Source organism: Schistosoma haematobium, chromosome ZW, assembly GCF_000699445.3.
Source record: "Schistosoma haematobium chromosome ZW, whole genome shotgun sequence".
Classification (NCBI taxonomy): domain Eukaryota; kingdom Metazoa; phylum Platyhelminthes; class Trematoda; order Strigeidida; family Schistosomatidae; genus Schistosoma; species Schistosoma haematobium.
Window position 1 is genome coordinate 4,024,721 of NC_067195.1, and position 72,089 is coordinate 4,096,809.

Consider the following 72,089-nt stretch of genomic DNA (forward strand, 5'->3'; position numbering starts at 1 on the left):
TCTCAAACAGTTGGCCTCACTTCGAACTCATGTATACAAGCTTCAAGGTTAAGCCAGTCAACATATCACTTCAAGGTTTTAATCTAAATTATATAAGTTATCCTCAGCACCAAAAGTGGGTAGGCAGATGATCAAGGTCGTAACAAGTAGGTTATGTGAAAATATAATTTCGAAGGAGTGTTGTTCTCTGAGCTGGATGGTTTGGTCGTGAAGCTTTCATCGTTCTTCTGAACGACATCATCAGCACAAACTTCAGACAGAAGTGAATTATTCGAATTTCTCCACATATGGCTCACAGTTTCTCTCATAGACCTCGATGTTCATTGGTTCTTGTTGACCGTAAACCTGTTATTATTTACTTTGACGTCTACAGGGAAAGCTATGAGCCATATGTGGAGAAACTCGAATACTTCACTACTATCTGGAGTTTGTGCTAATAACATCGTTCAGAAGAACGATGAAATCTCCACGACCAAACCATTCAGCTCAGAGAACAAAACTCCGTCGAAATCATCCACCTGAACTACAAATCCTAACCATCTCGAAATTTGAATTTATTATAATTTGATTGTATACTAATTATTGTTATTACTGTACATTCTATGACAAGCTCAAAACATGGTAGACTTACTACTGTTTGGATAGCTAAGTAGTTATAATTAGACCTTATATCATAAAATTGAATTTTCAATAGAATGAATTGGTCAAATGAAAAATATGTTATTTAACGTGACTAACAGTTGGTTAGCCAATCGAATATCATTCAACATATACAAGAATAGAATAGACTTCGGAGAACGAAACTTCCAAAACAACGATATTTCTTTGGTGTTGAACTATTATGGAGTTATTAAGATGTTAACAGACAGTACTGAGTGCTAGTATATCGACAAATCTCGTTCTGCAATCAGTTTAAAGCAAAAATCATTGACCTTATACCAGTGTATTGAAGCATATTCGGACACTGTTTTTAAAAATATTTTTCGACACACTGATTGTTGGGATATGTGTTGCGTATGCCTAACTACTGCTTATGTCGATGTTGTCTGGTGTAAAAATGGTTTAGAAAAAAGCTAGGAGTGTCGAAATCAAAACGTAAGACCAATCTTCGGAGTCATTACAATTGCGCTTAGACATTTAAGTAGGTGTAGACTACATTTTTGGAGGTCGCGTGATTATTGTAACGCATGGTTAGACTTTCAGTGACATAGATCAGAAGAGTATGGAATACTGGAAACATATTCACTCCTTATTTCTCTTTAAAACCTAAGTTCTGAAATCTTCATAAACCGTATTCCTTGTTCTATATATAATCTTTCTTATTACTACTGATGATACAGTTACCACTTCCACTACTCTAAGATTTATGTTCAAATAATTTTACCTCGTTGTGTTAATGTGGTATAGCAACTTGAAATGATGCATGTGTTAAGTTCCACTCAGTGTATGATGATACAATTTAAAATACAGCATACTTTAGCAAACAATAATAAGTAGTTAAAGCCTTTACATATATAACGTAATTACTTTGAAGCATTTATCTTTCAAATTCTCACGAGTTTACATTCATATATCATCGTGACCCTAAAGATCATTGTTGGACAATCAATTGGATGGAACTCGTCATCATACATTAACTTTCGTGATTATGAAAAGGCATTTGACAAAGTGGATATAATCTACATAATAAAAATTTCTACCTCATAGAACAATATCCCCTTCTTGTCAAATCATCAGTTTGTTTCAGTATTGATATAAGTTTATTGAAATAAGAAAACTTGCATACAATTGAGTAAAAGTAGTAAATTAAGGTCAAAGGATGAAGTCACGCTTCTGACTATGTAGAGGTGTGATAGCAATAAGATGTTTCCCTCAGATAACCAATATCTTAACTAATGCTATGCACAATGAAAGACAGATCAGAAAAGACTGACTCTAAAAATAATATACTTCAAATTCCGTTGCTGGTTGTAAGCCATTTAGACTATGAAGTTAACACATCAATAACTACTCGCCGTGAGTGACTGATCTAAGATTATTGTCGTCTAAGTTCTGTAGTCACGCAACTAGATCACTAAGGTCACCCTTAATCCAGTTTCTTTTTAAGGCACATCAACAAAAAGTGTCCTTCCATAGTGAGGGAAACTAATAGTAAGCGACAGATGCCAATATACACACCACTACCTTATTCAAAACTATCTGTAAATTGATCTCTATCATTCAGTATATTTACTTATTTTAACACATAGATATTGGTACAAGGAGGTACCGAATAAATATGCGCCACACAAATCTCATTCGATGTGTGAGGGCTGTGATACTGCACGGGTGCCCAAACCGAAGCAGGTGGTTTTCTTAGGGAGCCACACCAGGAGCCTTCGACCCACAGGTCTGATCCTCAAGACAGTGGAGCATCGTAAGGAGATGCAGTCCCACAGTAGCCAGTGACCAACGGCTGGTTCATACACCATTTGTTCTTTCAGGATACTGGAGCCCATGTGCACCACTGATTTGGAATGAGGGTTTTCAAACTCCTCTAGGTGGACTCTCCATGTCCGCCAACCCGGTGAAAGCGCCGGACATTCGGTTTTCATCCTCTCAATTTCGTAAACAACACCCCCGTCACGAAAACGCAGTGAGTAGGACTTCCCTGGCAGAGGCTATATACGCGTAGCCATGTGAGAGCATTTCGAGAGGGAGAGAAGATTCTCACTACTCTCGGTCGTACCAGGGCATTTGGGGGCTATATATATATATATATATATATATATATATATATATATATATATATATATATATATATGATCATTATAGTAAACTACATATCATCATCACATAAAACTATCGTAAAATAACACGAACTGTAAGCAAGTAACAACGCTATTACGTAGTGCTTTTCTTTTTCATTCGTAATAAAATCAACATATAAAACTTCATTATTGTTAATTCACCAATGTCATTGTTTAATCATAATAAAATAGAGGATATCATAAAATCGAATAAAAATAATAACAAGTCTGGACAGATAATTCAAACACGTTAGATACTGATTGATAGTACAACCAGAGACAGGAGAACACTACACACAACCCAATGTATATATATATATATATATATATATATATATATATATATTATCAGAATGGGTTTTGTGGAGATTTTTATAAGTCTCACTGGTTGAAATCATGAGTCAATTGAAGCTAGACCACCATGGAAAACCTGGAAGCACTGGACGGACGTTTTGTCCTATTTTGGGACTCTTCAGTAGTGCGCATCCACGGTCCTGCCCCCGCACTGCTGAGAAGTCTCATACTAGGACGAAATGGTCGTCCAGTGCTTCCAGGTTTTCCATGGTGGTCTAGCTTCAATTGACTTATGATTTCAACCACTGAAATATATATATATATATATATATAATATTCAGAAAAAGAAAAAAAACGACGCAGTAAAAAGGAATCTTCAGTACTTTTTTTTTATTTTACAAGTTCACATGTATTTGTGGATGGAATTACCTTTAAATTCTTGTTTCCAAAACTCATTTATGAAATTATTAAAACAAATTATGTACATATATGCAGATACACACAAATACATACACTTGAATTTAATGTAAGTTTCATATCATGGATATAGGATCAATTCTTCAATAAATCTCTTAGTTGTAACAAAGTTCCCATGCATTCCCTGTAATAACAATAATAAAGATTATAATTAATATTATCGTTGTTATAACGAAGTAAATATTACAGAAGTTAGAACTGATTTTTCGCATTAATATTAATTATCGTTGACAGGTACTACCTAATCTCATACTAGAACGAAACGACCGTTCAGTGCTTCCAAGTTTTTAATAGTTGTCTAGCTAAGTTCCACTTGTGATTTCAACTGTGAAAATTATTGTATTGTTGTGTAATTACTAATTAACTAGATAACTATGTATCTATATTCCTTTCATCATGGATGTCAGTCAGTCAGTAACAACGTAGAACTTCGTAAGTACGTACATCAGTTCGAGATGCTACACCACATTAGCACAGAGATGCAGTTGTCGATTCAAATTCCTTAGTGGTAGAGGTAGTAAAATTATAAGCAGTAATCGGAAACATTATGGCTTGAAGATGTTATTCAAGGAGTATAATACAGTCAAATAAATTTAGAAAGAAAATAAGGCACATGAAGAATTCAGAAGATTAGGAATTGGAAGAACACAAAGATTGGATGCACTTGTGCCATTGCAAACGATTTTGAGCCATGTCATTCAGGGTCTCCAACCATCGGTTGCTATCATCTCGCGGTCCCCAACCACGTAGTCTACACCTACCAACATGGCTCAGTCCACTTGTCAGCAACTTCATGGACTTGTGCCATGTTTCACTACTTTATCAATTGATTTGCCATCCTTACCTAGAACCCGTTTCCTAACAATGCGTTACTTACTCGATGGTCCCAGGATACACGAGCGATTTTTCTAAGACACCTATGATCAAATACAAGTAACGGACGAATATCCTCTACTCTTACCGGCCACGTTTGACAGCCATAAAGTACGACAGAACGAACTGATACGCAGTAAACCCGTCCTTTGGTTGATAGACGGATATCTCGCCATAAATGACGCAAGTTGGCGAAAGCTAGTCGAGCCTTCATCATGGATGTACTAATCGCCAGAAACGACACAGAAAAAGTAGAGACTCAATTATATGGGAAGGCGATCCATACAGATCAAATCCTCAATTACAGTAGCAACAACCCAAGAACTTCTAAAATCAACTGAGTGCAAACCCTATTCAAGAAGGCAAGAGCACGATGCAACACACTTGAAATGCGGAACAATAGCTAAAGACTATCTTTCAAAAGAACGGATAATTAACCAACTTCATTAGAAAATATCAACCCAACGCATCAGCAGAAACAAAACCAGGTACAGAAACCAATAAAAGGATCATTCTACTATATATAAAAGATACATCAGAAATTACGAGATTATTAAAGCCTTTTGGAATAGGTGTAGAAAACAAACTTACAAAATCACTCCAATCATTCCTACGTAAACCAAATGACGAAATAAGAAAAGAAGAAAAACCGAATATCATTTACAAAATAAATTGTTCCAATTGCGGAAAATACTACATCAGATAAAGTGGACACCCCCACTTCACCTTCGCTTGCACGAACATTAATTAGTGGTCAAACGCCGTAACGTATCCACGGTTATATCAGTGCATGTGGATAACTGTGAACACACATTCGACTAGGAAAATGTTGAGATCTTTGATAGAGGCAATTCTAAAAACATCAGAGAATTTTTAGAAGTTTGGCACTTAGGTCAATCAGTAATCAATAAGCACATTGAAATCGATTCAATCTATCAACCTGTTATGTTCCGATAAGCGTAATGAATGGTAACTTTTGTGATCCATTTATGGACCAGTACTATGCGTACATTTTTATCGTATAATTGTTAAGTAACTCAACTATTCATATTCATGTCGCTCTTATTATGAGCTTTATTTCGACCTATGAACTATTATTTTACGATATACCATTCTTGAATTATGTCCTGACTATTCATTACTACCTACCACATTCACAGCCACTTTTGGCCAAATCTTGTGCAAATGTTGTTTCATATTTTATGCTACGTTGTGGTCTGTTTGATTGGTATATAAACTCAGTATGTTTGAAATATAATGATTCATACCGCATAGGCTGAGATTAGTGATCAGGACTTAATTAGCTGGGTTAGGCGGAAAGCAGGACCAATCAAGACTCTAGGCTGCTCGTACGTGTTCACGCGTCTTTGGTCCGATCGATAATTCACTGCTCTCTGATTGGTGGTATTATTACAATATCCTTTAACAGGGCACTCATGTCACAAGATATAACACAACCAATCAGAAAAACCATAGACAAATATAGAACCAAGAATCAAATCAATGAGGGATACAATCAAGATAAAGAAGTAAACAATGACAAGTTAAATGTCAACAATAACCAATCAAAATCAAGGTCTACCAGACAAGCTGTGAGTCATATGTGGAGAAATTTGAACACTTCACTTGTGTTGATGTTGTTCAGAAGAGTGATGAAGACTCCCACGATCAAACCAGCCACCTCAGAGAACAAAACTCCACTGAAATTTCCATAATCTCAAAATTATAATGCTAGATTATGTAGTGTGAATAATAACAATAAAAGATTATGTGTATTCAAATAGAAAGTATGTTTAAATTAATAATGGATTATAATGTGAAAGAAGTAAGATAATCAACACATTTTTGTTATGAGAATTAAAGATAATAGAGAGGTTCAGTGAAATGAAGTCATATCAGAAACAGTTATGAATGAAATCATAAAGATATGAAACATAATTAAAGAGAGAGAAGGATATTTTCAAATACAAACTATAATAATGTTTACGGTCATGGTAACCATAGGGATAAGATGTACTTGTGTTGTACACACAGTTTTAGCCTTAACTCGTGAATGTTAAAAGCTTCGGCAGTTTTAAGGACTTGGGTACGAAGAAATCTAAATAGATTTAGACAAATCGTATAAACAGCTTTAAAATCAACTTGTAGGTCAATGAAATATGATTAGGAGTCGATTATATTTTTAAGAATGAAACTTGTAACTGCTTTCTTCGAAACCTTGTAGAACTATACTAGGACATGTTTGTGTATTCGAGTTGTATATCCTAACAACATCAATAACATCTGTATAATATTCATTAAATTTTGTAATTTAGTTGTACAAATCAACCGTTTATCACGGTAAACTTTCAACTCACTACTCATAATAATTAAGTAGATAAGTGTGTATAAAAAAGTAAATGGTGTAAGCATGAGATTAATGGTATATATATGATATGAACAAAACATTATTTGAAATTTTCATTTAGCATTATCATTACTAATTTAATAACTCCGCCTGGAGCCCTCCTCTTAGGCCATTGCCGGTCTCAAACCCGGATAAAGGAGGGGGGTTGGGCATGGGGGTTAGCAACCTCATCTCGTAGAAAACTAACTCTCCAACAAGAAAAAACGGCGGCCTATGCTCCATTGAAAGTAAGTAAGTAAGTAAGTAAAGTAACAATTACTAATTTCATATTAAGAATTTTAAAAAAAAACTCAGTCATTCCTTCACATACCGTTCAATGATTTGAATATCTGCTTGACCAACAGTAATATCTGTATACATTCGAGTCGGTGGTATATTTTCTAATAATTGTGTTAAAAATCTTTTAATTTGATTAAGTGGATCTGAAACTCCAGTGAATGAAACTTTTGTTGAAGATTCACCATCATCATCATCATCATCATGACCACGATCATCGTCATCTCGTTTTATTGAAGGACTTGATAATTTCAACCATTCATGAGGTAATAAATCAACTATCATTTTTAATTTTTGTACAGCATCACGAAAAGCTAATGAACCTGATTGATCAATTGATGATAAACTAGTTGGAAATGATGAATTCATTATGAGATTAGATTTATCATCATTTGATTTAAGTGTAACAACTGATAATAAACAAGCTAATCCAACTAAAAGATAACGATTTATTAAACAAGTAAGAGTAATATGTTTTAATGTATCTATACTCAATAGATTTGACCATAGTAGAATATTTTTTAAGAGCTGGGGGGAAAAAAATGAATAGAATGAAATGTAACACTTTAATTCCAATGAAAATGTTACTTTAAATGAATTATAAAAAGGAGAATATGAATGAAAGTTCAATGGAAAATTCTTGTGGGCGGCCGCCTATGGCTCCTCTACGAGGGGGTAATACGTGTATGTACAAAAAAGTAAGTAAGTAAGTACACCGAATCTCACGTACAAAATGATCATCAATCTAAATGTATGACTCTCTAAATATAATTTGTTTGATGAATTTACTATTAGGGGAAGTCAAACTAAAACATGGTATTCATTCATGTAATCACTGAATATTGAACTAAGCCATATAGATGTAAATGTGAACTATCTAGTTGGGATTTGTGTGATAACTGCCAACAGAAGTCAAAGATATTTAAATGACATAGATCAGAATCATTCTCAGTGATGTATATGCATTCATTGTTTATTTCTCCCCCCTTGATCTTGAATTTCGATACTCTTTAAGACATACCTTTCCATTGACACTTTAAATCAGATTTCTACCGTTCAGTCTCTCTTTTTTTATTACTGCTAATATATTACTTTAATGTTCTTTCGATATTTTTTACCTTGTCGTGCTAATAGGTTGTGTCAGAATGGGCCAGCGCACATCTGTGTCAAGCTGGCTGTTTATCAGAACGTCAGACTGTTGTCAGTGTTAATTAATATTCTACGTAGAAGATAAAGAAACCAAATTTAGAAACAAGTTTAAACTTGATCCAGTCAATAGGATGGTAATACGGTAAGGATAATTAATTTCAATATAATGTGTGCTACAACAATACAAACATCCAATATCATATCGTTTAGACGTACAGTATTGATCAATATGGCCACACAAGTCCGAATATTTTGCTCTAGCTGTCTCGTCAGTAAAGTGTGTTTTTTACTATTTAAGAGAACTGGTGTACCCCTTTGTGAACGATGGAACCTACACCACTGTCAGTACTAACCTCTATTAGTTGAGCACGAATTTAAGCTTCGATGGTAAATGACTAACCTGGTTGTAGCCAACGTTTCCCACGATAAATTTTTGCACAGAGATTAGGTACCGAAACCTAAGATCTGGATTGTTGGAGTGCTCCATAGTAGTAAGAAATGGAAGCTCAGTTCTTTGCTTTCCAATGGCTACATAACTAAAGTTAGGTCTTGATGTAAACATCTAAATGAATCGGAACGTTGATATCATATCATAGTGATGATTAACTGTTTTAAAAGTTCCTGTACAATATTCCAACAGAAAATATTTTAATACAAAGCTATTGATTATGAAATTAGACAATAAAAATGAACGTATCACCTTTAATCCCATGTTAAATTGACGTTCGAAGAATATGAAAGCTGGACCTTGACGATGTTGCATTAGACTGTAATAAAAGGCAACGCAAAGAAAAAACACACAGGTAACTTTGAGCAACATGAGATGTGACAATGAACTATGAAAGGCATTCTAAACAGCTGAGTGCAGTTACTCTACACTGAATTATGGAGAGGTAGTTTAATTATTAGGGTCTAAATTCCGTTCTACCTACGCAATTTCGGTCACCTGAATAGTATCAACAGCTGTTACACTTCAAGTGTAGCTTATACACAAGTACCTGATGAATGAGTTAATTAAAATTACCAAACACAAATCTGTGTAGATGAGAAGTTATTTTCATCGACTGATATGATGTGCATATACTTTATGTGCTCATAAAGACCTATGTCTACAAGTTATTTGTCAAATAACATACCTCGAAGTAGATGGAATGGTGTTTGAATATGTATCTATTGAATGAAAGATGAGTACTTTAAACAATCAAACTATACAACTGTTAAGATTTTAAAAGTGCTATTATTGGAAATAATTATTTCATTACTGATGCAGTTCATTTTCATACTAACAGTAATCATTTGTTGTAAATGAAACTAGATACTTTAATCGAAAATATCATCAGAAAAATATTGTCATTTATTTATGTTCAGAAGGGGTTTGTGGAGACTGTGGAGATCCCGCACCCCACGGGATTCAAACCTAGGACCTATCGGTCTTGCGCCAAGCGTTTAACCAACCAGACCACTGAGCTGGCATCCAACCAGGTCTGTTGTGAGATATCAGCTCACAGAAGACAATGGTGTACGGTGGCGCAACTTCGTGGATTGACTGAATTTAGACATTACCACAAAGGGATGCCAGCTCAGTGGTCTATAAGTTAAGTGTTCACCCACGAAACTGATAGGTCCTGGGTTCGAATCTCGCGAGGTGCGGGATCATGGATGCGCACTGATGAGGAGTCGCATACTAAAACGAAACGGCCGTCCAGTGCTTCCAAGTTTTCCATGGTAGTCTAGCTTCAATTGACTCGTGATTTCAATCTGTGAAATTTCTAAAAATCTCCATAAACCCCTTCTGAACATAATTAAATGATAATCTTTTTCTGATACATTCTTCTATAATATACTTGTTATCATTGTGTTTCGTTTATTTACTTATTTGTTTACTGATATGTAGCAATTTGCATAATAAAAGAAAAAGAAATTCGTTTGTAATAATATCACGTCTTCAAATTATTTAACAAAACAACAACAACAAAAAGACAATAACTATTCGAAGAGGAATAAAAGGAGAGAGAGAGGAGGAGATTTCCAGTATGTTGATTTAATTAATACTTAATACTTGGATGATAGAAGAATTTCAACGATAATAGGCATAATTGTTATACTACTCACATTCCTATGATGCGCATTACATTACAATAATTACTACTACTAACAATACTACTGTGGTGTATGCTACTTATGTCGACAGGCATAAGTAGTATGTAACACCAATCAGAAGTGGAACACCTGGAAGCAAAAGGTTGGGAAGATCGAATCGAAGAGAATGGGAACAGAGAGTAATTGTAATAGCAATGAAGGAACGATGAAGATTAAGACAACTGATGGAGGATTTGCAAATGAAATATTTAATGTATGGTTTGCAAAATTCATGAAGGAACTCTGTAATTTTGTTGTCTCCACCTGAGTTCTTGTTCACTACACTACTACTACTACCATTACCGGATGATATCAACGCAAAAACCCGATAAATACTTTCGCTTATATGTATTGGTTTGTGAACGGTCTTCCCACTAATCTTTAAAATCGCAGTTCTTCAGTCTTTTAGGCATATGGAGATCCTGTGCGGATTTTTCCTATATTGTTATTATGTAACAAGCACTATAAGCAGGGATAGATGGTGGCTAGCCGTAGAATCCAGAACAGGTGTTTTATGCTGTTTGGGATTCGTCATCTAGATGTGCCTGCATTCTAGTGTTGATATTCACACTCTAAGATTTGAACTCAGTACCGTTCGCTCCAAATATCATCACGATATCAAGTTAACTCCCTAAAAAAACGTTGTGGTGTGTGCTACTTATATTGACATAAGTAGTATATGATGTTAGTCGTGAACAGAAGGTCTGGCAACAGAGGGACAAGAGGATCGAATAGTAAAGAATGGAAACAGAATGCAATTTGTATGACAATACAAGAACAATCAAGTCCGAGCCATTTTAGGACAATTGGTGATCATTTTGCAAATTAAGCATTTACTATATGTTTGTTAGATTTTATTAACAAGTTCTGTAATTTTATGTTAATCACATTCGATCTCCATTCGTCTTCTCGTTTGCTACATTTGGTGTCGCTGCCAACCACGAGAGGAAGGGTGCTGTTCTGTGGATGCCGTTGCGGTCCTGGAGCTGAGGTGCTAGTTGGGGCAGTCTGGTGCGGAGAGGTGGCGTCAAGCGGAGTGTTCTGACGGGGTGGCGTTGGCTGCAGCAGGTGCTGTCGACGGAGAGTGAGCGGTGGGACGTACGGCTGCTGGGCGAACATCGGATGTAGATGGCTCAGCAGGCCAGTGGAGCACGGGTGTTAAACGTCCCAGGTGCCGGGTGGATGTCGGATGTTGAACGAACATGAACAAAGAAGTCTGGGCCATTTTGGGACAATTGGTGGTCATTTTGCAAATTGGGCATTTACTATATGGTTGTTAGATTTTATTAAGAAGTCCTGTAATTTTGCGTCGAATACATTCGATTGTCCCCACTGGTGTTCGTGTTCACTACAACGTCATTAATAATAATAATAACAACAGTAATAATAATAATGCTTACGTTTTTGAATAGAGTGGTATGAAAATATCTTCTTGTATTGTATTTTCAATACGTTTAACAATGGAAGTGAATAATTTTTCTGTTGGACGACTACCAATACAAATCGTTGGATAAGTTGAGCATAAATTATGCATTAAATTGACAAGTTGTAAAGATTGTTTCTCTGATAAAGGATCCCATGAAGCGCAGACTAGTTCTATAGAAAGAAAAACGATTGACAAAAAGCATTGTACCAGAATCAATACATTTAATTATGCACTGTTAATGCTTGAGATATATATGTATATTCCTAAGCAAAGATAGTTTAACTTTGGAGGAGTTATTCCAGTGAAACTAATAGGCAGTGAAAATATTTCTAGATCTAGAAATTAGTACTGAATTTTAATGCTAACGAAAGCAACTAATTGTCTTCAACAACATTGTAGTATTATTATTGGGTAAAGTTGTTTTGATAGGCTAAATATAATTTGATGACTGTAATACACACTATCGGATGACTGAAGTAGCAGTAAAATTTCTAAGACAGTATATTATGGATCGTTGTGAGCACTTGTTAATTACTCATATGGATAACATGTAGGTGACGCTTTTAACCAAACCGTCATGTGGAATAAAATTTTGAAAAAAATAAGCTTGATCACACAGTTTTGTGTGGATTAAAATGATTTGAATCGATTACTCACTGACTATTACATCATAATCGTGATCAATACTTGGAGACTTTAGTTGGCATGATCCAGAATATATAGCAGTGACGTATATTCATTCTTCAGCAAAATCTCCTAGATCTAATATAACTCTATAGTTTTTACTTCTCTAATTAATTTCTTCTTTTCGAACCATATTATTAATGTCTAGTCATTTGTTTACCATCAGTGATAAAAATCTGCTATGCATCTTACCAGTCTCCTCGATCGATGTATATCTGTGCAGGATTCTAGATTGGTGATAACTGATGAGCGAAAATTCAAGAAGAGGAAACTTTTAACTTTGAAGGGTGTTTAAAACAAGCAATATGAAGACTAGAAAGATCATAAAAATTTAACAATCAGGGTACTTAGCAAGCGATAAAGATCTTGACAAATAGATTCAATTGTTCAGTAAATGATGAAAATGAAAAACCATCATAAGATCAAGAATCCGATCAGAGACGAAGCAAACCAAAATAAATGCGCAAACAATAACGACAGGTAAACGCCAATAATCAATTAGTCATATTTGAAATCAACGGAAGTAACTGTTAGTCATTTCTCGAAAGGCATTAGTAGCTTGCCATTTCCTAAGCTAGTATTGATAATACTGTCTAAAAAGACAACAAAATCTACATGAAATCAATTTATTAAAGATGATCAAGTTGATGGCGAAACGTTGGTATCTGCAGGACAATTTATTTTGAATAGTTTATTTTCTGAAATTCATTTGCCATTTCATTAATTAATTTATTTATTTATTTGAACGCATAAATATTGGTACAAGAGTGAGCCAAATATATATGCGCCACACATATTTGATTAAGCTGCCTTCTCGTGGCGGGGGTGTTGTTTATGAAATTCAGAGGACGAAAATCGAGTGTCCGGCGCTTTAACCGGGTTGGTGAATACGGACAGTCCACCTAGGGGAGTTGGAAAACCCTGATTCCAAACCAATGGTGCACATGGGCTCCAGTATCCTGAAGGAACAAATGGCATATGAACCAATCGTTGGTCACCGGTTACCATGGGACTGCATCTCCTTACGATGCCCCACTGCCTTGTGGGTTAGACCTTCAGGTCAAAGGCTCGGGGAGTGGCCCCCTAAGAAAACCACCTGCTTCGGTTTGGGCACCCGGGCAGTATCACAGCCCATACACAAATGATGAACTGTCTACATTTGATTAAACCGAAATGAAACAGCATTCGGATCTGTAATCGAATGGCTGGTAATCCGAACACTTTAGCCACTCAGTCCGTTGCTTTACATTCAATTAGAATTATAAAAAACATATATAATAAGTAAAATAACAATTTACCATTTATTCGTTGTAAAACAATCTTTTCAATTGACTTTGGTATTATACGAAGATCATCATCAAGATTACCAGCAGTTTTATCCAAGTTATTATTATTATTACTGGCATTTTTATTTTCATTATTATTATTATTGCTTTTATCAGTTTTATTACTATTTAAAATAGTTGACTTTGTATTTTTATTATTGTCAACTGATGGAAGGTTACAAAAGTCTAACAAATCTTGAAACCATTTCATTTCTTCAATCGGATCAGCATGATTCTGAGATTATGAAGAAAGAAAAAGAACAGTTTACATGCATTAAAGCAATAATGACATTGAAAATTTCAACAAACAGATGGATTGTAGCTAGCATTGGAATTCAGGAGGCGTGTTTCGTCTTATTTGAGATTTGTCAGCTGGATATACCTACATCCCAGTGTTGATGTAAACACTGGGACTCGGATTTAGTGTACTTTTTGTTCAGAATACCCAATGAGTTATTACGCCAAGATGCTAAGTCCCAGTAACTACTAACTTGTTCAACTGGTAAGATGTATATATTATTCAGGAATATTATCAATGGGATAATTAAAACTCTTCTTACTTACTTACGCCTGTTGCCCCTCGTGAAGGCCTATGCTCATAGGCCACCTACCAGCATTCTCCATCCAACTCTGTCCTGAGTAATCCTTTTGAGTTGTTTTCAGTTGCTATTTATCCTTTACATGTCTGCTTTCAATTCCTGACGTATTGTGTTTTTTTTGGCCTTCTTCTTTTTCGTTCCTCTTCAGGATTCCAAGTCAGAGCTTGCATCGTGATGCAGTTTGATGAATTCCGTAATATATATCCTATCCACTTCCAACATCTTTTCCTAATTTCCTCTTCAGTTGGAAACTTGTTTGTTCTCTCCCTCCGTAGGCCGTTGTTGATGTTATCCGACCAACGGATATTAAGTATCTTGAGTAGACAATTGTTTACAAATGCTTGTACTTTTTGATGTAACACTATTAGGCTTATATTAATGATGTAAGCCAATTCGCTTTGGCCAATAGATAGTACGTTTAAAATTGAAGTTGTTTACTTTAATGTGGAGCAACAAAGTAGTAGTGTAGTGAACGAAAACTCAAGTAAGGAAAACCAATTTATTGTTTAATGCAAAATTACACAGTGGCTTAGTAAAACATGAAAATCATACATTAAATACATCATTTGCACAGCTTTGTGTTGTCTTTTACATGCTCCATTATTCATCCAATTCTGTTGTTATTTTTATTACTCCCAAATTTCCTTCCTGTTCTCTTCATTTCAATCTTCTGCTAGTAGACATTCCATTTCTGAGTGCTGCTACGTAATACTTATATCTGTCAGTATAAGTAGCATACATCATAGTAGAAGTATCATTCACTTTTATAAAAATATTGTAAGTGACGACTTACATTATGAACGATACGGAACAACAGTAAGTGTATGATTTTACTCAGCTATTAGGCATATTATTAATGCAATGTACGATCAGGGAATTGTTCAAATCACACTACATATATTTATTATTAGCTTCAAAAGAGAAACTGATATACGATGAACTTCATTTACACATATAAGACAGAATCTATTTTAAGGCTATAGATATTTACATAATCATTTGGAAGCATTCTAAAATTAGTAACGAAATTGATAAATATCAAATCAGGGTAAAACGCAAAATCCGTGGTTCTTCTAGGATTCCGATGGAGTTTTGTACATTGAGCTGGATGGTTTGGTCGTGGAGATTTCATCATTATTCCGAACGACATTATCAGCACAAACTTCTACCTGAAGAACAAAACTCCACCGAAATCATCTACCTGAGCTATAAATTGCAGTCTTAAACCTCAATGGGTAGATACAAACCAAACGATATCAAGTGAATTTAAATTCACACCATTGCACAAGCAGGCGGCTATCAGGACTCAGTAGCTGAGTGGATAACGCGATGGCGTTTGAAGTGAATGGCACTGAGTTCGAGTCCCAGAGTGAACATCAACTCAGCTGCAGGTACACCCGGCTGACGAGTCCCAAATAGGACGAAACGCGCGTCCTAGATTCCACTACTAGCCACTATCCATCTTTGCTTACTGAGCTATAAATGTTCTAAAAATTTATGAAATGTTTCTATTGAACGCCAATCCAATAAAGCATTTTAGATCTTCTCTCCGTTTTTAAAGGCTCCTACCCCCCAGTAACTCTAAACGGCCCCCAACAAATAACCTATATATGTGAGTGATTTGGGAAGAGATTTAAACACTCAAAACATTTTTAGGGTTAAAAGACAAATAAAAGGAAGAAAAGTAACTTACACTTAAAGGATTCCAACCGATTAATTGAATTCGTATTATAGGACTAAATAATTGTGGTAAACACAATGATACATAAGCTTGTTGATATGATTCAGGATATTTATTACGCCATTCTATAAATCTTTCAAGGATTAATGGTAATTCACAAAATTCTTCAACAACATCTTCGAATAAAGCATTTGCATCTACTAGTAAAGCGTCTGACAACGACAGGGTGGAATTATTTTGAACACACACACAAAACAAAATTAGGATTATTTAAATAATAATCTTGTTAGGATAATTAACAAGTACAATATATAGATATAGTGAAGTACTTTCAATTCATTTTCAACATACAGTATACAACCTTTTATAAATGAGTTGAATAGTAACTAGTACCGGAATCCATGACAAGTGTTTCATCTAACAAACTACTGAGTTCAAAAAGCCAAATTGATTTATGCATTAGTATGAATTATTGAGAAGGAACAAAGTTGCGCTACATACTTTATATTAGAAATATTTTGATCAAAATTACGTTTGATATGTCAATGTAGAATGATGAAGTACCATACACATGAAAGAATGGGAAAATGTTTTAAACAGTTTATTTATAGCAAAGATGGATATAGTGGTTAGCAGTGGAATCCAGTTTGACGCGCGTATCGTCCTATCTAGGACTCGTCAGCTGGATATATCTGCATCTCACAGTTGATGTTTACTCTGGGACTCCAACCCAGTGCCGTTCGCTTTCATCCTATAGGACGAAACGCGCATCAAACTGGATTCCACTACAAGTCACTGACTATCTTTGCTTATAATGCTTGTGACTTAAGGCTATATCGAGGCAATTCGCACAGGATGCACATATGCCAATATGAGACTGACCAATTGCAGTCCTAAATAACAATGGGATAATACAAGTAAAGCAACACCAAGTGAATTTAATTTATTTATAGGTTCAATGATGAATTCTATTTACGGAGAAATTATTTTCAAAACTGTACAATTGATCTTGGTAGTTTAATACACTTGTAAATATCTTTGTGACTTAGATGACGCTTATTTTTATTTTCTTATGTACTGAGATTTGTTGCTTTTTGATTACTTCAGTTCTGTTAATAATTAAGATCATGAGTCAATTGAAAATTAGACCACCATGGAAAACTTGAAAGCACTGGACGGACGTTTCGTCCTATTGTGTGATTCCTCAACAGTGTGTATCCACGATACTGCCTCGCGAGATTCGAACCCAGGATCGTTCTGTGTTTTTTTCATCAATATATTTATAGAACATATTATTATCTGACAGTAGGATTGTTATTTTGTCAATGTAGATTTTCTGGTCCATCACAACTACTTCTACATGTTAGTCACGGGGTGTTATTAGTAAGACACAGCTGCTCTTAAGTAGTTTAAGCTGTATTCTATAATTTATTAAGAGATTTTTAGCTATTCATTTTGTCAGAAGGGGTTTGTGGAGATTTTAGAAATTCCACTGATTGAAATCATGAGTCAATTGAAGCTAGACCACCATGGAAAATCTGGAAGCACTGAAAGGTCGTTCCACCATGGCATGGGACTCCTCAGCAGTGCGCATCCACGATCCCGCACCCCGTAAGATTCGAACCCAGGACCTATCAGTCTCGCGCCAGGCGCTTAATCAACTAGACCACTGAGCCGGCCGGCATCCAACAGTGTTAATGTCTAACTTCAACCAATCCACGAAGTTGCGCCACCATACACCATTGTCTTCAGTGAGCTGATATCTCACAACACACCTGGTTGAACTCCACTAGTAACGGCTTCTCAATAGAACTCCAGGAGTATCTCTTGAAGTCAGTTACTAGTGAGCAGATGATTATTATCAGAAGGGGTTTGTGGAGATTTTAGAAATTTCACAGATTGAAATCATGAGTCAATTGAAGCTAGACCACCATGAAAAACCTGGAAGCATTTTGTGTTCATATACCGATGTAAGCTATTAAGAAGAGTAGATTTAAATCTTTGAAACTTTTGACCGAAGGATTGAATTCAAACCATTTATCTGATTGTAAATAATAATGTTTAACAAACAGAAAAAAAAAGCACATCAAATAAAATACAAACCTATATCAGCTGAACGTTTAACAATTGTAGCCTGTGGTTCTTCATCATCCGTACTAGTTCCATCAATGTGAACTTGTATGACATTAGGATTTTGTAATTCTCTAGCACGTTGACGTCGTATTCTATTTGAATAGATAGAAAAAATGTACGTAAATGTAAATTGAATGAAAATATAAAGAATAATTATTTAAGTTGAATTCTTACTTCTCAATCTTCTCTCTCCCCTATTGGTTACTTTAACTGTTCTTCTATTTCTCAAAATTAATTACCAGTTACATTTACAGATCAGCTATACAATATCATTACCTTTTGTCCCTAAAATAAAATCTTTGATAAAGGGAAAGATTTTTCTGGTGTTGACTATATTAGTGCATGAAGAATGGTAAGAATGTTGTCATACATTGTCATTATTATTGTTGTTTAAATACATTAACGTTGGTTTATAGAGGCCCCAAAATATACATGCGACACACAAAGTAGTTATTAGTCAAATTGTATGCGAGAAGAGACATTCCTTGGGTGCCCAAACCGAAACAGGTGGTATACTCGGGGAGCCAGTCCTCGTGCGTTTGATTTAAAGGTCTAATCCACAAGGCAGTGGAGCAACGTCAGGAGATGAGGTCTTATGACAGCCTTTATGATCCTGGGGCCTATGTACACCACTGATTTAGAGTCAGGGTTTCCTAACTCCTCTAGGTGGATTTGACGTACCCACCAACCAGCTTTAAGCATCAAATATTCTATTATTGTCCTTTCGATTTTACAAACAACAAATCCGCTACGAGAAAACAGTGAGTAGAACTTCCCTGGCAGTTGCTATATACATGTGGCCGTATCAAGGCATTTGGATTACAATGGGTTCACATCATTTATGTAACTATAAAACGAACAACTCTACTCTAATAACCATAGATGACATCATATTTATTTATAATAGGGATAAAATACTGGATTTAAAAAAATACAACTTATCACACATACTTTTAACGCTTATTAAATACTCTTACCGTCGGGATTCTCGTTCAGCACATCTTTTACGTCTGGCTTCAAAAATTTTTACTTCTTCAGGTGTTCTAGATGTACATGTAGATGATATAGTTGCTAAACGAGAAATGACACGAAGCATATATTGGGAATAAAATAAAAGATAATTATTTATTCTTGAATTTATTGAACAGGGAAACAAATATTTAAGAAATAAAGACAAGTATTTATGAGTTGAAGATGATTTAAGATAGAAATATTTCATTGATTTAGAAAATCTAAAAAACTGTAAGAATGGATTAGACGAAACGAATACATGTATAGGGGTTGTGGAGCATATCCCGCTCGCAGGATCTTGCAGAGTCCTACAATAGGATGAAACGGCCGTCCAGTGCTTCCAGGTTTCCAAAAGTGGTCTAACATCAATCGGTTCATGATCTCAATCAGAAACGAATACATTTGATATGCTGGTTTGTTAGGATTGATTAAATCATTTAAACTATTATTCATTGTTAACAAATTTTCTGACAACTTTAAACTTACGATTCTACGCGCCCAAATCCCATATGCAAAGATGACTTGCATTTTTACAGACACTTAAGATACTTTACTTAGTCGATTTATAGGTCACTTAAATGTACCTAAGTATAATAATTGTTATTCTAATAATCTATCTTTAGTGTCACACATATAAATTTACTATTGACTATTTGATTTTCAGTCGTCATCTGGGTGGATTGAATCCACAAGTGATAGCTTCTCATTGACACGAACAATTTTTTGCCGAAGTTAGTTACTACTATTGGGAACATAATTATATTCCGCAAAGTTATTGTGAAAATGGAGATCAACTATATCGGAAGTAACATAGGTATTATAAAAGATATTGAATAATGATAATTGTGGAATGTTGGAGATTGAATGGATTTAGAAAAGTGAACTACGAGATACATACGTCACGAGACCTGACAACCATGGGTTTGATCTCCATTGGGATCGTAGTTGCGCACATTGATGAGAAATCATAAACCGGGACAAAACAGTTATTCATAACGGTACCCTCGATTAAAATTCATGATTTAAGATACCTTCAAGTTGTTTCCTATAAACTAAATGATATAATTAATATTCAGTAAGCTTCTCATTTTAAATAATGTTGTATCTATGATTTCAATCCGATCATGGATTCACAGAATAACTTGTTATAATAGTTTAGAATAATAAAGATATATTCTGATTAACAGACGTCTTTAAAGAATCCAAAAAGGTTGTAAAGATTAGCTACACAATGCTCCTGTTTTTAATAAACTCTTTAAATTAATTTTCTCTTTGATATAGACCAGAAAAAGATGAGTTACTTATATTGACAGGCTAACAGTTTAATCTAAGTTGTGAAAGCAAGTCTTGGAAATCCAACCAGTTAATTGATACTAATGAAAACGTATCGAAAAACTGACTTGGATAGCTTGTTTATATTATTACGAATGTAATCTTAGGGGCTTTCAAACTACGCATTATTACCTAGTGTTGAGACTGGTTGAAAAAAGCAGAGAAGCGGTCGGTTTATGACATGGAATAAGGCGAGGTGTGTATTTTTAGAGTCGACCTTTTCTAACCCCACCCCTCCTTGTGGGAAGGCAGCATCGCTGTCATGATGGTTGTCTGAAGGAAACACTTTAATGATGTCACACCTCTATACAGTCAGCAGTACGACTTCACCTTCGGAACTTAGATTTGTTGCTTTGTCTTACCGCTCTTCAACCGACCTGTCTGACATGGTAGGACCTTGAGGAACGGTTGTTCCAGCCAGTATAGCTCAGTTGCTTCATCACGATAGGCAAGCCCGACCACCACGTCAAGATAGCAACAACGGTCGGGTATGACATGGCGCCTTAGTATGAAAAATACCTGTTTAGGACTAGTTCAGAGAAGCCAGTGGCGATCCTGCCACAATTTTCTGTCACACTCTTTATAAATTGAAATGAACTTGCTTAATCTTTTCCAACTGTACTTTCAACTGAACTATAACTCATTTTAAATATCATTCATGTTTGTTTATTTATTCATTGTATGGTCTTTTTCGATTGCATTTCTTCACAATATTATAACTCTGTTAGTGTGACATAATTTTCAATGTTTTATTGCGCTAAGATTTATGTGTCATCAGTGAATAAGTCAAGAAAATAAACAATAAACTATATATATTGAAATCATGAGTCAATTGAATCTAGACCACCATGGAAAACCTGGAAGCACTGGACGGCCGTTTCGTCCTAGTATGGGACTCATGATTTCAATCTGTGAAATTTCTAAAATCTCCACAAACCCCTTCTGATAATAATCATCTGCTCACTAGTAACTGACTTCAAGAGATACTCCTGGAGTTCTATTGAGAAGCCGTTACTAGTGGAGTTCAACCAGGTGTGTTGTGAGATATCAGCTCACTGAAGACAATGGTGTATGGTGGCGCAACTTCGTGGATTGGTTGAAGTTAGACATTAACACTGTTGGATGCCGGCCGGCTCAGTGGTCTAGTTGATTAAGCGCCTGGCGCGAGACTGATAGGTCCTGGGTCCGAATCTTACGGGGTGCGGGATCGTGGATGCGCACTGCTGAGGAGTCTCATACCAGGGTGGAACGACCTTTCAGTGCTTCCAGGTTTTCCATGGTGGTCTAGCTTCAATTGACTCATAATTTCAATCTGTGAAATTTCTAAAACCTCCACAAACCCATTCTGATAATAAACTATATAGTCATCTTTAAATTTTTAATTAAGATATATAGATTATAAGGTACATAATTATACAATAATGTAGTCATATTACAAAGGTCAATGTAACTTACGCTGAGATACTGTATCCCCCATATCTTTCATATCCATACGTCGACGTTCAACTAATTTGTCATAACGTTCACGAAATATTATAATAGAACGTTTCTCTAGATATTCTATTTTTGACATCTGTTGAAATAATGTTATAAGATGTTTACAAAAAAATTTGTATAGATGAGGATATTTTTAAGTGTAAATATATACACATTAATGATTCACTTGGAATGGTAGCTCTCGTAGTTCTAATAAGAAGCTATGACCTGTGAGGTTCAACCAAATCATAAGAAGTAGTTACTCACAAATACCATTGGAAGATAGTTGTGCAATATCGCGAATTGATTTCCCAACTCACTGGTCTAAAGACTAGGCGCTACTCTACAGATCTGAACTTGGACTGAAGCCTCGATAAAGTAGTGGATGCGTAACTACTTGTAACGACCAAACTGCCAGTATTCAGTTTGAACGCAGAACTGACGAACCAAAATTTATTCGAATAGGCCAGATTACGTTCTTCTGTATAGCGTACGAAGCGTACAGGTATTAGACCAAGAAATACATCCTCCATTAGTGACTCTGTATATCCACAATGACTTTCTTCTAAATGCTCACTCGAAGTGTTCTGAACTTTAATGGGTTTATGCAACAACGGGTGATGCCGATCCCGGTAACCTTCGATAGTACACAAAACACGATCTTTACAATCCACTGATCTGTGACCCCTTCTAAGACAGCAAAAACACAGGCCCTTTTCTCTAGCTTTCATCCACCTATCATTGACTGATAATGTGGAGAATTGGGAACGTTTATCAATCATATGATTTTCTCCGCATATAACACAAAGTGACCTGCTAACAATTTTACCGGACGACAACCCTTGTATGGGACAGGCTACCCTGCTTACAACTCGTTTACTAGTTGTTGCGATCTGCCCAAACCTACTGAGTAATATTTCTGCTCTAGATGATACAAATCCAGTTAACTCGGCAAATATAGGCTCTCTCCCATTTGCTGTTACCTTTCCGTCTGTTTCAGCCCATTTCATCTGCAATGCCGTGGGCAACTTCCTTACTATGCTTTCCATAGTTCCTAGGGAAGTGAGATCCGATGAGTAATCCATTTGCTCTAAAGCTATAGAACAGTTTTCCATTTTTATTGCTAACGTAGACAGACTTTCTCCATCATTCTGCACAATATCGGGACCTTCAGTCAAATCTTTCAGCAAAGCCCGACTTCGTGTGTTCTACCAAACAACCGTTTCAGTATATCGCATGCTCTACGATAACTCGATGATGGTAGGAGCATTATGCATTTTTCTATGGCCTCTCAAGCCTTTCCTTTACAACAATGTAGCAAGAACAAGAGCCGTTGACCATCATCTTCGACCTTGGATACTACATATAACTCAGTTTTACTTTTGGGAGCCCAAGACCCACACTTAGAGATGTCAAGGTCACTCCCCTCTTCTTCGTTTGTGGATAGTCTGACAGATTTGGCTTTTCTGGGGACTTGATTCTAAGGTCATGGGAACGGCTTACGAAACTACGGACATAATGTTGTCCTCTGTCATCACAATTGGAGGCAGAAGATACTTTACTACACATGTCCTCTTTTAGCTTTAACGACCCTAACTCTCTCTCTCTCTCTCTGAAGGCACAACAGCTACTTCCTCTGCCTGTCTTTCAAGGGATTAGAGATTTGAAAAAGCTGCGGAGGGATTTTCATCGTTCTCTCTCCGTTACACTACTACTACTACTACTACTACTACTACTACTACTACTACTACTACTACTACCACGCTACGACGAAAAAACTGTTCAATGCTTCCCGATATTCAACGGTTCTCTAAATAAGGTCAATTCATGATGCAAATTATAAAAAAAATATTCTACAGAATCGTTATAAATAAGCTTTTTGACGTACAACTGCTAACTAAATGATTATACTGTGATAGTCTCGTGAGTTTAAAACAACATAGAACTTGATACAAACGTAAGACAAGTGAATTTTTTTACACTATACATTCGCATAATGAAAAACATGAAGAAACGAAAATCCATTGAACTGGAAATCTTAACATGTGAGAATAAAAGTCAGAAGTGGAGAGTATGAAAGATTAAGAATGAATATAACTGAGCCACTTCAAACAATTCCAGACTACGTCAACCAACTACATACCAGTTATCATACGCAACAAACCAGAAAGGTGCAAAGTTCAGTTCAATAGTTAATGCCTTTATGGAATGGTAAATTTAATGCCATAATTTAAACGCCCTTAATTTTTCCAACCTAACGTTTAGCTAGCCAGGATGAGCATGAAACATAAAATGATTAGCTCACATTAGATGAAGGTTCATAGTCTTATCAAGTGATTTAGGATTGCTAAAATGTTCCAAGTTTAAAAACTCAGAACTACCTACTCGATTGTTTGATTGTACAAGTTAGCTTAATTAAATGGATCAATGTAAAGATCTGATAACGTTCAGATTTTACATGACTGTAATATAGTTTTTAAAAAACGTTATTCAATTGAAGTAGTCAGCTTATTTGCTTCAGTAAGATTTTAATCTGCATTTCAGAAAGCGTATTTAATAACTGAATACTAAGATGTTCATTTGGATGCACCTGGATTACGCAGTTGATGCTTACTCCGGGACTCGAACCCAGTACCGTTCAATGCAAAAACCAGAGTTATCCACTTAGCTACTGAGTTCGGATGCCAACGAAGATTGGTCAAATTTCAATCAAAATATAAACAACGGGATAATCCAATTCATTTCCAACTGGATTAGCAAATAGACAGTAAGTATATCATATAATTCTGAGGGTTGGCATCAAATGGAACGCCAATATTTGAAAGGAAAGAGACATGTACACTCAAACTCAACTCCTAATCACTATCGCTAATAAACATTAATAATGCTTTACAATACAAAATAACTTGATCTATACATCATTCCAATACTATTTGACATAATTCAGTATGGATGAGAAAATAACAATACTAACCTACCTTTTCATTAAAACAAGATATTAAATCATCAATATAATCTTTCATTTCTTGATAAAACATAAATTGTTTTGCTAAGTTAGGAAGTTTTTCACGAGCATCTGCAATTATTATCTTGCCACGTTCTAAATCACGTTTCGCCTCTTCTAATGATGTTTTATGCTTCGTTAGTGATTCATTCAACTTATTGTATCTAATAATAATAATAATAATAAACAGTTAAATAGTAGGATACATTACTACTAAAAAATACCAACCCCTTTAATGATTCTATGATAACAATAAGTGAATAAATAAGACGATGAACGACAATAAACCTCTTTAGTTAATCAATTGGTATTAATTTTACTAGGCCACCAAATGCCCTGGTATGGCCGAGAGTGGGATGGACCCGCCCTCCCTCTCGAAATGCTCTCACATGGTCACGCATATACAGCCTCTGCCAGGGAAGTCCTACTCACTGACTTTCGTGGCATTACTGTTGTTTATGAAATTCAGAGGACGAAAACCGAATGTCCGGCACTTTAACCGGGTTGGTGGATATGGAGGATCCACCTAGGGAAGTTAGAAAACCCTGATTTCAAACCAATGGTGCACATAAGGATTCTAAGCAAACAAAAGACGTATGAACCCATTATTGGTCACCGCCTACCATGGGACTGTATTTACTAACGTTGCTCCACTGCCTTATGGACCAAACCTTTAGGTCAAAGGCTCGGGGAGTGGCCCTTTAGGGAAACCACCTGCCTCAGTTTGAACACCGAGGCAGGATCATAGCCCTTACATAAACCAATCATAACCGTTACTGGCCTCATCGTTGTTGTGTGGCGTATATGTATTTGGTACCAATATGTACTAATGTTTACAAGTACAAATTAATAAATAATGTTTAATTTACACGATATACAACGGATAAATGATTTTATTAAAATTAAGTTTGCATATAAATAGAGTTCTTATAAAACTTACTGTTTTAGTGTGATATAAAAATGTATCAACACAATTTTTTAAAACAAGAATGTCTACTTCAGTATTAAGGACTTTCAATATAACTGTACACCTAATCAATGGAAATATAAATTAACGTAACCTATTTATCGTTAAGTAAAGTTTTATGAACTTGGCCTTGAGCAATCCACTTTGTATGAGAGATTATTCAGTCAGTCAGTCAGTACCAACGTAGAACTTCGTACGTACGTACATCAGTTCGAGTTGCCATACCACATAAGCACAGAGATACAGTTGTCGATTCAAATCCCGTAGTGGTAGAGGCAGTTAGAGTCTAAACAGTAATCTGAAAGATTAGGGTTTGAAGATGTTATTTAAGGAGTATAATACAGTGAAATAAATTTGGGAAGAGAAAAAAAAGTGACAAGGAGGAATCAGGAGATTAGAATTTGGGAAAACACAAAGAGTGGATGCACCTGCGCCATTGCAAACGATTTTGAGCCACGTCATTCAGGGTCTCTGTTAGCGAAACAATCTCAGAGAAAGATGGACATATTATACATTCTCAATCCAGGAGGTTGGATCGATGGGCAGAACACTTCGGGATCAGTTTAACCGGCCTTCAGCCACACTTCGGTTTCCCACGATATCCAGTCAACCTGAATGGCAAGTTAATGTAGGTCCTCCGTCTCTTTACGAAGTTGAAAAAGCCATAGGAAATCTGAAGCCAGGGAGAGCAGCAGGCCCTGACAGGTTTACTCCTGAGATTTCTAAGGATGGTGGTCCAGTATTAGCAGTGAGATTAACTGAGGTCTTAGGTAGAATTTGGAAACTGAATGTAATCTCATCTGACTGGTCTCAATCACTGATTGTTCCAGCCTATAAGAAAGAACAAAAGTCCTCTTGTGACAATCAGAGAGGAATCAGTTTGGCTAATATAGTGTCTAAAATATTAGTTTCAATAATACTTCAACGCCTAACCAAAGCTCGTGAAGAACAGGCTAGAAAAAATCAGGCTGAGAGATGATTAAAATGAAGGTAGATTTAAGAAGATTTTAATGTGTAGTTCGATGATTAACAGTTGCATGAGTTAATCCCTATGCTATCATTCCATGAGATTTCAGTAACTTATTTACCAAGAACAAGTTTATTTATCCAACTACAAGTCATTACTTATGTTATGTTTAAAGGATTGTAAAACTATTCAACTTCCTGAACCGAAGCAGTTGAAAGGAAATATGAATATAAAAATCTTAAATATTGAAGTTTTCTATGGCGAAGGTGAGATGTCCGTTTATCAATAAAAGGACAAGAATACTGTGCGCCAGTTTGTTCTGTTTTACTTTACGGCTGCGAGACGTGGCCATTAAGAGTTGAAGATATTCGTAAGCTATTAGTATTTGACCACAGATGCCTTAGAAATATTGCTCGCATCTGCTGGGACCACCGGGTAAGTGATAGTGAGGTTAGACATATGGTATTAGGGAATGATGGTAAATCAGTGGATGAGGTTGTGAATGTTCATCGACTGAGATGGTTGGGCCACGTGTTGTGTGTGCCTGAACACCGATTACCATGACGCGCAATGTCGACTATTGTTGGGGATGGTTGGAAGAAAGTTAGGGGCGGCCAAATAGAAATTTGTAGAAATTTTCATTGAAAGAATTACATCATCAACTGTTTATTGTCATTTATTAAGCTTACTTCTCTTGTAAATTATCTTTTAATTTTGGCAATGTTATATCTGTAACATTTAATCCACCAAGTATAGTACTATCTGCAGATGTTGTAGTATTATTAGAATCTTCAGTACCAAGAATTGGTTGAATAGCTTCTAAAACAGCAGGATTCTAAAGAAGAAAAAAAGAAAAGAGAATGACACAACTAAGAACTCATTCTATTAATTTGATCAACAAGTAATAGGCAGAAACATATTATACTAAGGAATCAATAATATTTAAGATAGTATCTATTTACTAAGCGGTCAGAGATAATTTGTACATAGTTAAGAGTGAAGTAAAACATGATAATAGTTAGTTACGAAAACGATTTAAATTGGTACATGTAGTGAGGCTAATGAATAAGAACAAACTTGAACGATCAGAAAAGTGACCATAAAAAAAGTGATTATCTTCTCATAAAACAATAGTAGAAAACAAATAGAATGCACGGGATCGATGGTGAGTAATAGTAGCAGGTACGTTGCCTCTTGTTTTGGACTCATCAGCTGAGTGTACCTGGATTCACATGGGATGCACACATGCTAAAGGAGACTGAACAGTCCAAAACATCAATGGGAAGATTCAAACAACTAATACACATATATTTATTTATTTGAACATATAAATACTGGTACAAAGGGGCACCTAATACATATGCGCCACACAAGTCAATTTGATTTGTGTGTGGGCTGTGATACTGCCCGGGTGCCCAGACCGAAGCAGGTGGTTTTCTTAAGGGGGCTACACCCCACTTTCTGAACCTCTTCGAAGTAAATTAAACATTCTTGAGATTTGTAATGAGAGAATTGACTAAGTATTCATCCACGTGGCTACATTGTTTTCTTTATCCTAACCTTGATTCATAATCGAAACCCTAATTCCCTACTCTTGGTATTGTATGAGTAAATTTGATTATTTGTAATTACGTTTATTGGCCAAACATAGACACTTAAGGTGAACAATATGTATAGAATTGTACGAATGGAAATCACAAATAACTTATGATTACCATCATTACCATTAGCAGTTTTACATAATTAATGGTTTACAAGTAGGAAATTCTATGAAGTATAGAACACATGAAGACACAGTTGAAATGATGAAGACTTGCTCGTTATCGGCGTAGAAAACACAAAAGAAATTAACAAGAGAGAGAACAGAAGAATATAGATGATGATACCAACAATAGCAGTATCAAAGAACCAAGCCACTCTCATTATAAATTAAATGCTGGCTAACTAAGAAAATAGCGGAACATAGTCGCCATACACCATTACTCGAATATATCTAAAGCTCACATAACCAGGGTATTTGGAATGCAAACTTTCTTTAGTATAAAAAAATTATATTGAATAGTACTTAACTGTCTACAAAAATCATATTAACACGAACACAAAAACCCAAGTCAGGTTGATTCGGGTACTTTGAATTGAATTGTCACTAAGACTGTACAGTGAGAAAGCATTATATCTACAGTAGAATTACATTGAAATTCCGAAATTGTAAAAAGATTACTGTTTTGTTCTTCACTTTATCCAGCTATTTTCATAATAAATAGTCATCAATCAGAATTTGTTTTCGTCTATCAAATTTGCCTACTCATGAGTAACAAAAAAGGGTTTTAAAAAAGTAACAAAACGTGATACTTTCAGTACACAATTTCGGACAGGGAGTTAAAAATTTGTGTAAAAGCAACGATAGAACAAAGGGGAATAAGGGAAAGTTTTCCACTTATTTATTTGTTTCAGATATGCAAAATAACTATGATGAAAAATAGACGGAAACGAACTTGATTAATAATAGCCTTTTGAAGTTGTTGTCTTTCCCATTCAATCTCTTGATCACTGTCTCGATCACTACCATGTTCAGCTGCCATGAAATCTTCTCGAATGCATTTCAATTCTTCTTCACGACGATTCAAACGAGCACCTATAACTGCGCGTTTACTACAAGTTTCACGGTCTTTACTGACAACAAAAACTGGTCTCATTTCACTGGCAGAGTTTGAAAATGAGACAGTTGTCATATCACTGGCATCTTCATCATCATTCAACTCATCATCGTCATCATCTTCTCTAAATAAGAAAGAAAGTAATAAATGCGCTGAGAAAAACTAAAACTGTGACTGAAATTATTTTCTTAAATAACCCTCCAATAGTTAAAAGACATTTGTAAAAGAACAAAAGGACTTGAAATACTAACCAATTTTATCACCAACTATAAATTATTATGTCCTCCTAATATTGTAGTGAACAGAACGCCAGTGGGGACAATCGAATGTATTTGACACGAAATTACAGAGCATTTTAATAAAATCTGAGAACCATATAGTAAATTGTTAATTTGCAAAATATCAATACATCGTCTCAAAATTGACTGTTCTTTTACAAATATCAGTCCATTGTCTCAGATTTCATTGTTCCTGCATTTTCATAATAATTGCGCTCCGTTTCCGTTCTTTCCTTATCGATCTTCTGCTGAAATACATTCTATGCCTGACCACTGTTATATACTACTTATGTGGGTATAAGTGATCAATCAATTGTGATTACATCTCAGTCCTACAGGAGGTCAGTTGCGGCTCGGATAGCTCAGTGGTAACGTCTCTGACTGTGAAGCTGGTTGACACGAGATCGAATCCGCCCGGGAGCACCAGTTCCCTCAAGATTACAGGTACACCTTGCTGATGAGTGCTAAGTAACACGAAACCCGGGTCCAGGGTTTCCTGTCGACTACCGCCAACCACCATCTAATCTCAATATAAGTAAACCACACCACAATATTATCCAAAATCAGATATTATGAGATGAATTGTAGTAAACCAAGTGTAAGAGAGATGTTTGGTTTGTTCATAAACGAGCATACATACAGTACAAATATTTTTAAGATAAACTAAAATAAACTGACTACACAAGACATGCAATAAAAGTTACAAATTATTATTTCTTAATTATTCAACTCCAGTAATAACGAGAATTTCAAATAGAATATATGGACAGTTTGTAAGATCTTTTAAAATTACATCTATCCATTCGATGTCATAATTAAAGGAATAAGAAGATAACCCTTCAGTTATCCAATAATTTAATTGCTAAAGTGTCTGAATGTTTTTCAGCCAAAAGAATTTCCTTAAAAACGGGGATATTTCATAAAATATAACTTAGTAGTTTAGGTATTTAACTTTTTATTATTGAGCCAATTGTTTACAACCCCTTGACCAAGTCCCTTTTTGATAGTCAGCTGACAATGATAACCTTTATTTTTTGCACTCCAATGCCCTGGTAAGGCCGAGAGTAGGGAGAATCCGCTCTCCCTCTCGAAATACTCTCACATGGCCACGTGTATATAGCCTCTGCCAGGGAAGTTCTACTCACTGACTTCTCGTGGCATTACTGTTGTTTACGAAATTCAGAGGACGAAAACCGAATATCTGGCGCTTCAACCGGGTTGGCGGACATGGAGAGTCCACCTAGAGGAGTTGGAAAACCCTGATTTCAAACCAATGGTGCACATGGGCTCCAGTATCCTGAAGGAACAAATAGTGTATGAACTAATCGTTGGTCACCGGTTACTATGGGACTGCATCTCCTTACGATGCTCCACTGCCTTGTGGATCAGACTTGTAGGTCGAAAGCTCCGGGTGTGGCCCCCTAAGAAAACTGCTTGCTTCGGTTTGGGCACCCGGGCAGTATCACAGCCCTCACACATATCAAATGAGGTTTGTGTGGCACATATTTAACTGGCGCCCTCTTGTGCCAGTATTTATGTGTTCAAATAAATAAATAAACCTTCAAATAAAAACTGTGGCGTGTAGTTTGTACAAATTACTCTCAATTTTCTAGTAATCCAAACACAAATAATTTACCTCACTAAACGTTTACCATCATTTTTACTAGATGAATAATAGGTAGGTGAATGATCAGATGATTCAATGAGACTTTTAGCTTTCTCACGTTGTTTACGAGCCAAATGTATTGTTGCCGCATCAGGGATTACACCCTCTGTGTGGAAATTAAATAATGCATGAGACGTACGCTTTATCATTGAAGTCACATTGCTGGGTTCGGATTTCACAGATGGAACTACTTCAGAGGTTGTTTCATCTTCGGCTAAATTCAATAATTCTTTTCTTAAATTCTGAGATAAATTAATTGGATTTGACCCAGGCCTTTATACAAAATCCTACCTCAAGATTTTCTTCGGGATCAGGAGAGCTTTCCTCATATGAAACTAAATTCTTATGAAAGTCACCGACTATCTTTAAGCCGTCATTTCCATGGTTTTTCTTCTTTTTACTTTCTTTCGTTTGTTTAGTAATCTTACGACTCATTGAAGATTTCTTAACTTTAAATGTGTCACCATCATCTACAATATGATGACCATAAAATCAAGAAATCGTTTTTTTTACCTGGGTCAAGATCATCCTCGAAACTTAAAACGCTCTTGTTCTTCTTGATTGACGATACATCAGGTTTAATTTGAGACGTTATTTCTTTAACGGCTTCATCATATAAGCTTTCAGACTCCTGACTTTGCTCATCGTCTGAATCACCAGCTTTACTCCTGTAATTTCTTCGAATTTTTTTCATAAACAGGCTGCACATAGTGAAGCTGAAAACCGAAAACAAATAATACGTTTACTATTTCTGGGTTACTAAAAGTGGTATATACGAAACATGTAGATTCTGGTGTTTAGAATCGATTAATATAAAGTACCGCCTAGTCAATGTGCAAAAAATAGAAACACATAAATAAAAATAATACTACCCTCATTATTTATAACTGAAGCGAGGATATTTAACAAAGGAGAAAAGTATCTATGTAGTATTTCCAAAGTATTTTGTAAATCCGTGATATCATTTAAGATAACATTGTTCATTTTTTAGTGAACACTAAGAAAATCAAGAAACCAATTTAAATTTATTAGTTGTATAAACTGCCCCCAAATGCCCTGGTGAGGCCGAGAGTAGGGAGAATCCGCTCTCCCTCTCGAAATACTCTCACATGGCCACGTGTATATAGCCTCTGCCAGGGAAGTTCTACTCACTGACTTCTCGTGGCATTACTGTTGTTTACGAAATTCAGAGGACGAAAACCGAATATCTGGCGCTTCAACCGGGTTGGCGGACATGGAGAGTCCACCTAGAGGAGTTGGAAAACCCTGATTTCAAACCAATGGTGCACATGGGCTCCAGTATCCTGAAGGAACAAATAGTGTATGAACTAATCGTTGGTCACCGGTTACTATGGGACTGCATCTCCTTACGATGCTCCACTGCCTTGTGGATCAGACTTGTAGGTCGAAAGCTCCGGGTGTGGCCCCCTAAGAAAACTGCTTGCTTCGGTTTGGGCACCCGGGCAGTATCACAGCCCTCACACATATCAAATAAGATCTGTGTGGCGCATATGTATTTGGTGCCTCTTTGTACCAATATCTATGTGTTAAAATAATAAAATAATATAATAATAAGTTGTATAAACTACATAGGTTCGACATCAAGTTAAAAGAGTAAAATTCGATTCGAGACACTTCGAGAGCTAGAGAAGCACGGTGGATAAAAGTGTTCAATATGGAACCTCAGCGAATATCTCACAATAAGTAAACAGCAGTACAGAAAACTAGTATACTGCAATAGACAAATTGTTAGATGCATTGCAAGGGTCTATATTGCATTTTCACTTGTAAAACTGACTAAACATTACGCAAACAAAAAATACAGTGAGGTCATCGACATTTTTTATTTTAGGCTATATCCGATAGTTTCAAGACACTCCTGAGTGATCTTCTAGTATCTATTTGCAAATATTTTTTTATCCCAAATGGCATTTATGGAACGAAAGCCCGACGAGACCTTAGTGAAAAATCTACGAAGAATTTATTAGCCTCTAATCAACTTTTTAAAACTACAGATTCTTAATTCGTTGTTCTGAAATTTCCGATACTGTGTCGAAAAATTACTCATAAGTGAGTGATTCAATAATACGGTCTTGTTTCCATTTTATCCTTTTCAGATAAGAAAACTGGTGATACACAAGCAGTAAAACACTTTCTTCAACCAGCCCGTAATGAAATAATTAGTTTGTATAAGGCAATCAAAACGATATACATATGTTTAGGTTAGTAACGTTGATTTTTTGATAACCTCAATCTAACGCACATTAATGTCAGTCAAAATGAAACAACACTGAACAGTGAAATCACTGGTATGTCGTTTTTATATGACCCAACCCTACGGAAATAGTGACCCGATAAAATTTAAATGGACTTAAAATGGGACGATAGAGTGTGAATATTAAAAATTAAACAAAAGTTAACAAAATACAGCTACTAAAACGATTAAAATTGATAACTATGGAAACGATAAAACATTGTGACAATGACTCAAGAAATTTCAAAGGTAACACTCAAGTTTTTGATACTTAAAGTCGTAGAATGATCTACACAAGCATCAATCCGTGTTTACAAAGCATTCTACCTTATTCCCAATTTTTACTCTTAATATTTAATCTTAACCATGACACATAATATCTTGGATCTTTGTGTAATAAATAATTTTTTTATATTATCTGCATTTTGAACAGGTAAAATTTAGATTTACCACCTCAGAACCATTTTAAAAGATGCTGAAAGTTATCAGTAAGGTATGAATTCATGTGATACTCTTGTGACAACGGATTAGGAAATACTCTGACCATAGTTTTGGAAGTCAGTAGTAATAATGAACATGTCATATATGATACGTCAGTATGATTCCTCAAACCAGTCTTAACTATCTAAAATCTAAAGAGTAGTTGGGGAAATTACTTCAGCCTCATAAAATAATCCAGTGTTTTGGCTACAAACACCAGTTACATCAAAAATTCTCGAGTTGTTGGCATACTCACAAAACATGCAGGAAGGCTGCACATACTTAGTTCTGCTCTTTATCAACAGACCCATATCTTCAATTATCTGCGTACACAATACCTCTTAGACATATGTTAATACTATTATTGTTAGGGAAAACAAGAGGGAATAGATGAGTTCATAATGAACGTAGAAGTTGGCAGAGAAACATCTAGTCTTTAACAAATCCATTAAAACAGAGGTGTTGCAACTCCACTTGACAAAATGATCAAGTGACAATCAAGTTTCTCGAAGGAACAAAATTAAGTTTCGACAAATAACAACGAAAAAAGCCGCATAGTGACCCGCCCTGATGCCTTAAAGTGATTAACTATGAATGGTAGAAATTAACGAATGGATTAAGATCAAGATACATACTATGAAATATTTGAATTAGAGCCGATATCAGTTGGCAAAGAAAAACCTAAACATAAATCAAATTCAAGCCCCAAACTTTAATTCTGACGTTTCCATCGTGACTGTGAGATTGAATTTGTGAAATGGACTACTTACGGAGCTGACTTTCGGTCCGTTCGTTTACATCTAATAGTGAACATGGATTAGCACGACTTGTTTAAAAGTGATGTTTCGTAATGTAACCCACAGTTGTCCCGCAAAATTAGGAAGGACCGTGAACGAATTAATGCAAAATGATTACACTACTCTTTTCCTCCCACATTCCAAAAGTTATAACTAGTATTTTATGGAAATTAAACTTTTTACGTATTAGAAGTTTTCACTCTCAATTTCAATTACCCTGAACATATAATTAGCCGAATGCATTTTTTAAAGTCTATAATTTAAGCAAAATGGGAGTAAATTCGAAACTTGTGTTATGTAACATAAACATACGACAGTGAACACCTACGTACGTGTAACGCTGACTATCAAATTCAGATGCGGTTCAGACTGCCAATATCCAAAAAAAAATATTTTCGCACGAGCATGGTTAAAAAGACTGTCTTCTTCGACTTCATTTCTCTTGTCATTTTTTACGGTTCCAGTAATTTAGTAGTGTTCATTGCCTTGTAATTAATTCACTCAACTTCACTAGTGACAATGATTCAAGAAGTTATTTGTACATTTGTGTATCTTATAGTGTGAGTGAGTGTACTTCTCTTTCAGGAAAGCAAATGTTTTGAAGCCAGTAGACATAACATATCCATTTTTAGCAATCGGTCATCAGAAAAAGCTATTTCAAGCCACTATCTAGCGGTAAATAAATTCCCACAATAAATGGTTCTGTAGGTCTTCGGCATTTGATTCTGACCCCGTTAGTTTTACTGGACACACCTGGCTGAAGACCCTTGATAACGCTACTGTACCCTATCACAAGTAAACATATTGTGCTATGCATCCCTTGTGACTGATACACAGCTCACACCAAACACTTCTCAACACATCGATAGCTTTCCATATGTATATTCGAACCCATTCACTTCTGACAACTGATTTGAATGGTTTGGTATACCTCGATTGTAAAAGTGACACGTGTAAAGGCGTTTTCAAACTCCGAATACATGTTGCATCTTTAGTTGTGAGCACGATGTGATCCGGTACACCGAACAATAAACTGTGAGTCTGTTACTTATTGGGACATTGTATATCACATTTAATTCTTACACTTAGTGGTATTGTTTCTGTATTTTTGTATATTTTTTCGCCCATTCGTACTGTTTGCCTTCATTGTGATGCGTCAGACACCTACGTTATTGGTAGACGTGTAGATGTTGTAAAGTTAATATTGGTTATTTGGCATCTGTTTGTGAGAAAAGACTTGATCCGTAGCAATAGGAGGTTTATAATTCCAAATGACTGAAGGATGTTACGAGGTGCTTTATTAAAGGCTTTCTTATTATCAAAATATGGTATAAACACTAGTTTTTTTTGGTTACGTAAGCGAGTAACCTCGTTAAAGCAGTCTATTAGACATGTACTGTAGGACATTGTTTTAATGAAGCTGTGTTGTGACGGGTCTATTACATTTTCCCTAAGTAGGTAATCAGATATTTAATTTGACGTCACTTTTTTCATTATGCATGATATTTATAGGTCTGTATTTTTCGACCACGTATTCCAGTCCTGATTTGTGTTTGGGAAGAACATACGTTACCTTCCAGGTTTCGGGATATGTACCTGTCCCTAAAGATAATGCGTCTGTATGTCTTGTCCTGACATTTTATAAAGGATTCATGGGATGTCATCGACTTAAGAGCATTGATGGCGGTATGTATACTCCTAATATCAAAGTTTATGACGATAAGTTTTGCTGATACACCTTATGTTAACATCGGGGTATGGTTTTTCATTTTATTGTTTTTGTTGTTATTAGTTTTGCCCAACATTATATTTTCGGTGCAATATAGAATTCTCGACAAAAAGTATTTCAATAAGTTTCCGTTTCCTATTTCTTGATCGATCCTGCCGATAAATATTGAATGATCGCCAGGTAGAGATTAGAAATTTAGGAATCGAGAGCAGAATAGCGTGAATTCATTTTGGATTATATTGTCAGCAACTACAATGTCTCTCATTGGACTCTTTTGTAATTTGTGCAGTGAAAGCTGGTGAACTTGTAGAATTATGATCTAGTTTGTCATTGGTACTGATGAAATAATAGACCTAATCCTGAAATTACGGATTTGTCATGATATGACTACCTAATTTATAAGATCGACAGCATGCAGTAGTGCTAGTGGTGATATGCTGAAACTCAGCACCATCATAACCTCGATGGTTATAGACTCCCTCAGGAAACTTGTGCCTCCTAGCACAAGATCCCTGAATGCAACGATGGTTCCCATAAACTCTGTAGGTGATTAGACCCACGTAAACAGGGTTAAAAAGGACCAGGCGTCACCGTCTAAGCTGAACATCCCAAGTGTTGTAAGGAAATCAGCTGGTGACTTGGCCGCACAGTCTACCCCCAAGAATGTCCGTCTGGTCATCACAGAGCCTAGGAATCGGAAACAAGGTGCTCAACTTGAACGCACCAGAAAACCTGGGAAAACAATAACGGTTCATGATGATTCTCTCATAGCCATGAACCTTAAAGACAATCCTAACCTTCCCCTTTGATTGCAGGACAAAATGACGGGATGCTGTGATAAGAGCTAAACAAGAGGCTTAGACTTCCGAGAACAGAGTCTTTGACGGTCACATGTCTCACTTGGAGAAAGGACTCTAATCATCAAAAACACCCGAGGTTACTTCATGTAACACTCAAGAATGCTACTGACGTAGAGGATATCCTACTAGCTAGACACTTGCTGAAATCAGATGGGTATGTAAGAAAACTGCCTGACACACGGCATTCTGAGCACAATCTCATCCGGAACATCCCTAAGGAGTCTCGCGAGTTTTTCCGCGGGAGAAATATCATTGTGCATGGTGTACCGGAAAACACGAACCCTGGTCAAACAAACCCTGATATTAGGGAACGGAAATTCATCAAGGAATCATTGAAGCTCAAAAACATACTGACTCAACCAGTGACGAGACTGGCCAAGAAGGACGGAGATTCTAGACTACAGCTGATGAAGATAACTTTCCCATCGTCCTATATGGGGGCTGCAACTCTGGAAGCATTTCGTGCCCACAGACGTCGGTTGCCAACTGGAATCCATAGGCATCCGGATAGGTCACATGACGCGAGGATCAAGCAAAAAAGCAAGTTGAAGCTGATCATTCCAATTGCGCATTCCATTGATCATATGAAAAACGTGTAAAGGACAGGGGATATCAACTCGAAAACCTTGTATAGATAGGCTACCTGTACATTCACGTAAGACTCATATAGACAAACAGGAAGGAGAAGCTCACGAGTTTCAAATTGTAAGCATAAACTGCTCATACATGAACGTCGCGAGTTTACCAAATAAAATGGATGAGCTACGTGAACTTATTAATGCTAATAATGCTCATCTGATAGGAATATCTGAAACTTGGATATGTCAGTTTACAGACCAGGACCTAGCAATACCTGTGATGTCTTTGTTTCACAACGACAGAAAAAAAGGATTGGGGGTGGAGTAGCCCTATACATACGATCATGCGTGAAGATAAACCAAGTTCACAAACACGAGTTTATCAATCCTAATGAATCCGTATGGTGCTCAGTAAGATTGTCTACCACCTCGAGGTGCCTAGTTGGAGTCATCTACGGAAAGCCCACTGCTGACATGGAGTACGAAAATCTTAAGCTGGAAAAATTATCCCGCTCTAAGCGTCTCGGATTTACTCATATCCTGATTGCGGGGGACTTCAGTCTTCCTAAAGTCAATTCCGCGGAACATATATATATTTGTGGTGAAAACTCAACTGAAGCTCCGTTCTTCAACCTCAACTATGATCTGGGATTATTTGAAAATATGTGGTCGGTAACCTGTTGGAGAAGCAGTCAGACACCGTTGCGCTTAGACTGGGTATTCACAAACGAAGGATTCCTAGTTGACAACCCCTCAAGCCTAGCTCTCCTGAGGAAAAGCGTTCACGCCGTCATAGCCTTCATTTTTTTCAACAAAACTGAGCTAAGATATCCCAACAAAAGCAGGCACTCGAATTTCAAACTGGTGAATGTCAGCCTTACAGGACTGTCTACAACAGGTGGGTTGGGATGTTCACCCTCAACTTGATGTGGATGCTCATTCGAATTTCTTACTGCACACGCTCTTATGTGTTACAAAGTAGCCTGTTCCTGAAAAGGTCCAAAAAAGCTACAAGGAACCTGAAGTAATCAAGGATCGCACTCTTCCTTTGCTAAGCCGCAAAAGGCACTTTTGGGCAGAATACAAACGAACTGATAACAACGGTGCGCACAGGCAATACAAACATATAAGGAACATATGCACAAAGGCAATAAGAGAAGACAGGCTTCAGTAACAGATAAAGCCTATCGTTAGATTTGTCTCCGATCCAAAAAGTTTGTTCCGTTATGCAGCCTCTCTTCGTCAAGACAAAACTAGAGATTCCTAAATGCTCGGTCCTAATGGCCCGACCAATAAGGACGGCGATGCCGCTAACCTTTTGGCTGGACAATACTCCCGGACATTTCAACCGACCCACATCAACTATACTGATGACAGCTTCTTCTGAAACTGCACAGGAATTTCCGTAGTGAACCTGAGAGCTAACTTGGTGTTCCGGAAACTGCAGCACCCAAGAAAAGACACTCATCCTGGCCCAGATATGGTTCATTCTGCTATATTGAGGGAAGCAGCTTATATCGTAGCAACACTGCTTAGCGTGATGTTTTCACACTCGTTAAGACGAGGCACATTACCAAAAATTTGGAAGCTGGCTCACATCACACAAATTTTCAATAGAGGTCGGCGTAGTAACCATCAGCAGTTCTCCCAATATCCTCAAAAATTATGGAATTCCTGATATGAGACGGTCTACACGATTACTTACTATCCGTAAACTTCTTTTCACCCCAACAACACAGCTTCAGAAAATGTCACTCTTGTATGATCAACATGCTGACCGCGGTGGACAGATGGACAACCATCCTTGATCGCAAGGGGAAAGTTGACATCATGACTTCCCATAAGATTTGGTAGGACCAACCATATATGTCTTACCACTGAGCTCAAACAGTGGGATATCAAATGACATTTAATTGATAGACTCCCTCCATATCTAAAAAATCGACACTTTAAGTCAGGGTTAACTTTACCTTCTCTCGTGCTATGGAATACTCTAGTGTGGTCCTCCAAGGTTCAGTACTAGGGCCTCTTTTTTTCTTGATTTATATAAACTATCTTTCACAACAGGTATTGTTTGACTTATTAATTTTTGCTGATGATGTGAAACTCTGAAGAGAGATACGCAACCAAGAGGATATGCTGGCTTTTCAGGAGGCTCTGACTCCACTTCAAAGTTGGGCAGACGACAACGGACTTACCTTTAACACTTCAAAGTGTAAAGTAGTCCATCTAAGACATGTTGCAGACTACAGTTACAACTTCTCTCTAAAAGTATCCCAAGTTGAATAAGATTAAGAAGTGCTGGTCCCTACGATTTGAAGTCTTACGCTAACTGTGACAAAAATGTCTCCCGAGAAAACCTTACACTAGTAAAATTTTTGGCCAGTTGGACGGAAGGACTTTCCACATAATCTTCAGCAGTTTTATTTGTCCTTATTAAGAGTACGAGAATATAGTATTTCTTCCCTCACTCCGAAAGGATAAAGATACTCTGGAGCGTATTCAACGGGGAGCCACGAAATCAGTTCGGGAACTCAAATTCAAAACTCATGAAGAGCGCCTCCAATCACTAAACCTTTACCCATTACAGTATAGGTGTCTTAGAGGTGACCTAATGGCTCCCAGTATCCTTAACACTTCTAGGCATCCCCTTAATAAGCTACTTAAGTTTAGCTCCAACACAAAACCAAGAGGTAACGCCCGGAAACTGGAGACACAACATAGAAGAACGGACTGTTGACACAACCTCTACTTCATAAGAGTTGTCAAGTGATGGAATTCGTTGCCGGCTGAGCTAGTCCAAGCAACTTCCCAGGAGTCCTTTGAGAGGAAACTTGACCTATTCTTAAAAACTAAGGATAATATCTTACCATGATTTACCAATTTCTCTTTTCCCCCTACTATCGTTAACATACCTTGATTCCTGCCTGGAGGTATTGGTGATCCAATGCTACTAGACACGGAAGCCAGTTAAGCGAAAGCTTCTTCTATTTCGTCCACAAACATTTTAACCATTTTGATTCACTATAGACCAGTTCCCTTAGATAGTAAAATTTGTTATGGACTGTTAAATAATACGAAAGACTGCATTTGACAAGGTTTATTATATATTGAGTAATATAATTTATTTAGGGTTCGTTACGCTTGCATCAACGAAGCGGGCCAAAAGAACTAATAAGTTACTTTAATTCGTGGTCTCGATAATCAGGTTGGTCAGAATTTTCCCATAGCTACTATAAACTTCTAATTGTTTTCAAACATGAGCTCACCGTTTTCACTTGCTTTTTCGTCTGTTAATGTTCTTGTTTCTGTCTAATTTTCCTGATTCTTGCACTTGTTAAATGAATATTTATCTTACCTAATCTTCCTATTTTGGGGTTTCCCCCAAACTTCGGGGAAAAACCCCAAAGTTTCCTATTGCAGCTTCCCCAAAATAGGAAGATTGGGTACTGTCGAATAGTTTTCGGTAATATTTACAAGTGTCAGTCAGTTGTTTAAGTATCAGTAATTTGTGAATTAATGTATGGCAGCGTGTTTTTTCACTCTGTATTTGAATGTCCTAACAAAAATGGGGAACTAAAGGCGAAATTTTAAGAAAATCCTCAGAAAAAGTCGGTATGAATATAGGCAGCGATGCACTTTTTTCTCTATCCTGAGGCAAATAGTGTGTGCCGAAATTACCACTTTTTCCTTCCCCAAAATGTCTACTTTTTCTAAGAACTAACACCGATTCGTCTACTTTTTCCCAAAATAAGTTCCGGATTTTTTTCAAATTCCCCTAATCACTTCAACTGTTGTTCAAGTAGTTGTGAACATAATAGAAACTTCGCTTTACGGGCTTCCGTATATGTGTATATAATAGACCACAAGTATTAACTGTTACTTGGAAGTATCAGATTGTCCAAGTTGTTCAAAGTTTGCTACATTTCAGTACTAACGTTAACATCTCACAATCGTGCAGCAGTACGACGATAGTCCAATCTCAGTTTGTGAATCTTTTTGTCGAAAATTGTAGACCAGCAAAAATCCCGAATTTTCGCGTCTCGAGTCTCCTATAGTGTTCGAAAAACTGATCAAACTTTGTCTACAATAGGGAGATCGGGGAGTTACTTTGTAAATGTCAGTTTTGGATTCGTTGGTTGTCTTGCCACGGAGATTCATACTACTATGCTGTACCTCATATCTTTATCGTACTCTATTTATATAGAAAAGCCATGTTTCCTTTTACATCTGCTAGGAAGTTTTCATAACATAAACACTAATTCCTGCGAAATTCATGAGTCCTTGTATCAATCTGAATGCATTAAGATACAGAAAGTCGGTCATCGACCCTGGAAACAAACTAAGAGACTATGTTTGAGTTTCATTGGTGTCATAGTCATATGATTTTGATTTATTCGTTAACTGATTACGCGTAACCATTCTTATAGTACCCTGGCGTTTTTGTTGTTTATTTATTTATTTTAACACATAGATATTGGTAAAAGGAGGCACCAAATACATATGCGCCACACAGATCTTACTTGATGTGTGTGAGGGCTGTGATACTGCCCGGGTGCCCAAACCGAAGCAGGTGGTTTTCTTAGGAGGCCACATCCAGAGCCTTCGACCTACAGGGCCTGATCCACAAGGCAGTGGAGCATCGTAAGGAGATGCAATCCAATGGGAGCCGGTGACCAACGATTGGCTCATATGCCATTTGTTCCTTCAGGATACTGGAGCCCATGAGCACCATTGGTTTGGAATCAGGGTTTTCCAACTCCTCTAGGTGGACTCTCCATGTCCGCCAACCCGGTTAAAGCGCCAGACATTCGGTTTTTGTCCGCTGAATTTCGTAAACAACAGTAATGCCACGAGAAGTCAGTGAGTAGAACTTCACTGGCAGAGGCTGTATACGCGTGGCCATGTGAGTATTTCGAGAGGGAGAGCGGATTCTCCCTACTCTCGACCGTACCAGGGCATTTGGGGGCGGTTTTTGTTGTAGTATAGTTTCACTACAGCCTTTTAGCTCCAAGAATTATTTCAAATCATACTCTTCGGTCCTTTTCTCAGTTTACATGCATTATATTGAATGACCAGTGCTCCTTGAATAAACCAATTCTCTTGGCACTACTTTTGTTCCAAATATTTATAGTGTGTAAGATTCTGACGAAGGATGAAAGTTGCAAACATATACACCGATTACCACGACGTGCAATGCTAACCGGTGCTGCAGATGGTTGGAAGAAAGTTAGGGGCGGCCAAACCAAAACGTGGCATCAGTGCTTGAAGTCACTAACTTCCAGTCTGAGCCATGTTGGTAGATGCAGACTAATTGTTTGGGGTCCGCGTGACAATCGTAACCAATAGTTGGAGACTCTTGGTGACATGGCTCAGAATCGACCACAATGGCGTCGGTGTATACACTCTCTGTTTTCCCTTAAACTATGAGATTAAAATCGCTTCATATATTTCTTTCTACGAACTAATTCTTCCTTCCTGCACTATATCCTTATTGCAATCTTTCTTTTATGTATTACCACCTCTGAATTAACTATTTTTATGAATCCAGTGTCCATGTTGTTGTGTTAATGAGGTATGGTAACTTGGACCGATGCATATATGTGCCTGGTCCTACGTTGTAGTTGACTGACATCAGCTTCTCATTGTGGTAAGCTTTCTTTTGGTTATTGTGCTTCTGGATCTCTATTATCATACAAACTGCGTGGGCTGCATTTATTCGGTCAAGTAGAGTTGTCAGTAGTCAGCTTCAAAGCACACGTCATTCTGTAAAGAAGTTGTGAAACATAACATAATCCCTGCAGTGAAACGGAAAAATTTAAAGAAACAGCTACATATGACTTGTAAATGTTTTGCATTTGGTTGGTAAGCACTTATTATGTCTAATCTCAGAAAATACGGGGTTACTGTCGCACGCTTTGTATCACTAAGACCAGAATTTGAGGGCAGATAAGCTTTCTAAAACTTGAAGTAAAGTTAATACTTAGTTCCTAAAGTACCTGACTCCACTGGTTCACATGTTCAAACATTTTTATGTTCTTTGGTTTAGGTAATCAGGTAGCATAAAAGTTCCAGGTCATCAATTCGCACTTGAATAATATATCCTATTAGTTATAAACACAAGATTAAATAATCCATAAGGAGATATTTCGGAATGTCTAACTTCATGTGTTGTCCGTGCATTTGTTTGGAAGCGATGATTGTTCCAATTTGATCACTGCATTAGTTCCGTTCATATTTAGTTTTAGGGTACACAGTAAGGTCAAACTTTGTGTAGTATTCCAAGTTCAGTGTCAAAATTTACAGTACTAAGTCAGTTTTAAATTTACATTACTGTAAATCTAATTATCTCTGCCAAACCAACTTTACCAACACAACATGTGGCATGACAACTATTTTTATTATTATTTAATTCACTAGAATGGTAGGCGTAGGCGAGATATCCGTCTATTAACCAAAGGACGTGTTTACTGTGAAACAGTTCGTTCCGTCCTACTTTATGGCAGTGAAACATGGCCGGTAAGAGTAGAGGATATTCGTAGGTTACTAGCATTTGATCATAGGTGTCTTCGAAACATTGCTCGTATATCCTGGGACCACCGAGTAAGTAATGCAGTTTTTAGGAAACGGGTACTAGGTAAGAATGGCAAGTCAATTGTAGATGGCTGGGACACGTGTTACGTATCCCCACCCACCGACATGCGATATTTTATGGTATAGGAGTAGGTTGGAAGAAAGGTAGAGGCGGCCAAACCAAAACATGGCACAAATGCATGAAGTCACTGACAAGTGGACTGAGCCATGTTGGTAGGTGTAAACTACCTAGCTGGGATCCGCGAGACAATAGCAACCGATGGTTAGAGACCCTGAATGACATGGCTCAAAATCGTTTGCAATGGCGCAAGTGCATCCACTCTTTGTTTTCCCAAATCTTAATCTTCTGAATTCTTCATGCCCCTATTTATTCTCTTTCCAAATTTATTTCATTGGATTATATTCCTTGAATAACATCTTCAAACCCTAATCTTAACGATTATTGCTTATAATTTTACTGCCTTTACCACTACGGGATTTGAATGGACAATTGTACCTCTGTACTACCTGCTTCGGTTTGGGCACCCGGGCAGTATCACAGCCCTCACACATATCAAATGAGATTTGTGTGGCGCATATGTATTTGGTGCCTCATTGTACCAATGTTTATGTGTTAAATAAAAAAATAAAATCTCTTTACTAATATGGTATGACAACTCGAACTGATATACACACGTACGAAGTTCTACGTTTTTGATGACTGACACTGATTGTAAAATAACCCTCTCTTTGTCTACCTATTTTTTTACAATATTATTCTAGATAGAACGGTTCCACAATGAATCCAATTACGAATGCCAAAAATCAGAATTTAATGAATGAGAAGGAGTTATCGCTCGGTCACACAGGGACAGTTAGCAGTTGGCATAGACAGTACAAAGATTCGGCTTGGATCTATGTGGGTGGTTTACATTACGATCTCACTGAAGGTGATGTTATTTGTGTTTTTTCTCAGTATGGTGAGATTGTTAATATCAATTTAGTTCGGGATAAAAAGACAGGTGTGTCAAAGGGATTTGCATTTGTGTGTTATGAAGATCAAAGAAGTACTGTTCTAGCTACTGATAATTTAAATGGAATAAAATTAGGAGGTCGTATAATCCGAGTAGACCATGTCGAAAAATATCGAGTACCAAAGGACGGAGTTCTTGATGTTGGACATATGGATAAAAAGCCAGAGCACAAACGACCTACTGACTCTGTTTCGGAATTTGTTAAAGAGCATGGATGTGGTCCAGAAGTGATGAAACAACTGAAAAAAATTCAACAGGAACAAGACGAGGCAGAGAAGCGACGCCTCGAAGCTATTCAGAAGCGGAATGGTCGGGAGAAACGTCATAATCCAGAGTCAAGATCTAGAGAAAATGGAGAGTCAAGACATAGAGAGAATCGAGAGCCAAGGCTTAGGGAAAACAGAGAACCTCATTCAGAAACAAAAAGGGAAGACACTAGTCAAAGGAACTCTCCGAGACGCCTACGCAATCCAAGTCCTTCCCCACCGCGCAAAGTCTCTATTAAGGCGGAGCCCCCTAGTCCACCAAGACCATTCCGCTAAGTTCATCGAAAATTGTCACTGTACATAAACTTTTTTATAATTACATTATCGACTTGTGACACTAAAAATTGGTCACCCTTTAATACCGATGTATTAAACAAGATAGTATGGCTCTTGTACATGCAGTTATTGTAAATATCTACTTTTAGTGTATTTGATTCGTGCTTTTTAAAATAAATTTGTTATTGAATACTTTTAATTTAGTTCTCGAAGCGTAACCACAAGTTTTATTCAGGTTCTTACAAGTCACCAAAATAATTCTACTCAGCTGCAAGTGTCCTCTGCCATCCCACCAGAGGTTGTTACGTGCTTAAGTGATTTTAGTTATTTCTAACTACAGGAATACCTATACGGGTAAATTAGTGTTTTTGTGTATGTTTTACTTCAACGATCGATCAGCATCTTGTCACATATTTCAAGTCTAAAACATGTGTGTAGCCTAAATTTCATTTTAGTACATGGAGCTATTAAAAACAACTTATGTTTGACTACAGGACAGAATTCCTTTATACTCATCATTGGTTATTAAATTGACGGATGAGTAACTTTGTCCTACTACTTCGCTTGCATACACAGCTGGGTGTTTCTGCAGATTACATAGATTAGTTAAAACGCCATGTACTATTACGACTCTAACACCCGTTGTCAGATAGTTGCTAGTCATTTGAATCTCTCAGTATCTACTACAGGACAACTGTTTAGCCATTGTAGTTGTAAACCTGATTCTGTGTAACAAATTCTTACCCGTTAGCAGTGAGAAAAACACAATTACAGTACTTCAATAAGATCAAATTTTAACCATTTAATGTTGAATGGGAAAAAAGAAAGTTTGATGGGTACTAAATCCAAACATTAAAATAGCTGGTAGTCTGTTCGTCTTTAAATGGAATAACCAAGAGTTGAGATTTGAATACAAATACGAAAACTGTTGACTCATTGTTAACGATGGTATTTGATGACACTTGAGTTCATGGTAGCTTTTTAGGGGATTAGTACTTAGATGATATCATTGGGATGAAGATTAAAAGAGTTAAGTTGCCAACCAAGATTGGAATATGAACAGCGCATAGCTTAGCTTTTCACCATCCTAAATACAATATTGTCTAAAGCAAGACTGAAATGAAAAAAGTCAAACCATAATCTGACAATTTTACGACAAACTAAACAATTCAGAACTCGGTATAACTGAATTCTCCATATCTTGATACAACTGAAAATATATATGGAAAAATAAGCAACAGCTGCGGAGCACAGTAATTAAAAAACTGAAATCGGATGCACGTTGCGATTGATTTGAGCTACGACTATTTGTCATGGATGACAAAATAAAAAGGTATTAATGGAGGAATACTAAAACTAGATACTTGAAAGGAGATAAAGAGTGAATGCATCAGCACCAATAAAACTGGTTATAGATCGTGTCACTCGTTTTCGACAATTGATCAGGCGGACCTTAGCTATGTAGTCTGCACCCACACACACTGTCCGATTCAATAGCCAGTAACTTCATGGATTGATGCCACATTTGAGTTTGATCGTCCTTAGTTTCTTCTCAACTCACTCCCATACCAAACAAAGTGGTACGTTGACTTAGACATGCATAATATATGTCTCAGCCATTCCAGTTGTATATTTACCTATATATCGTTGTCTAGGTATGTGTTTAACAACATCCAACCCATGTTTGAAGTGTCTGTACAAAATAAAGCCATTTACCTCGTCAGCTGATTTGTATGCCCTACTGAAAACTTTATGATTATAACGAAACAGCTGTAATATCGTACTATATCTTCGATAATCACATCCAAGTCAAAAGGTACATAAAAGGAAATGGTACAATGTCGTCATGTTTCTGCATAGAAATTTAAAGTTGGTAAATCCCAACTGTGTATTTTTTAATCATGCTTCATAATATCCCAAAGCAAGTATGGCTTGTACGATAGAAAAAGTAATTTCTAGGCTAAAAACAACTTTAGGGTGAAGATAATGTCATTATAGAGTTTATTAACATGTTGCTAATAAAGATAATATTAGATGTAGTTACTATTGTATTTAGTGTTTATCATGGGCTTATTACACCTCAATGGAAATCTTGTAAGCCGTTGTAAAAAGCAGATGTTTGTAAGCAGGCGGTTCGTGAATTTACAGTATCATTAAGATTGTAGCATCGGATTAGAATCATCTGTCGATCAACCAAATACAACATGATATCGCGCCAATTAGTGGTTCATATCCCAGACAATTTTGTAATAAACCTTCAATTTAGTAAATATCTGAACAAAATATTGGTTGAGTATTGTAGTTAGACTTTATCATATATATATATATATATATATATATATATATATATATATATATATATATATATATATATATATATCAGTAAACAAAGAATAATAACATTAACACAACTAAATTATCATATTTTCTTTACACTTATGAAATCTGGACAAGTTATTGATTGCACAAAGTTATAAAACAGAGACAAGTTTGCGTCAAGCATTGACTTGCTTTTTCATTTCCTTCTTGATTGAATATGACGGTTTAATGCATCTTGAAGTGTTACAATAAGATTACGTAGATGCTGTGCTTCCGGTGATGATAGCTGTATATTGTTACGATCAATCTTTGATAATAATTTATCCTATTAAACGGGATAAAAAAGCAATTTACAAATATTGACAGAAGAGTTATTCACTTCTACTATAAAAAAATAGTTGTGTCTAGCATTACATATACATACTATGCTTTTAACAGAAAATAACTATTTGGCGTTATTCACAAACAGTACTCCAGGACCAGGCACGTATATGCATCGGTCCAAGTTACCATACCGTATTAACACAGCAAGATGAACACCAAATTCATAGAAATAGTTAATTCAATGGTGGTAATATATAAGAGAAAGATTCCATATAAGGATATAGTACAGGAAGAAAGAATTAGTTCGTAGAAAGAAATATATGAAGCGATTTTAATCTCATAGTTTAAGGGAAGACAAGGAGTGTATACACCTACGCCGTTGTGATCGTTTCTGGGCCGTGGGCTTGGCTATCGTGATGAATCAATCGAGCTATATTGGCTGTATTATGCTTATTCAAAATGTGTAAATTTAATTAAGCTCTTTCTTATTTCACTGGAATCATATAAAGACTGAAGTTTAGAAACTAAACGTAAGTTTACACACTTGATTACATGAGAAGAAACTAATCTAACGTTAACTAGGTCATTTTTTGGATGATCTTAAGGGGACATCGATTGTCACAACTGATTCAGTCAAAATCTGCAGATATTAATAGGAGCATCAAGTATTTTGTCGGGCGTATCACTTTATTATGATGATAAACTGTTACGAACCCCGTACTAATACCTACTACTATTAATAATTTTACATATGAAAAGCATGACTAAATATCTTCGCATCTGTCTATCGAAAACGTTTATTAACTATGTTTTTATTTCTATTATACGTAAGGAAGCCATCTGTGTTATTACAGTAAATAAGGTATTCACATTATAGTTATATAAAGTGGAAGTCTATAACTGACAGAGAAACGTAATTTTATAGTTTTAGTTTATATCTAAGAAAAAAAGTAGTTCACTAATATTAGTTTTGTTTCTTTGAATAATAAGTTTGATACATTTAAATCCCTGATGTTTCACTCTCACAACTGAAATTACTAGAATTCATACATTCCGTTTTTAATCTTTAAATGAATGGAATTGTCTGACTTTTATTTATTTATTTTAACACATAGATATTGGTACAAGGAGGCACCAAATACATATGCGCCACACAGATCTTACTTGATGTGTGTGAGGGCTGTGATACTGCCCGGGTGCCCAAACCGAATCAGGTGGTTTTCTTAGGGGGCCACACCCGGAGCCTTCGACCTGAAGGTCTGATCTATAAGACAGTGGAGCATCGTAAGGAGATGCGGTCCCATGGTAGCCGGTGACCAACGATTAGTTCATACGCCATTTGTTCCTTCAGGATACTGGAGCCCATGAGCACCATTGGTTTGGAATCAGGGTTTTCCAACTCCTCTAGGTGGACTCTCCATGTCCGCCAACCCGGTTAAAGCGCCAGACATTCGGTTTTTGTCCTCTGAATTTCGTAAACGACAGTAATGCCACAAGAAGTCAGTGAGTAGGATTTCCCTGGCAGAGGCTATATACGCGTGGCCATGTGAGAGCATTTCAAAAGGTAGAGCGGATTCTCCCCACTCTCGGCCGTACCAGGGCATTTGAGGACTATCCTATTATCATTTATCTGTCCATATCCAATAGGTCTACAGTTAGGAAAATAAATATGTTTATTGTTTCTGAGTGGATATTTAAAATTATAATATAAATATTGACTATAAACTGTTAAGAAAAAATAATAAATCTTACTCTCATTTCTTTAGATAATTTTTGTGTAGAATTAGGTCGTAAAGTTTTATCCATATTGGTTAAAGTATCATTAGTTGTTGTATAATGATTTATATTAGTGTTAGTTACACGAGTTGTATTCATTTTACATGTACTTGAAGTTTGGTTATTGATCGCACGTGATCGAGTTACTCGATAAGTAGTAGATGGAGGGATGAATCCTTCAAGTTCAGTAACTTTTGGTGTCGAAGCAATTGGTAACCGTTTTCCACTACCAGATTTCATCTAGTCAGAAGTAAATACAAGAATAAATAACACTGGACTGATAACAAATAAAATATTATTTATAATGAAAAGATGCAAAATTTCTCAACTCAACTTCCCCTCTAGAACGTGAAACTATAGCATCGTTAGGTTAGTAGTAATAATAACATGGTGTGAATTTGCACTGACTACGATATCCCATGTAGGCATTTAGTGTAATATTAGATTCTATTAGCTGACGTAAGACATACCATAAGTGGGTGAATTTGCAGGTTGCTGTTTCCGAAGGTATGCGTATTGGGCACTTACATTACTATTACTTTATCATCCAGGACGACTGAAAAAGATGAAAAAACGAAGACGAATTCAGAGAACCAAGTCACTTATTTTTGTACATTTTCATCATTGACCCAATGACTTCCTGTAGTGGGGAAAAACGACCAAACGCTTCTGGACATGGCAAGCTATCGAGTGTTTACTAACAACAAGCTCATTAAATATAAACTTCTGACTTGTAACGTATCACGGCCCTCACTAGAGAAGGGGGGGTAGCGGTAAAAAGGTCTACAAAATCATTAGTTTGATAAGTCTTCGATGTCTATGCTGACCCGATTAGTTTTACTGGGCACACTGTTGGCTGGAAGCGCTCGGTCAAGCATACACTTTAGATAACGTTCGGGTATGCTGTGCTGCGCATCTCTTGGAACTAGTCATATTGGAATACACACACCTCGGAGCATCAACCATTATTCAAATATATCTTCGCATCCATTCATTCTCGTCTCCTGGTCTGATTGGATTTACGGTCCTTGTATGAGAAGTTTCGGAAGGTAGCGTTAATAAACACTGAGTTCCCGTGACGTATTCAGGTTCCTTCACAACCCCTGACGCTAACTTTCTAGTGGTCCATCACTTTAGCGTCCCGCAGTCTAAGTTTTCGACGAACGGATAGATATAAACCTTCCGTTTGACTCCATATACTACACATAAGCTAAACCTGTTTGAGCGACGGCAGTAATTAGAAGCCACATACGGATTAAGCAGGATGAATTGACTTCAGTCACTCGTTTACTCAGACATACTAAAATGAGAAGCGAGAAATTAAAGCGAGGCAGAGAAAGCAAGCTTCCCAACTTCATTTGAAAAAGTGTAACTAACTATTTATATCCAGGCTGTTAAGCTAACGACATGCGATGAATAGGGTAAGGGATACACACATATAAACTCATAAACTTCGTATGTAGCTCTTTTAGAGTTACTGTCCGGACAAAGAAAGAGGGTTGGGCATTAGGTCACCAACCCATCCCGTAGAAAACAACCTCGCTAGAGGAACGCTAATTAGAAAAAAATCACTTAAATTTCGCCCTTGAAGTTGAAGGATTTTCATTCAGAAGAATTATTACGCCTCACGACAAAAGTCGAGACTTTTCGAAAATCACGAGACCAATCTCCCTTCTGAAAATCAGAACAACAATTAATATAGGTACATGGAATGGTCCGGACAGTATGGGAAACCAGAGGGACCGACCAAATAGCTGTGGAAATAAAGAGATAAATCTTGGCGGTGCTTGGGATGAGTGAAACCTGTTACGTCTAAACTAGACAAAAAGGATTAGATTGGGGACAGATGCTGTTTTACATTGCTCATGAAGAATAAAATGTCTCATACACGAAAGGAGTTACTCTGATGCTGTCCAAAAAAACACGAAAAGCGCTTATACGATAGGAATCTTATGTTATACAGTGCTATACACCCACCAATGATAACAATGAAGACGATAAAGATCAGTTTTATGAGACTGAAGTCCACCGTAGAGACGTGTCCAGAAAAGGACATAACCATCATGATGGGAGCGGACAACATCGGGTATGACGACATCATAGAACGACATGGACTGGGAAAAAGGTATGAAGATGGTGAGAGATTTGCAAATTTATGTGCATTCAATAAAATGGTTATAGGTGGCACTTCAACGTGTCAGGATGTTCTGGGCTGCAACAAACATCATCATCAGGATGATGCTTGGACAAGATTCAAGAAAGGAAGAGCAAGAAGACACCAATTAACAACAGTCGAACAAGAAGAGAGAAAGTTAAGGAACACGCCGAAGATACAGAAACAAACAAGAGAGTGAAGAGGAGAATCAGGACCGACAAGCAGAAATATGTGGAAGACCTGGCCATGACAGTGGAAAAAGATGCAACAGAAAGAAATATGAAATAACTATATGACACGACAAAGAAACTGATAGGGAAATATGGTAAACCAGAGAAACTGGTTAAAGACAAAGAAGGCAAGCCAATCACTGAGATTCAGAACAGAGCAACAGATGGGTTGGATACTTCGAGGAACTCTTGAATAGGCCAGCCATAGTGAACCTACTGGACATTGGAACAGCACCTACAGACCTTTATATAGCTGTCACCCCATCAACGACTGAAGAAATCAGCATGGATATCAAACAAATCAAGAGTGGAAAAGCAGCAGGAGCAGACAACATACCAGCTAAAACACCAAATTCAGACATACAGGTAACTTCAAGGATGTTCTACATTATATTCAGAAATATTTGGGAGGAAGAACAAGTGCCGACAGACTGGAAAGAAAGATATCTCATCTAGATGCCAAAGGAAGGAGATCCGGGTAGGTGTGAGAATTACAGAGGAATCACACTACTATCAGTGCCAGGAAAAGTGTCCAACGGAGTGTTTTTGGACCGAATGAAGGATTCAGTAAACGCCCAACTCCGACATCAACAGGCTGGATTCTATAAGGATCGGTCGTGCCTAGACCGAACCGCAACACTATGGATCATTGTTAAACAATCAATTGAATGGACTATGAGAAGACATTTGACAGTGTGGATAGGAGGGCCTTATGGAATCTTCCTCGACACTATGTTGCACCTGAGAAGATCGTCAACACCATTCGAAATAGAGTGTCGTTCTTTTAAGGACTGCATGATAATTATAATTTACTATCAGATTTAGGAATGATAATTCACAAAAAATACTTTGATTTGGCGTGCATTAGGTACGAGGTTCAAACTGTCATTTACTCGTTTGGTAAATTACTGAGTAAGATGATTATACAGTAATCATAAGCTGGACTAAATATCTATCTTGAATTCCACAAATAGTCTCAAGTCTAATTATCGTTAAGATGTTGCCAAGGACATCATTGCGGAAATGCGTAGGTATAGGAAAGAAGCTAGGTAGTTGTATTTTTAGAACTGTGTTTACACAATATGAACTAGATAACATAAAAATAATCAAACAATCGACAACAAATAACTGCAGTAACGAGAAGTACCTGAGAAGTATTTAGAGTTGGAACTTGACCGACATCATTAATATTTGTTAACTCTCCATCTTCCGAAATAAATGGCATAGACGGCCATTGTGACAACTGTGGATTAGTGGATGCTTGAGATGTCTTTGCACTTCGACAATTACTTGTAGTATGTCCTCTACATGGTCTTTTTCCGGTACGAGTCTTTACAGAATCTTCCCATTCTAGTCGACTACGCTTTTTTACCTCAGACACCAACTGGTCAAGTAACTAATGCAATAACATAAATGTAAACGAAAGTATGTTATGTCGATATGGATATTTAAAAGATATCAATTCTAATAAAGTTGTTTTGCATGACATTTACAAAAGCTGTTTGTGTTAATCTCAGATAAAAGATTACAACAAATCAAAATACTGTAACCCTAGTTTATGTATTCGAATATTATAGGGATAATTACTTCCAGAAATTCCAATCTATGAAGTTAGATACTACTTAAACACAACTTAGACAATGATGTAGATCTTGTAGACATTACACAGATATTGGTTTATTCGCAAGTCTTTTATCTAAAATTGTTGACTAAGAAAAACAGGGAGTAGTCATATAACTATTACTTTCTGGGTCTTAAAAATCCCATAAGTCAAGTTAGCCTTCGAATGTGTTGTTACACAAAAAGTTGCAATATAGATAACTCGTCTAGTGTTTAAAAAACACGGATTATTTATGACATTAATGAGATACTTTGTTTAAAAAAATCAGTTGTTTTCGTAGTTTAATGGCCGAGACACAAGGGTTTAAAATGAACACTAAAGATGTTAAGTATTTGAACATGGGTGCCTTCAAAGCCAAAATTATTCGAATGTCACTGTCAGTTGCAGAAACAGAAAGTTGAAAAATGGGTAAAGGTATCCAGAGAAGTATATGCATTCGATCTTTAACGGTCTTTCCTGAAAAAGAAACTTCGCTCATTAATTCCACTTTGTAACAAAATACAAGTTTGAGTGCTTTGTTTGAAAATACCCTCTCAGTGCAACAACTAGTAACACCACAAAAAATAAGAAAGTATGTTCAGCGGGACTTGGATATATTACGGAATCATTAAAAGCTTAATGCCTAGAGGTTACGTGGTAAAGTGAATTAGTGATTAGTTACAAATAGGTTCAACCTCTACATATCCACGATGATCAACAGTATCATATATTATTGCAGAGAAAACTTATTTTAGAGATTACAGAAGTAGTGGGTTTATTAAGCAGATTTTTTTTAATTTTGGGACAAATCCTACAGCAGAAAGTACATTAGTGCAACAGCGAGAGCTGATTTTTAATAGCTCAATCATAAACCGATCTTAAAACCCTAGCTAACCGTGAAGCAGACTATAAAAAACATACTACTGGATACTGTACCATTATTGAAATCAAAACTTGCACATAGTACTACTTTGAGTACAACTTACATTTGCTCCTGTATCCCCATTATACTGGTTGATACAATCAAAGTAAGGTTTACTTCGTATCTCAGTCGGTAGTCTGGCTATGAAATTCAAAGCAGAACTTCTAAATTGAACGATTGCCTTCTCCATATCATCTCTACGGGCTCTTGTGTATAAAACTTCGCGCTTTTCTGCTTCTTTCAGGAATTCAGTTATTCCCTTTTTGGTCCATCCAGGCTTCAGTTGCATATGCAAGTAATCCAAAATTTTAAAATCACTATCCTCTGACATTATAATAGAGTGAAACTTCTCGTAATATATCTACCATGAAAACAAATACGTAGATTACTGTAATATACTACTGGCAAAACAACCTACTTATGTGAGTAACTAAGATAGTGAAGGTTAGCAATCAAGAAGAGGTTTATTCACCAAGAGATAAACTAATGATACTAAGTGGAATCCTGAACCTTAAAAAATATAGTGGGACTAAGGTCTGAGATGCAATGTTCCAAAACCAAATGCTTTAGTCGCCATGTGTAGTCAGGCCACAAGTCTGACTAGAGGGATTATTTCTAAGCCCCTTGTTAATACACAGGTACTGAAATTTATAACACACTCACCGCCACTCGAGTCTATATATCTTTAGATTCATCAGCATATTTAGCTTACTTAACAAACAGTTTGGCTACTTCTCTAAACACATACTTCCATGCTTATATAAAAAACGTATGACTGATTACATGAAACAACCCATGCATATACTCCTCTAATTCGTCTAAATCTCGAGTGCTGTTAGAGGTATGAGGGCGGTTATCACTTCCCGGTTGCCCACACCGAGGAAGGGTTCTTCTGGAGGTACCTGAAAAGGAAATTGGATTAGAGGTGGTCTCAGTGACCTGAGAGCGTGACCGCAGTGCCCAAGGGACAACTGCTTGAGGCCGGTCGCGCACGGCCTTTTCGTGGGAGGTTTTTGACGAGTTAGCTCCGTTCTTCAAAGGGCCTTACCGCCGGAGACGGAAATCCGTGAGGTAAGGTGAGGTGTGCATTTTTAGGGTCGACCTTTTCTAACCCCACCCCTCCTCGTGGGAAGGCAGCATCGCTGTCATGCTGGTTGTCTGAAAGAAACACCTTACTGCTGTCACACCTCTGTACAGTCAGCAGTACGACTTCGCCTTCGGACCTTGGGTTTGTTGCTTTTAGTCTTACCGCTCTTCAACCGACCTGTCTGACATGGTAGGACCTTGAGGAACGGTTGTTCCAGCCAGTATAGCTCGGTTGCTTCATCACGATAGGCAAGCCCGACCACCACGTCAAGGTAGCAACAACGGTCGGGACTCGTCTAAATATTGGTTTTTTAAAACGCTTGATGATTTATTAGCATGCTTTTATATATTTGTTTATGGGGTTAATTAATTAATTTGTCAACTTATACTTCTCATCGTCTGTTGATTGTTTGATTTATTCTATGCTGAAAAAACTACTACTACGACTTCGTATTGCCTTCTGAAAGTTATACACTTCGGGATCTTTGCAATAATTATTATCAGGTCGACTGATATACGAAGTTTGAGAACAGCTTTGAAAATATTCTGCAGCAATTTACTATGTGATCATGTTATTTTACATCATAAGCTACGGAAGCTGAAGAATAGGAAGAAAGTTGAAATATTACGAAATTTCCTGAACAGAATACATATATAATGCAAAAGTAAAAGCATGTTTTTTCATATCTGAAGATCATGCTTTACAGCTAAGCGGACTGTTGAGCAGTACCTTCAACCCCTATTTGGCCGGTGACAGGTATGCGAACTTCCTGAACCCGTGCTAGTAATTTGTCAACCAACAGCCAAACGTGGTATACGAAACCTTAAAATAAGCGACGTGGTCGACGTACTAGGTTACTTTACTATTACTGATCAACCTAGCTGAAAATATAGACAAGATTTAAAGCCATATTGTGGACTGAAAGCGATAAATGAATCCCAAAGGATTTACCCGATTAATTGCATAAATTTCAATAGATTTGCGAGAATACTATGCTCCAGGAAAATCTATTATTGTCCAGGTTGATGTTTTAGTGGCAGACCATATCCGTTCTTATGTACATTTCTATATCTTGATTTACTCACCCAGTTATACGTCGGGTATAATCTGGTTTATAAATAAATTGGTTCACAATGCCATACCCCATTTAGCACAGAGATGAAATCGTCAAGAAATATCCCATAGTAAAAACAATAACAGTCAGTGGCAGTAAGAAGGATTAGACACAGGCAATATGATTTAAAAAAGACTTGAAATAAAAAATAATTTTAAGTCTGGATTTCAAGGAAAGAGTGAGTTGGTCTGCACCAAAGTGACTAATTCTAAGCTATGTCATCTGATTTCACCAACCATCAATTACGATAATCGACATTGCAAACCTACCTTTGTAGCTTGGACCAGCAGCAAATGACTTTGTGGACTGATGCTACCTATTAGTTTGGCTGACCTAGTTTTCTTCTAACCCGCCCCTGAACCAAGAGACCACGCATTGAGGTATGTGTTAGTCATGGATATGTAATGGGTGTTTTAATCTTCATAGTTGGTGAAGATGTAGTCTTGTCAACCCACTTGCTATTTCTATTACCTTGCGTCTAGACTTAAAGTTGTTAACTCGATGCTCTCAATACACAGGAGTAATACTTCAACAGCATAAGCCTACGAATACCGTTTGTCTTTGAGAGTCACGTTTCACAACTATGAACCAAAACAGGAACGACTGTTATGCGATACACTCATCGTTCAATTGGAAGGTATCACAAGTGACAAATGTTGGCAACAGCCGGTCAAGTAGTTGTTAAACATATACCCATAATTGTTGGTAAGGCTGATAAGATAAGTGAAGGGGTCATGTTCAACTACTTTACTCTCAATTGATGGTTTGGATAGTGATATATATATATATATATGTAGTAGCACGTGTTATTCCGCTTAACCAAATAAGCTTTTTCTATAGTTCTCCGTCTTTCCTCTCTTACAGCCAGGTTCGTGCCTGAAAAAAAGCGGATATCAAAATCAACTTTCAGATACCGCACATTGAAAAATACCCAGCCTAAACATGTTTATACTGTTGCTAAGAGCAGTCAAAAGAGGATTAATTAGGTTGGTCTATCTAACAGAGGTGTCGTCATTATTTGTATACTGAGTATCTTAATAGATCAATCGGTAAAAAACGTCGGAGGGAAACATTGTACCTAATTAAGCTAATGGCATGTATTTAACCCTGAACATTTGTTGAAACTGTTATGTGATATTCTTTCACTAACTGGATTGCAAAGAGCACTTATGATGAAATTTTTATTCAGGAAGAGAGCAAACCCGAGGAGTTAAACAGGAGATCCAAGTCGTCAGAAAAGGAGAAAGCAATGTACATGAAATGGAAAAGAAACAGAAAGAAATACGAAATTACAAGTAACATTTCTAATTTCATTTACTTCCACCTTATTTTCTATCCCAATCTCCCTATTGTGGGGAAGCCGCTATAGAAAATTTTGGGGAAATCACTCAAATCTTGCGAAGAAAACTATACATAAAAATATAAAAAGATTAATGGTCAAAGAGATGTACAAATTTGATGTCACAGATAAATAATACATCCATAGCGACTTTATAGTATGTAGTAAATATATACAACATGAGAAGGACCTACTAATTACTAATTAAACGGGACTGATACGCACCTGCCGCTTAGTCAACTTGCATTTTATTTTGATGCTGTTAAACAAACGACCGCAATGGACTTTCGCGACAGCTAGAAAATCGCTTGCAATTCTGAGGCTCGTTATCCATTCAATTGTATTATTCTTCGAGATATGGATCAATTTAACCATAATCAGGGGGATATATGTCAAAGATTACAATTTAGCTCAAACTTCTGTTCACTTTCACCAATCTGTTTCATATTTTTCTACTTCAAAGCTGGACAAAAAATATGCACCAATTATTTTTCAACTTTGCTAATGATGCCACTGATTTCTGATTTAGTTCATAGTGTTGATATTCACGAACCTATAATAACTGACTTCTACTAGGTCACTTCTAAAACGTCTGTACTCTAATGGTAACGGTTCAGTGATTGAAGGCACTATTCATAAGGTTTAAATTTGCGTCCCCAAAATGAGTTCATGGCTCGCCATTGGATAATTTTAGAGCGTCTTTGTCCTTTCGGAGTGAGGGAGGAAATTCTGTTTCCATACTCTAAATGAGGATGAATAAGACTGTTGAAGATTATGTGGAAAGTTCTCCCGTCGAACTGATAGCAAATGCGCTTCAATGTTATCAGTGAGAGGTTTTCTCGAAAGGCATTTTTGTCGTAGTTAGCTTAAGACTTCAGATCATGGGGTACCAACACTCCTAGACAGTTTTGAACTTGGGATACTTCTAGAAGTGAGTTACCCAAGTTGTATACGTAGTCTGTTAAATGTCTCAAATGAACTACTTTACACTTCTGAGTGGTAAAGACAATTTTTTGTCATCTGCTTAAATATGAATTGAAGTGAGATCCTCCCGAAGTGTTAGTTTATCTTTTTCGTTGAATACTCTCCACAGTTCAAGGCATCAGCGAAAAACATTAAATCATACGATACCTTCTGTGGAAGATCATTTATATAAATCAAGGAAAGGGGAGTTGACAAATTTTGGTTTTGGCCTGTCGAGGAAAGGCCGTATAACGGAATAGACTTTTCAGATTGGAGATAAGTTTATCGATAAGTTTTATTTGATACTGAAATCTGAGTCCTCTTATTACCTTCGTTCACTGTTTCTTCGCTTTTTTGACTTGCCCATATACGCAGTTGTCACCAGTTCGTTTGTGTTCCGCCCTGTCGTGACCTTTGTTGTTTAGCAACTGAAGAATACGATTTCTAATGACTGTATGTTGCTTGTAGATTTTAGGGACCTCGTGAGAAATAGACTGCTTTGCAGCACATAAGCTCGTGTGAGGTAAGAAACCCCAATGAGTATCCACATCACGTTGATGGTGAACTCAGTGCACCTGCTGTAGATTGTCGAGTAAAGCTGGCACATTTAACCGTTTAAAAATCCGCTGTCAGTTGTACGTAAAATGTCATACCTCTGTTTTGTTGGCAAAACTGAAGGCTTTGACGGTGCGGTCACTTATCCGCAGGGAGGTTGGATCGACAGGTTGTCAATTAGGAGTTCTTCGTTTGTAAACACGAGACTAGCGCGACGGCATTTGGCAGCTTCTCCAACGAGTTGCCGATTTGACATTTCTGAATAATACCGATCTTCAATGGGGTTGAAGAACCGAGCTTCAGTAAATTTTTCACCTCCAGTGTGCGTGTGTTCGGCGAAAGTTGGCTTTAGAAAGATTGAAGTCTCCTAGAATAAGGATATGAGTGTATCCAAGACGTGTACAGCGGTATAATCCTGCAAGCATGCGATTGTCAAAATTGATGTCAGCAGTAAGCTTCCTGTAGACACCTCATGGTGTAACACAATCTTACCGAACATCATATGGACTAATCAAAATTGATAAATTCTTAGCTGTAAACGTAATTTACTAGCAAGATCGCAGATACAGGTCTTCTCTCCCCCCATTCCTGTTTTTCTTTCGTTGCGAAACAAAGACATCCCGAGTACTGCTAGCTACTGGTCCGAACATCTGGAACGGATTACGCGTCTTTGAGGCGTGAATGTGATTTATTCGGGAACCGCTGTTACGCAGATCACTGAGTGTAGTTTTCACACCAAGAAGAATAAGCAAAGGATGTTTTGAGGTTTTTACTCACCCTGAATAGGTATGGTCTATGTGCATACTAAGTGGCATGCGAACATTCATCCGCGTACCCCTTTGTATACATACTGATGTACCTAATCTGTGAGCAAATCTACGTTGCATGCATACCAGTAACACACAGGATGCATATGTGCATATTCAACCATTTAGTGCGAAATTTGTCCACCTCACTCGTTGAAACGTATTGTGTACAGCAGACTGCCTCTTATACATTATGTGCATGTTATTTAGCCTAAGGCTGTCACTCCGTTACTTCATGACACACATAAGCATAAGCATTCTCTCAAGGAAGGTTGTTATTCGCTCCCCCCTGAATTCGCTGACGTATCTTTTTCTTATGTCTTCGACCTGAAAGATTAGGCCGTCGCTTTCGTTAGACATAGGGGAGACAACTTTTTCGCTAACATTTCTATTGTATGACACCAAACGCGCACCTTTTGCAAATACCTATAAAAATGGACTATGTAGGTTTGGGAACTTCTACAACTTATGTACATGAGTATACATATGAGGTAGCGTGATGCGGTTAGGTAATCCTCGAGTCGGTGCTCGAGTTATCCAGTGTGTAACAGAGTGATGGATTAGTCGAACCCCGTCGACCGCCCAAGTTGACTAACGAGGTTGCCCTTACTATCCGGGAGCTCGGAAAGGAGGCCTCAGATCGTATTTTGCTGTCAATCATGATATACAACATTACAAAATTGTCCTTTCATAAACACCAGGTACAACTAATGTGAGTACCTTTTAAAATGAGTTCATGTGTCACAAACTAATGAAAAACAAACCAATGTTATGTTTTTTGTCCCCGTATAATACCGTTAGTATGGCGAAATACTTGGCGTTATGCATTTTCAACGAAACAGAACGTTTTAGCTTTTTTGAGTACTGTTGGACATTGCTGAGGGAAACATTACTCAAAATAGTGTTCATTCTAGGTCCAAGTATGTAGTAGTTCGAATGGATACTGCAACCTCCCTTGTCCGTTCGCCCAATAATGTACCGGAGAAAAATTTCTTCGGTCTAGATTAAGGCCCTGACATAATAGATCAAACAGTTCAATCTAGAGGCTAGAAACGTGTGAGTCGAAATCGAGACAGACGGACCAACACCAGAGAGATGAAAACCATTCTATAATCTGATTGGTTGACAAGAGATAATGAGAAGACGAGTCAACTGGAACACTACTCATTATTTTACTGGATCGGATTAGTGCGAGAAGATATATTAGTCAATAGATGTTTATTGTGATCATAATGCACAAACAATTAGAAATCTATACCTATGTCCGAATTGAACCGTAGGATAGTGATGTTAATTACAGAGGGTAACCTTTAGATCACAGTGACTTTGGAGTAGAACAGGGTAAGGCATTGAGCGAAAGCTTGTGCTTCATAGAATAAATCACGGATGATACCAAACATTAGCATATTTCAGCTTTTTGATAAAGTGAAATAATATCCTAAAAATAGCTTCTTTCATTCATCATGACCTCTATTTCTCTGTTCTTATCATATGCTATGAGTCTCACTAATATTTCACGTGTCAATAAACATTATTGCTTCCATCCACCATAAAATAATATTCACTTATGAAGAGTGCATTCCAAATGATATTGCTAATGTTAACTATTACGAACACCAGACTGATATGACTTCATAAACGAAATCCAGGATGACGGCATCGCTAACATCTACCAACGTCCTGGTCGGTGAGCAGAGCTTTCCGAGGAACAGTTAAGCTAGTCTGCTCCCTCGACGACATCGGTCAGACTGTCTTCCAGTACGCAGATGATATTGTTTTACTGTGCGATGATACCCAAGCTATACAATCCGCACTTAAACAGTCGGCAATTAGTATCCGCAAGTATAATATGTGTTTTGCACCTTCGAAGTGCAAAGTGCTTTTACAAGACTGTCAGGACCCTGATCCTGCACTCACTCTAGGTAGTGAGCAGGTAGAAGTTATCAAGAAGTTTGTTTATCTGAGTAGCTTCATAAGTGCTTCTGGTGGCTTGAGTGATGAGATCGATTCACGCATAGTGAAAGCCAGAGTGGTTTTTGCCAATCTGGGCCATCTTCTGAGTTTTCGTGGTGTTGGTCTGGCTGCAGAATGTCGGATCTATAACGCATCGGCGAGAACAGTTTTGCTCCACACTTGTGAAACCTGGCCTCTTCGAGTTGATGATGTAAGACGACTAACCATGTTCGATCATCGTTGTTTCCGAAGGATTGCTGACACCATGTTGGTAATGCAGAGGTTCGGTATTGTGTGTGCGGGAACAACGACGATAACTCAATCATCGTATTTGATGACTCCCTGGTTGAGGTCCAAGAGATGGTACAACACAGTGACTTGACTAAATTGATATCTTTTTACGGTAGATGTTAAATATAGGTAGTGTATTATCGAATGTTTGTAAGACAATACAATGCTATTCCTTATGTTTCAAATTCGAATTCTTGGTTAAGTTTGTCGAAAGTCTAGCTCATTTGGGAAATATAGTGACTCGCTGAACTATTTCAAGTTCACATATGGTGCCGCTTTGTGAGTGTCACAGTGGGAAAGGAATTTTTGACGATGATCGAACATGGTTAGTCGTCTTACATCATCAACTCGAAGAGGCCAGGTTTCACAAGTGTGGAGCAAAACTGTTCTCGCCGATGCGTTATAGATCCGACATTCTGCAGCCAGACCAACACCACGAAAACTCAGAAGATGGCCCAGATTGGCAAAAACCACTCTGGCTTTCACTATGCGTGAATCGATCTCATCACTCAAGCCACCAGAAGCACTTATGAAGCTACTCAGATAAACAAACTTCTTGATAACTTCTACCTGCTCACTACCTAGAGTGAGTGCAGGATCAGGGTCCTGACAGTCTTGTAAAAGCACTTTGCACTTCGAAGGTGCAAAACACATATTATACTTGCGGATACTAATTGCCGACTGTTTAAGTGCGGATTGTATAGCTTGGGTATCATCGCACAGTAAAACAATATCATCTGCGTACTGGAAGACAGTCTGACCGATGTCGTCGAGGGAGCAGACTAGCTTAACTGTTCCTCGGAAAGCTCTGCTCACCGACCAGGACGTTGGTAGATGTTAGCGATGCCGTCATCTCTACGGGTTGTTCCGCTCACACCAAGCTTCCTGCTGCCAGTGACTCGGATAAGTTAGAAGGGCTTCCGGCAGTCACCAGGTTCAGCTGCTGCCCATAACTCGCTGGCACGCTTCCATCATGATGATCCTTGGTCCTTACGCAAGCCTATCCCGATTTCAGTAAGCAACAGTCTTCGTGGTCACTCGCGGTCACCTAGAGTAAACCGACGCGCTTCACTCAGTTGCATGAAGCTTAAAAAAACCAATTGCTTACAAGTCGCTATTTATCTGACTTTAAGTAGATCGCTTGCTACTTCTTATCGAAATATGCATATCGTTATTTTCGACATACAATTATCACCTTAACTCGCATTAGCGAATAACGGAACTAAATAAGTCAAATACGAGAATGAAGTTTGAACGCAGTGGAGAAAGCGTGTGAGCCAACTTGTTTTGAGCAAGCGTCGGTCAATATTTATAGTCACACAAAAATAAGTTACAGACATGTGACGAGTAAGATAAGGAATGCATACATATACATTCATATAAAAACAGTCAAGGACGATGAATGAATAACTAACACGGTCAAAATGTAACTCAAGAAGAATGAGTAAATTGTCCTGTCTGGGAACGAGAATAAGCTGTGGGACTGACATGGCAACCAACACTACAGCGTCACGCAGTTGCAGCCAATGGTTATCTATTCTTTTCAGTGGGATGGTAGCTATTCCTGAATGCGAATCGGTTCGATATTTAGTTTTAAGAGAGGCTGTGACTAATTTGTTGACATTGACCTGTCTAGGACGATGAATTTGTTGACTACTGTGGTGTAAGGGGAGATTATCGCAAACAAGAACATGGTCGAAAACCAGATAGGTACTATAAAAGGAGCGGTGATTTTGTACATAGGCACTCCGGCAGTGGCTCACTGCGAGGTAACACATCGATGATGAATGTGACGGTAGTTGGTGCTAGAAAGAGACAGGTTGTAGTCTGCGCACAGTTGCAGTAGACGTTCACCGTCATTTGACCTGTGACCAACATGTCCCTATCGACTCTATTCCGTGCATAGTAAACCGGCCTGAGCATTTAATCCCCGGCTAGTATGACAACATCTGTCGAAAGTACTTTCCGTAGAACCGTCTACTGGTAGTAAAACTCATCCTTGATCGCATCTGTACTGCAATCTGTTGAGGCGTAGGTGGAAATGACGAGAAGACATCGTTTCTCGTTCTGATGGAGCTTTCTAATCTAACAGTACATAACAAAATGTTGATGGGGACCCAATCAATAAATCTTGCCTCACGTCCAGAGCAAGGCGCAACACCGACGCCAGCGAAACTGGACGGAGCTACAGGGTCTCTGGATAGGCACACATAAATACAGCTCTTTGAAGCGACAGATGGAAAGGGAAATCGTTGTATTTAGGTCTCGGATGCACAACAGACGTCGATATTAGGACTTTCTTATGACCTAGTCAACCCTATCTGTTGTTCAATCTGGATTAGGAAGCCAGTTTGAGTGGCATATGTGGTTTCGGAAAGACTGTTTCAGTATTCATAGTCGGTGGTAGCATTCACCTTTCGACCAGTCACTGACTTGAGATCGTCTAGATAGGATAGGCCTCGCACCATAGGTGAGCTGCTGTATAAACTGAGAAACACTTAATACGCAAAATGAGAATGAAGGGAAATACATAAGGGACGTAGCATGAGAGAAATGAAAACGAATGTTATCAAATGACTGTGAGTAGAATTCTTCTGAATGCAAATTTAAGCAAGAATAATTTTTCCGGCAATAATCATCATTTGGTTTGTGTGAGGGCTGTGATTCCGCCCGGGCGCTCAAACCAAAGCAGGTGATTTTCTTAAAGGGCCACTTCCAGAGCATTTGGCCTGAAGGTCTAATCCATAAAGCAGTACAGCGACGTTAGGAGATGCAGTTGCATGGTAGTCGGTGACCAACATCAGAATCATACCCAATTGTTCCGTCAGGGTCATGGAGTTCATGTGTAACATTATTTTGGAATCAAGGTTTTCCAACTCCTCAAGGTGGGCCCTCCATTTTCACTATCCAGGTTAAAGCGCCGAACATCCACTCCCACCACGAGAAGGCAGTGAGTTGGACTTCTCTGGCAGTGGCTGTATACAGAGAGCTCTCCCCACCCCTGGTCGTACCAGGGCATTCGGGGAAGATTCGTACTATTTACCTCGGGTTGTGGAAGAAAGTCTCTATATTGACATCGAAGTTTCTCGAGGATTTTTCCCAATATTTCTTCAAATTTAGCGTCTATTTCTCCTGTTTTGTTAGCCTAGGAACTAACGAATGGCGAGACCGTAAAGGATAAGGAATGAAAGAAATGATTTATCAAACAAGAGCACTAGTGCAGAGCAAAAGAAGCATACGGACTATGTTTAAATCACATTAATTTCAGAATAAGAAAACATGATACTAATTTATCAATCAACCAAAAGTCTGTGACTTATGGTTCAATTTGAAGATCACTCATCCAGCTTGATTTGTAAAATCTGTAAGAATGTCCTTAATCAACAATCGCTTTGTCCATTATATCCCGAGACCAAAAGGTGATATTTATTTAAAAGTACAGTAATAACACAGAATTACTATCATTTACAACCGTGAATAGTTAGGCGTTCAGACACCAATTAAATTGTCAGAAGTAAGGAGAGAATGAGCCTACTTCAGACAAGCAAAAAAGAACAAGAATACAGGAAGTCGGAAGACATAGATGTTTTAAGGGGATTATTGACAATCAAAAGAAAATTGAGTTTGAATATATAGTCGAAAAGTAGACAAGTCATCCATGACAATGTGTTAAAGTGGATCCCACCAGAATGAATAAAAAACTGAAAAGAACAATAATCAGAGTTATGGTTACAGATATAAATTAGTAAAACGAGAATATAAAAAAAGGGGAAATTCTTCCGCGAAACCAAAGAAATGTAATTTATGGTAACAGTACACAGGTCATCTAATTGACTGTACCTTGAACTACTGATTATAATTAAGTAGTACAGTCCCGACCGTTGTTGCTACCTTGATGTGGTGGTCGGCCTTGCTTATCGCGATGAAGCAACCGAGCTATACTGTCTAGAACAACCGTTTCTCAAGGTCCTACCGTGTCAGACAGGTCGGTTGAAGAGCGGTAAGACTAAAAGCAACAAACCCAAGGTCCGAAGGCGAAGTCGTACTGCTGACTGTACAGAGGTGTGACAGCAGTAAGGTGTTTCCTTCAGACAACCAGCATGACAGAAATGCTGCCATCCCACAAGGAGGGGTGGGGTTAGAAAAGGTCGACCCTAAAAATGCACACCTCGCCTTATCCCACGGATATCCGTTTCCGGCGGTAAGGTCTCATCAAGTACGGAGCTAACGCAAAAACTACTCAAAAAAGGTCGCGTGTGACCGACCTCAAGCAGTTGTCCCTTGGGCACTGCGGTCACGCTCTCAGGTCACTAAGACCACCTCTAATCCAATTTCCCTTTCAGATACCTCCAGAAGAACCCTTCCACGGTGTGGGCAACCGGGAAGTGAAAACCGCCCTCATACCTATAACAGTACTCAAGTTATTTATTTATTATTTCGACACATAGATATTGGTACAAAGAGGCACCAAATACATACGCGCCACACAAATCTCATTTGATGTGTGCAAGGGCTGTGATACTGCCCGGGTGCCCAAACCGAATCAGGTGGTTTTCTTAGGAGGCCACATCCAGAGCCTTCGACCTGAAGGTCTAACCCACAAGGCAGTGGAGCATCGTCAGGAGATGAAGTCTCTTGGAAGCCGGTGACCAACAACTGGTTCATACGCCATTTGTTCCTTCAGGATACTGTAGCCCATGTACACCAGTCGTTTAGAATCCGGTTAAAGCGCCGGACATTCGCTTTTCGTCCTCTGAAATTCGTAAACAACAGTAATGCCACGAGAAGTCAGTGAGTAGGACTTCCCTGGCAGAGGCTATATACGCGTGGCCATGTGAGAGCATTTCGAGAGGGAGAGAAGATTTTCCTCACTCTCGGCCGTCCCTCTTCAGTTCCTATTATTCCTCCCACATCACCTTTCAACACTAAACTTCCTCTTTCAGCTTCCTCCTTGTGTCACCATAGCTAACGATTCTAGTGCACAAAACACTGTCCCAGGTCTACTGAAACCTCACTCCAAACTACACATTGGAGCCTTCAACGTACGCACACTATGTCAAATCGGTCAGCAGGCCTCCTTGGCTAAAACCCTAGAGTCTCTTTCCATTGATGTATGCTGTGTCTCCGAAACACGCATACAGGATCCCAGTGTGGTCATTCAGTTAACCTCACCTCGGCGAAACGGAGAGTCGATGAGATAGACCCTCCATGTATCTGGTGACCCGATGGCCAGTTCTCGTGGACTGGCGAATGTGGGCATAGCACTAAGCATTAGGGAGGAACAAGCACTGTTAGAGTGCTGTTCGACTAAACGGCTCCGTAAGAATTCGGAAGGGTGGGGACACACGCCGTTGCCTTTTTGTCGTTCCTGCCTACGCTCCCACTGACTGCAGCTCGGACGAAATGAAAGATGAGTTTTACAGAAAGCTGAACGTCCAGACATAGTACTCGTAGCAGGTGACTTTAATGCACAGATAGTTAGTTTAAACCAAACAGAAAAACATTTAAGTGGGTATTTTAGTATTCCGGCTCACCGAACAGATAAATGTGATCGTCTGTTGCAACTGTGCTTAGACAATCGTTTATTTATAACAAGCACTAGTTTTAAGCATAAGGAGAGACATCGTCTAACATGGTGACCCTCTGCACCAAACCAACGATGGACTCAAATAGTTTTATTTATTATTTATTTATTTGGACACATGAATATTGGTACAAGAGAGCGCCAATATACATGCGCCACACAAAACAATGAAAATTCGAGAGGAATACAAAGAAAAAAAAGCTAAGGAGCGCAACAAAAAAAGAGAGAGCAATAACGAAGAGATTGGTGTAAGGTAATGTGCTAGTAATCAGGGAACGCAAAGGTACAGTCGGAAGAAACCTTTCAGGTAAGGGAGACACAACCACTTTTTATGAAGAAAGTAAAAGAAGGTTACAGCAGGATCGCCATTGGCTTCTATTCTGAGCCATATCTGATAACGTCTCTAGCCACTGTGTAGCACCATCTCTCAGGCCCCAACCAGGGAGTCGTGAAGGACCAACACAAGCCAGTCCTTTGCAGCTTTTTTTCATGCCACGACACCATGTCATGCACTGACCACCTCTCCGCTTCTTCCAACCAGTCCCAGAGTCGGCAAATAATGCACGACGTGGAATTCTCTGGGACGACATTCGTAGAACATGTCCAAGCCACCGAGGTCGGTGTTTCAAGATGGCAACACCAATTGAATTACCATCTCTGTGCCCGAATACACGATGCCAAACCTCTGCATTACTGACATGGTGTTGCCACTGAATGTCAGCAATCCTTCGGAGACAGCGGTGATCGAACACAGAGAGTCGTCTAACGTCCTCAACTTGAACAGACCAGGTTTCACAAGCATAGAGCAAAACTGCTCTCACCGACGCGTTCTAGATCCGACCTTTTACAGCCAGACTAACATCACGAAGGCACCAAATATGGCCCAGATTGGCATAAGCCGCTCTGGCTTTCACTATACGTGCATTGATCTCATCACTCACACCCCCACCAGCACTTATGCAGCTACCCAGATACACGAACTTCTCAACTACGTCTATCTGCTCACCATCCAGGGTGAGTACAGGATTGGAATCCTGCCAGTCTTGTAGAAGTACTTTGCACTTCGAAGGTGCAAAGCACATACCATACCCACGGACACTGATTGCCAACTGATTAAGTGCGGATTGCATGCCTTGGGCATTATCGCACAGTAAGACAATATCATCCGCATACTCAAGGTCGAGAAGTCTTTCTCCAGGCAACAGATCCACACCACCATTACTTACATTCATCAGAGCTGTTTCCAGAATGTCATCGATGGCAAAGTTGAAGAGGAATGGTGAGATTGGGAAACCCTGCCTAACCCCACTGCTCGAATGGAACAATGGAGAGAGGTGGTTGTATGCCCTCACTCTGCCTGAGGTGTTTTTATATAGGGCTTTTAGGATGTTAATAAACTTCTCAGGCACACCCTTCTTCAATAGACAATCCCAGAGAACAGTCCTGTCCAACGAATCGAAGGCAGCCCTGATGTCAAGAAACACTACGATTGTTGGCCTTTGATAAGTATGGCGATGTTCTAACATTTGGCGGAGGGTGAAGATATGATCAATACATCCTCGACCGGAACGAAACCCAGCCTGCTCCTCGCGAGTCAATCTTTCTCGGGTTTTGAACAACCTACGAAGTATGACGGAAGCCAATAGCTTGGACGCAATCGGAAGTAGACTTATCCCCGATAGTTGTTGCAGGAACGACGTGAACCCTTTTTAAAGATAGGGACAACTATCGACTCATTCCATGACGTTGGTATACTCTCTAGTTCCCAAACCTTTGTAAACAACGTCGTCAATTCCTTAGTCAAAAAGTCACCACCATCTTTAAAAAGAGCCGGAGGTAAGTCATCTGGGCCAGGTGATTTGTAACGCTTCAAGAGTTGGAGTTCCTTGCGGACTTCCTCCTCGTTTGGTGGATCAGTCGTCGCCGGCCATGGAGGGCAGGACAGTCTGACCGATGTTGCCGGAGCAGCAGGCCAGTTGAACTGCCCTTCAAAAAATTCTGCCCATTGTCCAAGACGTCGATGGATGTTAGTGATTGGCATCCCATCATCCTCGCAGATTGTTTCACTCACACCAGACTTCTTGCTGCCAGTGGCTCGGATGATCTGGAAGAGCTTCCGGTAGTTACCAGATGCAGCTGCTGCTTCCAGTTCATTAGCACGCTTCGACCACCAGGCTTCTCGGTCCTTACGCAAGCTTTGCCCAATTTCTTTACGTAACATCCTTTGTATGTGGTCAAACTCACGGTCACCCGGAGTAGACCGACGGGCTTCAATGAGTTGTAAGGAACCAGAAGAAACCCAGTGCTTAAAAGCGGGACGTTTCGCAAACCCACAACTGACTGTTCCCGCCATTTTCATGGCGTCATGCAATTGCAACCAATGCTCATCTATACTTTTCGGTGGAGTGGTAGCTAGCCTAGAGGCTAGCTCGGTTCGATACTTATTTGCAACAGAAGTTGCAACCAGCTTGCTAATATCAATCCTTTGCTGGTGGTCACTTCGTTGTCCACTGAAAAGTAAGGCAAGATTGGCCGCTGTATAAGTATAAAGGAGGGTGAATAATGTGGAAAATAATGATAATAATGACAATAATAGTAATAATAATAGTATTAA

At 37.8% G+C, this 72,089-nt stretch overlaps 3 protein-coding genes across 4 annotated transcripts; 1 reads left to right on the forward strand and 2 right to left on the reverse strand.

The window, feature by feature from the left end:
• Positions 1–2,830: 2,830 nt before the first annotated feature.
• GCFC1 (GC-rich sequence DNA-binding factor) lies at positions 2,831–35,493 on the reverse strand. The gene is made up of 17 exons (XM_051210219.1): positions 35,454–35,493; positions 32,124–32,326; positions 31,902–32,080; positions 31,750–31,852; positions 31,581–31,716; positions 29,505–29,790; positions 27,699–27,844; positions 25,050–25,239; positions 22,051–22,168; positions 19,230–19,323; positions 18,223–18,344; positions 16,132–16,331; positions 13,813–14,074; positions 11,805–12,000; positions 8,966–9,032; positions 7,151–7,644; positions 2,831–3,684 (listed from the first exon to the last, which is right to left on the reverse strand). The coding sequence occupies exons 2-17, from the start codon at positions 32,317–32,319 to the stop codon at positions 3,636–3,638; spliced, it is 2,838 nt and encodes a 945-aa protein (XP_051070189.1). The 5' UTR covers positions 32,320–32,326; positions 35,454–35,493; the 3' UTR covers positions 2,831–3,635.
• Positions 35,494–41,449: 5,956 nt separating this feature from the next.
• RBMX2_1 (RNA-binding motif protein, X-linked 2) lies at positions 41,450–46,649 on the forward strand. 2 transcript variants are annotated; one of them, XM_051210220.1, is made up of 3 exons: positions 41,473–41,516; positions 45,665–45,948; positions 45,991–46,649. In XM_051210220.1, the coding sequence occupies exons 2-3, from the start codon at positions 45,681–45,683 to the stop codon at positions 46,455–46,457; spliced, it is 735 nt and encodes a 244-aa protein (XP_051070190.1). In that variant the 5' UTR covers positions 41,473–41,516; positions 45,665–45,680; the 3' UTR covers positions 46,458–46,649. The 2 variants fall into 2 exon arrangements, with proteins under 2 accessions (XP_012791733.1, XP_051070190.1); XM_012936279.2 differs by having other exon boundaries at positions 41,450–41,516; positions 45,665–46,649.
• Positions 46,650–47,274: 625 nt separating this feature from the next.
• On the reverse strand, positions 47,275–58,651 carry MS3_00002618 (uncharacterized protein). The gene is made up of 6 exons (XM_051210221.1): positions 58,254–58,651; positions 55,848–56,144; positions 54,409–54,657; positions 50,853–51,116; positions 48,892–49,101; positions 47,275–47,571 (listed from the first exon to the last, which is right to left on the reverse strand). The coding sequence occupies exons 2-5, from the start codon at positions 56,112–56,114 to the stop codon at positions 48,973–48,975; spliced, it is 909 nt and encodes a 302-aa protein (XP_051070191.1). The 5' UTR covers positions 56,115–56,144; positions 58,254–58,651; the 3' UTR covers positions 47,275–47,571; positions 48,892–48,972.
• Positions 58,652–72,089: the final 13,438 nt, after the last annotated feature.

Coding starts and splice junctions, on each gene's coding strand:
- GCFC1 (XM_051210219.1), bottom strand. CDS start 32,319: ATGTGCAGCCTGTTTATGAAAAAAATTCGAAGAAATTACAGGAGTAAA. Junction 32,081..32,123: donor CGAGGATGATCTTGACCCAG/GTAAAAAAAACG, acceptor ATCATATTGTAG/ATGATGGTGACACATTTAAA. Junction 18,345..19,229: donor GCTGAACGAGAATCCCGACG/GTAAGAGTATTT, acceptor CTATTCAAATAG/AATACGACGTCAACGTGCTA.
- RBMX2_1 (XM_012936279.2), top strand. CDS start 45,681: ATGAATCCAATTACGAATGCCAAAAATCAGAATTTAATGAATGAGAAG.
- MS3_00002618 (XM_051210221.1), bottom strand. CDS start 56,114: ATGTCAGAGGATAGTGATTTTAAAATTTTGGATTACTTGCATATGCAA. Junction 54,658..55,847: donor ATGGGGATACAGGAGCAAAT/GTAAGTTGTACT, acceptor TTATTGCATTAG/TTACTTGACCAGTTGGTGTC. Junction 49,102..50,852: donor AATTATCTAAAGAAATGAGA/GTAAGATTTATT, acceptor CCCGTTTAATAG/GATAAATTATTATCAAAGAT.